This window comes from Carassius auratus, chromosome 30, assembly GCF_003368295.1.
Source record: "Carassius auratus strain Wakin chromosome 30, ASM336829v1, whole genome shotgun sequence".
Taxonomy (NCBI): Eukaryota; Metazoa; Chordata; class Actinopteri; order Cypriniformes; family Cyprinidae; genus Carassius; species Carassius auratus.
Window position 1 is genome coordinate 28,155,694 of NC_039272.1, and position 61,656 is coordinate 28,217,349.

Sequence of the window (61,656 nt, forward strand, 5' to 3'; positions counted from 1 at the left end):
CAATTAGGCTATTGTAGAGTGTAATAATAAAACCTTCTTATTCATCCGGAAGAAGGAGGCGGGAACCGGTGCACAATCAAAATGAAACTTTAATGACAAAAATAAACACAAAACAGCACACCAGCCCCTCACGGAAGACTGGTGCGCACAAAAAAAAGCAAACATAAAATATTGCCCAGGCCTGGTCCTCTCTCGTCCTTCACTGTCTTCGCTCCAGTTTTATATCTTTCCATCTCCTCTGTGGGACTTGAGACCGGTAGTGGGTCACAGGTGTCGTTCCCACATCTCTCGGCCCCGTCCCACTCGTCACATAGAGAATGTAGCTTACACTTAACTTTGAAACTGTCAGCAAATCTTTTTTTGCTTTTTTTTCTATTGTTGTACATGTTCTTGTTAAGAAACACGGGCATGTAAACACAGGCATGAAAGTCGGCTCCTTAGTCTGTTAACAATAAGGCCGGCCGTGGAGAAAACGCGCTCTGACGGCACAGACGTTGGTGGGACTCACAAATAACGGTGTGCTAAGCGAATACATTTAGTGAAGCGCTTCGTGTTTTCGTTTCACCACTGAATGGGATCCTCATCTGGTGGAATACATGGCTCCAGCAAGAACTGTTCCCGCTCGCCTCGGCTGGACTCTCTGTAATCATCGCTGAAGAACTGGCTCAGCCTTCTCCGACAAGTGGGCATTCCATCCTCTTCATCGTTGGTGGCAGCGGCTGCATCGGCACCATTCGCATCAATGTTCTGATAATATTCAGAAAAGTTTTTTTTTCTTACTTCTCTCATGTTTTCATCGAGAAACCGAAGATGTTTGGGCCGAGGGTCTAGGGCAGACGCGAGAAGAGGAGTTTTCACTGCATTCTCCAAGTTAACGGTGTTTATTCGTTGCTAGAGAGATGACGCAACAATGTTCTAGAATGCGGTCACTTTCTGTGATTATCCACAGCATTTTTGAAGTACTGTAGAAGATCGCAGTTCTTATTTATTTATTAATTATTTTTTGCTTGCATACATCTTCAAATATGCCGCGGAGAATCACAGAAAGTGACCGAATTAGGTTTTATTGTGGGCTTTTTTTCTTCTTTGTTTATGGCAAGCAAAAATATGTTGAAATTCGAATATCATTTTTATTTATTTAATAATTAGAGCAGAACGAATATTCGAATGTTCGACTATCCGTGCACACCCCTAGTGATTTTATTGATTTGTGTGCGCGTCTCTGCGCAAAAATTGTTCTGTATGTATATGTATATTTAATTCTGTTTGACTATTTGTTGCTAATAAAAGTTGTTAATGTTGTTGTGCATGTAATTTTGTTATTGTTTCAGTATTAGTGTCTTAGCCTTACGTCATAATTTTTTTATTATTCACGGTAATACCGTATACCGAGGTAAAATAGGGAGGAGGTTTGACGGTATCAAAATTTGGATACCGCCCAAGCCTAGCTGACACTGTACTTTCTGTCTGAGGTGGAACCAGTCTGTGCAATCTAGAACTTTTATTTTAATAGTTTTTCGAATGTAGAGATGCAGCAAGCATATATTATTGTTCTTATTTTTTAATATGAGTATTAGAGGGTTTTTATTTTGGTATTCAGCATCAGATAGTAACGGACTGTGTGTTGGGGGGAAAAAAAACTAGCGTTCGCTGGAAGGGAACTGCGTTCAGATCAGTTCTCTGACAGTATTACCGTAATAAGCAGTTTATATGCGACCATAGAAATAGCGTGGCGGCTAGATTGGCCGTGCTCTTCTACTTGTCGGCTGGCTTGACCGCAGTGAATCCTACGACCACTTGCTCACTTAATGAACGTTACTACTTGGCCTTAATAAAATGCACAGACGAATTATGTGATTAAAAAAAGGCACATTAGTGTTCAAGATGTAATATTTGAAGTTAATAGGTAATTTCAACCATAGATACACCTGCGAACTTATCTCGTGCAGATAATCCAAAATGTCGTCTTGTGCACATTGAAAAAAATATGTTATAATACTGTTAAATGACAGCGCTGTACTGTTGTTGTTCGACCACACAACCTGTAGTGAACAAGTCTTCCCATAATGCATTGTAAAAAATGGCAATTTACTTGTATTACATGAAAACAGCATTTTGCTGTTACATTTCCATGTAAATTTACAGAATTTTTTTACAGTGTAATATTATTTCTCTAAAAGCCACCCCATTTTTAACAAAGGTTTCACACACCCCACCATTTGATCCAATTTTATCTTTTCTAACCAATTTGTACCCAGGATTGACAAAATCTAATTGCTTATGAAGCCAAGTCTCCTGAATACAAATAATTTCTGGTAAAACTGTTAACTGATACAAATCTTTTAAATTCTTGGCTGTTCACAATCAAACTTTGGGTATTCCATTGTAGTATTTTCATTTAATGGTTTTATTTATTTGACGTTCCAAAGGATCATATAACACTGTGGTTCCCTCGGTTTCTCCAAGTAACATTTGAATCTGTTCAACTGAGATTTCAGTAATACTCAAATGTTGAGCAGCTGTGGATATTATGATTTTCAGCTTTTCGGTTCTTTTCGCTGTTTAAGCTAAGCAATTAATGACTTCTGCTATGAATGCCACAAAATAAATTTTGTTTTCCACGAGCATGTTTCCATCCAAGAGAGATTTTTGACGCACGTGTCTTTAAATTGGCCTGTGTTGTTTTCCTTCATATTTCCATTAACAACTTGTACTGCTTGAGCATATTAAATATTTTGTACTGTTATGTATTTCATTGCTTCTGTAGCTAGTTTTTGGTCTTTACAACCTAGAAACGCTGCACTGTGTGGACCTCCACAATTACAACAAATAGGTTCAATCCCCTCACCATATTGCCCATAATCACGATCTCCACCACATTTGCAACATCTTCTTCTCCCTTTACTAACTGCTGCAACATGTCCCAATCTTTGGCAGTTAAAACATCTCAGTGCTGGTCTGTATAGCACATTTATCCATTGCGTTGCATCAAGTTTTTGCAATTGAATCTTCTTTCCTACCATTTTTTCTAGACTGCAAACGCTTCACTTCTGTCAACATTTCATTCTTTATCTGTGTCTTTAATACTTCTTCAGATAAGTAAGATTACTCCTTTAAGATTATCAAGTTCCCCCAGAACATGACATTTGACTGCTGCACCACCTAGTTCTTTGATCCTTAATGCATTCTCTTATTGCTTTCTCTTTACACACACACACACACACAAAATCAGATTGTTTGATAAGTACCTTGCAGGGTTAACATTGCCTAATACTTTCTTTATTATTTTCATGAATTTCATTAGATTATAGATGTTTTTGATTTTTCCGGAAAATGAGACAATTACTTTATATACTCTGATTCTTTATTTTTTGAGAAGGATCTGGCTGCAGACCATAGGCGAGTGGAGCTCCACTCTCAAACAGGAAATACGTCACCTCCACTTGAATTAATCAAGATGGCATAGCCGTGAGTTCTTCAAACTTAAACTCTGGTAATTTTATCTCAGCTTCACTAATATAGTGAACTGGTGCTGTTGTATTGTGCAGTGTAAGCAAAACGCACAGGACTTGCGTGAAATTATGCACAAAAGGATTAATAAACACAATGGATTTGTAGATTTATTTTATATCGCGAGCAATATCTGGCCACTGAACTATAATAGAAAATATATATCATATACAGTATTGTTCAAAATAATAGCAGTACAATGTGACTAACCAGAATAATCAAGGTTTTTAGTATATTTTTTATTGCTACGTGGCAAACAAGTTACCAGTAGGTTCAGTAGATTGTCAGAAAACAAACAAGACCCAGCATTCATGATATGCACGCTCTTAAGGCTGTGCAATTGGGCAATTAGTTGAAAGGGGTGTGTTCAAAAAAATAGCAGTGTCTACCTTTGACTGTACAAACTCAAAACTATTTTGTACAAACATTTTTTTTTTCTGGGATTTAGCAATCCTGTGAATCACTAAACTAATATTTAGTTGTATGACCACAGTTTTTTAAAACTGCTTGACATCTGTGTGGCATGGAGTCAACCAACTTGTGGCACCTCTCAGCTGTTATTCCACTCCATGATTCTTTAACAACATTCCACAATTCATTCACATTTCTTGGTTTTGCTTCAGAAACAGCATTTTTGATATCACCCCACAAGTTCTCAATTGGATTAAGGTCTGGAGATTGGGCTGGCCACTCCATAACATTAATTTTGTTGGTTTGGAACCAAGACTTTGCCCGTTTACTAGTGTGTTTTGGGTCATTGTCTTGTTGAAACAACCATTTCAAGGGCATGTCCTCTTCAGCATAGGGCAACATGACCTCTTCAAGTATTTTAACATATGCAAACTGATCCATGATCCCTGGTATGCGATAAATAGGCCCAACACCATAGTAGGAGAAACATGCCCATATCATGATGCTTGCACCTCCATGCTTCACTGTCTTCACTGTGTACTGTGGCTTGAATTCAGAGTTTGGGGGTCGTCTCACAAACTGCCTGTGGCCCTTGGACCCAAAAAGAACAATTTTACTCTCATCAGTCCACAAAATGTTCCTCCATTTCTCTTTAGGCCAGTTGATGTGTTCTTTGGCAAATTGTAACCTCTTCTGCACATGCCTTTTTTTTAACAGAGGGACTTTGCGGGGGATTCTTGAAAATAGATTAGCTTCACACAGACGTCTTCTAACTGTCACAGTACTTACAGGTAACTCCAGACTGTCTTTGATCATCCTGGAGGTGATCATTGGCTGAGCCTTTGCCATTCTGGTTATTCTTCTATCCATTTTGATGGTTGTCTTCCGTTTTCTTCCACGTCTCTCTGGTTTTGCTCTCCATTTTAAGGCATTGGAGATCATTTTAGCTGAACAGCCTATCATTTTTTGCACCTCTTTATCGGTTTTCCCCTCTCTAATTAACTTTTTAATCAAAGTACGCTGTTCTTCTGAACAATGTCTTGAACGACCCATTTTCCTCAGCTTTCAAATGCATGTTCAACAAGTGTTGGCTTCATCCTTAAATAGGGGCCACCTGATTCACACCTGTTTCTTCACAAAATTGATGACCTCAGTGATTGAATGCCACACTGCTATTTTTTTGAACACACCCCTTTCAACTAATTCAACTAATTGCCCAATTGCACAGCCTTAAGAGCGTGCATATCATGAATGCTGGGTCTCATTTGTTTTCTGAGAATCTACTGAACCTACTGGTAACTTGTTTGCCACGTAGCAATAAAAAAATATACGAAAAACCTTGATTATTCTGGTTAGTCACATTGTACTGCTATTATTTTGAACAATACTGTATAGTCATATATAGATCAGTGTGTCTGGCCAATGTTTTTATTATTCTTTTTATTTGTTAAGGTATCAAGTTCAATTACAAACCTTTACGGCACATTTCAACAACTGAACACATTAGTGTTGCATTAGTGTAGTATTAGTGTTGATACAGCCAAATAGAAAGAAAAAAATATGAAAACAAAAAACAAAACCAAATGACAATAATCACACCATAAGATAAAACATAATAAAACAGGTAAAGAAAAATAAGGATGAGGGTCTTATTCTAACAGCAAAAACAAGTTCAAAGCATATAAGAGATCCTGGGCATTCCTGTAATGAAGAGAGCAAATATCTTTATATTTATATTTATATTTATATTTATATTTATATTTATATTTATATTTATATTTATTCATTTAGCAGACGCTGTTATCCGAAGCGACTTACAGATGAAGACTGTGGAAGCAATCAAAAACAACAAAAAGAGCAATGATATATAAGTGCTATAACAAGTCTCAGTTAGGTTAACACAGTACACGTAGCATGGGATTTTAAATGATATAATAAATAAAAATAAAACATATAGAATAAAAAAAGAATAGAGCACATACACACAGACACACACACACACACACACACACACACATACAATTGCATAATAAATGAAAAGAAAATAGAATACAAAAAGATTAGAAAGGTAGTTAGATTTTTTTTAAGAATATAATTAGAATAGTGAGTGTTAAAGTTAGAGGGTCAAATAAAGATGGAAGAGATGTGTTTTAAGAAGATTCTTAAAGATGGCTAAGGACTCAGCTGCTCAGATTGAGTTGGGGAGGTCATTCCACCAGGAGGGAAAATTTAATTTAAAAGTCCGTAAAAGTGACTTTGTGCTTCTTTGAGATGGCACAATCAAACGACGTTCACTTGCAGAACGCAAGCTTCTAGAGGGCACATAAGTCGGAAGTAACAAATTTAGGTAAATGGGTGCAGATCCAGTGGTAGTATTGTAGGCAAACATCAATGCCTTGAATTTTATACGCAGCTATTGGAAGCCAGTGCAAATTGATAAACAGAGGTGTGACATGTATTATTTTTGGCTCATTAAAAATTAATCTTGCTGCCGCGTTCTGAATTAATTGTAATGGTTTGATAGAATTGGCTGGAAGACCTGCCAAGAGGACATTGCAATAGTCCAGCCTGGACAGAACAAGAGCTTGAACAAGGAGTTGTGCAGCATGTTCCGAAAGAAAGGGCTTGATCTTCTTTATGTTGAATAAAGCAAATCTGCAGGATCGGACAGTTTTAGCAATGTGGTCTGAGAAAGTCAGCTGATCATCAAACATAACTCCAAGGCTTCTAGCTGTTTTTGAATGAGTTATGGTTGATGTGCCTAACTTGATGGTGAAATTGTGATGGAACGATGGGTTTGCTGGAATCACAAGCAGTTCTGTATTGGCAAGGTTGAGTTGAAGGTGATGGTCCATCATCCAGGAAGAAATGTCTGTTAGACAAGCTGAGATGCTAATAGCTACCGTCGGATCATCAGGATGGAATGAGAGGTAGAGTTGAGTGTCATCAGCATAGCAGTGGTATGAAAAGCCATGTTTCTGAATGACAGAACCCAATGATGCCATGTAGACAGAGAAGAGAAGTGGTCCAAGAACTGAGCCCTGAGGCACCCCAGTAGTTAGATGTTGAGACTTGGACACCTCACCTATCCAAGATACTTTGAAGGATCTATCTGATAGGTGAGACTCAAACCATTGAAGTGTGGTTCCTGAGATGCCATTTGCCAGTAGGATTGATAGGAGGATCTGGTGGTTAAAGAGCCACACAGATGGGAAATCAAAAATTACCTGTATTACAGTGTATGATGTAGCTGTCCATCAGTGTAAACAATGTGCAAAGTAATTAAACCAAAAAGTACACGATTTATAAAGTTATTGGCTTCTAAAGTAAGGAGTCGACTCTGAATCGCTGAAACGAGTCGTTATAGATTTCAAATCTTTTGCCCATCTCTATGTACGTCACTAGGAACACTTTGCATAATAATCTCCGCCTACCGCATGGGCGTAGGTTTAGGGGGGGACGCTAGGTACTAGTCCCTATCAATATTTTGAGATGACAAATTTATCCCCACCAATATTTAGATTTGTTTCCTTGTGGCAGAGTATTTTTTGTTAGTGTAAATACTAATGTACATAATAATTTATGTTAATAAAACGTATGATTGTTTAGCATTACACAGTCTCAGGTTTATATTTTTATTTTTTGAGAGTGCATTTTTGAGATTATACAGTTATACTAGCTCTTAAGGGACAGTATACAGGATGGTATATCGGGGTCAGGATACAATATAATGAGATGAAGTAGATTCACTTCTGTACTGTGATATTCTGTATTGCCAACAGTCTGAAATAAAAAAGGAAATCACCATTAAATCACTTGTATCTTACAACAAGTGATTTGTGGGGGGGGGGTGTCCCGGGGTGTCCCGGGGTGTCCCGGGGTGTCCCCACCAAAGCTGAGGCCAAACCTATGCCCATGGCCTACCGTCTTGGGAGAAACGGAACTCTGACCTGCCCCACCCCCATCACAGACGCTCTGGTTGGTGTGATAGCATCATGTCGAGGAGACAGTGTGTTTTTAATTGTAAAGGCAAGTTTGTTTTATTTTCACTGCCAAAGAATGAAAATCAGAAGAACCAATGGCTAAAATTCATTTTTACCACAATACCAGAGCAGTACAACAAATCCCTTTTGTTGTGTTCACAACATTTCACTGATGACTGCTTTTCTAATCTCGGTGAGTACAGCGGGATTTTCAAAGCCTTTGGCCATAAAAGATGGTTCATTACCAACTTTATTTAGAACAACGAGCATCTCCGAATCACATCGCGAAGTATGATTATGAAGTTATGTGTCTGTTTGTTCCCGAGCGTCTTATCAGTATGTGTGCTGTCTGCAGCCTTTATCTGCGCTGATCGTCATGTACAAACACGTCATTAAAATGAAGTGTAACTCCGTGAATACTCAACGAAGTGACATGAGAGAGATATCTATATAAAGCTTGACATGTCTACTTTAAAACTAAACAAGTGCTGCCGAAAACAGATATTCTGTGATTAAGTAATCCATATGAAAACAACGCAATGTCTGTTTTTCATGTCTCCCTTCGTGACCACGCCACCGCGCTGAACGCGCTATTCAGATTCAAACTGAAGCGCGCGGCTTGAATACACCCACACAGAAGAAAAAGCAGCGAGAGTGTTCAAGTTTTTTATTTTACTGTTTGCTTCGCGGTGAGAGGAATAAGACATAATTCACCCCAAACAGATGCTAACGCATAGTTTACCGTGGAGGTGTGTGCGGAACAACCAATCAAAACTGACTATGTTAGTTGACCAATCAGAACACAGTATGCTACCGAAAGGTGGGGTTTAAGGAAACTGAATCTTTTGAACAGCTTCGTGCGAACCGTTTTGGGATCTCTGAGAATTTAGGTAATTTTAAAATGATATTTTGACAAAATGACAATGTTTTTTAACCTTGGATGGATTTAAACCTAATGTACAGGACTTATAAACAGTGATAGGAAGCTTAGAATTTTCATCTTACTGGCTCTTTAACCGTGTCAAAAGCAGCGGAACCATCAAGCAGGATAAGTACTGAAGATTTGGTCTTAGAGCTTCAACAACTGAGAGCAAGGCCATCTCAGTTGAATGTCCACTTCTGAAGCCAGATTGATTGCTGTCAAAGAGATTGTTGTGTGTGAGAAATGTAGAGACTTGTTTGAACACAGATGGGTTGAGGTTGGGTTTCTTAAGTAGTGGAGTTATACGTGCCTGTCTAAATGATGAGGGAAAAACACCAGCGTGGAGGGAAGTGTTGATGATGTGAGTGAGTGCAGGTACAACTGCAGGAGAAATGGCTTGAACGAGACTTTTTTGAGACTTCTGCCTCAGAGAGTGAAGAGAAGGATGTAAATGAGTGTAAGTTTGCTGGTGATATGAGCTTGAATGATTGTGATGTGGGAAATTGTGCACTAATGTGTTTAATTGTATTAATGAAAAACGTTGCAAATTCGTCAGCTATTAGATATGAAGCAGGAGGGGAGGAGGAGGACAAAGAAGTGAGGAAAATGTTTTAAAAAGCATGCAAGAGTTAGATGAATTGTTAATTTTGTTATGGTAGTGTGTCATTTTAGCAGAGGAGACATTAGCAGAGAAAGAAGATAGGAGTGACTGATACACAATAAGGTCAGTAGTATTTTTGGACTTGTGCCACACCCTTTCAGAAGCTCTAAGCTTAGAACGGTGTTCGCGTAGAACATCAGATAACCAAGGGGTAGAAGGGGTGTTACGGCTGGCCTGGAAGATAAGGGGCAAACAGTGTCTAAACAAGAGGTAAGAGTGGAGCAGAAAGTATCAGTAGCACTGTTTGCGTCCAAAGATGCAAACAGTTTAGGGGAAGGAAGTGAAGATGAAACCATTGCAGATTGCCGGGAGGGTGAAAGTGTGCGTAGGTTACGTCGAAAGATGACATGTGGAGGGGTAAGTGTTGTGTCAGGGAGCATTTTGAGGTTAAGAGTGAGGAGGAAGTGATCCGACGTGTGCAGTGGAGTAACCAGAACATTATATAAATAAGATATAAATAAGAACCAGTTGGTTGCCTGATTTGTGAGTAGCAGTAGTTGACACTCGGTTGAGATCAAAAGAGGCAAGCAGAGAGTGGAAATCAGCAAACAGAGGTTTATCTAGATGGATCTTGAAATCTCCAAGCATAACTAGGGGAGTACCATCCTCAGAAAAGGTTGAGAGTAACACATCTAATTCATCCAAAAAGTTACCCAGTGGTCTTGGGGGTCGATAGACAACTACAAAACTTATTTTAAAAGGATAGGTAACAATAACTGAATGAGATTCAAAGGAGCTGTTGATACCCAAAGATGGTAAAGGATTAAATTTCCAATCATTAGAGATGAGCAGACCAGTACCTCCACCTCTTCCAGTCAAACGGGGGGAATGGTAAAATGAGAAATTATTGGAGAGTGCTGAAGGTGTAGCAGAGTCCTCTGGTTTGATCCAGGTCTCTGTTAGGGCCCTGAGATTAAGCTTTGAATGACTAATAATAGAAGTAATGAAATCGGCTTTGTTTACAGCAGACTGGCAATTCCAGAGACCAATAGAAAAAGAAAGTAGTCTATTAGCAGACATAGGCAAAGTGTGCAGGTTGTTAAGATTGCACTGTCTACATTGTGTGATGAATGGTTTAAGAGTGGTAATCTGGAAACACATAGTGATAATTGGTTATAAACAAAAACTGAAACAGAGATGAAACAAGAAGAAGGAAAAAGAGTTTTATCAAAACAATACTTCTATCGCCTGTTGGTGTCCCTGCCCGGTGGAGTCGCACGGTAGAGTTGATGGTCTTTACACTCTTCGGTCTCCACATGAGGAGGTCTTAACAAAAGGGCTGCTAACCTATACTAACCTTTTTTTATACCCATCAGACAAAACGGAAATTGAATTCAGCTGAACACACTTTACTGTTTATCACAACAAAGGACTAAGAAAGTGCACAACACTGACAACGTATGCGATAGAGTACGAGACCAAACGCAGCACGTCTCTTTAGTTCATTCTTCCATCCACTGAAGTGGGGTTAACCTTTAAATACTTACATATATAAATAAAGTATTTCCACAAAGTAATTAAGTTATTTATCAAAAAGTCTAGGATCTTATCCTTCAACAATACTCCAGCCTTTATTGAGATCACAGTCAAAGGGTGTATTGATAAATGTTTGTAATGAAGACAGTTTTGAAATTTCAGCCAAAAAGTTGTTCTACAGTTCTACAGTTTCAATATCTTTCTCACAGAACCCACATGAATTGTTCTCCCAATTAAATCTTTCATGTAGGAAGTAATCAGAGGGATAAATGTTATTTAGAATTTTAAATGTCACTTCTTTGGCTTTAGAAAGAACTGGATAAGTAAAATAACGCTTCCTTATTTTCTTTGCCTCTTTTTCACTAAATTCTTGAAGAACATACTTTCTTTTCAGTTGACTGGGAAAGTAGTTTGGATAATACATTTCTGATAAACTTATTTGTAAATTGTTTGCTCTTTAAATTTTTACCTTCAATACCGAGTGATTGTCTTTCCGATGTTAGCTGATGTTGCATGACGGCTAGCATAGGTGTAACTTTTTGGGTGGCTTATGTTAAAATGACGTAATAAATAATGAAAGGAAACAATTGTTTTTTATGTTTTGCATCTAGCATTTGTTATTCAAGTAAGTGGTTTTTTTTTCATGTGACATTAACATGTACATATTTATTTGATCTATTTTGTTGTTCTATTAATCCATTGTTTGACTTTTTTGTTTCAGATCAAATGTATATCAAGTGATATCCATCCTCATAGAACCTCCACAAATAGAGCACTTCTGGAGAGACAGTTAAACTCTGGATGCAGACTGGAACTTCTGAGCACCATCACCTTGTCTGCTTTGGGACTGCAATGAATGATACAGTACTTTTCTGTGTTGAATTTACATAACATCAGTACACAGACATAGTTTTGTTCCAGTTTTGCTGTGCTTATGCCTTCTTTGTGTCCCCAGCCCAGCAATCAGATGCATCAAAACAACAAAGCACAACTGTCGTGGTCCAGGCACCTTCAGCAACAAGTAAATTGCTTTAACGTTAATGATAATGCAATGCCAGTCATGTAATGACTTGACCCATCTGATGTAATTGTTCATGCCGGAGATTGAACAACATTGTCAATCAGGAGTATTTTCAACAGGAGGCACACTTCAGCTGGCTTGATAGTGACTTCAATAGTATGGGATCAGAATCCCTGCATTTGTTTTTCAGTTTTGTGCTTTATTATTTTACACGTGTTTTTAATTTAGATAGATAGAAATAGTCAGATAGATAGATAGATAGATAGATAGATTAGATGAGTTTGAATGAGTTTAAATTGATTAGCATCAAAGCTTGATTGAGTCTAATGGGATTTGGAGCTTGGGTCATCTGAACATCCTGTCAATGAAAGTCTATGGGATTTTTATGACTTTTTAATATAAATTTTTAAGAAAACCGTAACTTAAACCAGTCTGAAAAGATATAGCACCCTAAATCAGAACAGTATGAACGTCTGACCCGAGTTTGGAGTATGTAGCTTGAACGGTCTAGGAGGAGTTAGTGTGCAAAAAATTTGCGGCCAGAAAAAGAAGAAGAAGAAGAAGAAGAAGAAGAAGAAGAAGAAGTTTAAATAGGATTTCAGTAAGTTGGCTTTCTCAAGCCAACTTAAAGGGGGGGGGGGGTGAAATGCTATTTCATGCATACTGAGTTTTTTACACTGTTAAAGAGTTGGATTCCCATGCTAAACATGGACAAAGTTTCAAAAATTAAGTTGTACGTTTGAAGATGCTAAGCGCCGAGTTTTACATTGTAGGTTAGAGAAATCGAAAACTGAAACGACCGCGGAAATGGGAAACAAGACACGGGATGCAATTCGCTCTGTTATGGAGAACATTCAACTCTTTTTCAAACTGCAAAAGTCGTTTACAGCCATGTTCACTCCGGTATTTCGCTCGCATCATCATGTGTTTACAACAGGTTTACAGTGAAAGTTCAATCATAGATTTGAGTACATATTTATTTGATCTATTTTGTTGTTCTATTAATCCATTGTTTGACTTTTTTGTTTCAGATCAAATGTATATCAAGTGATATCCATCCTCATAGAACCTCCACAAATAGAGCACTTCTGGAGAGACAGTTAAACTCTGGATGCAGACTGGAACTTCTGAGCACCATCACCTTGTCTGCTTTGGGACTGCAATGAATGATACAGTACTTTTCTGTGTTGAATTTACATAACATCAGTACACAGACATAGTTTTGTTCCAGTTTTGCTGTGCTTATGCCTTCTTTGTGTCCCCAGCCCAGCAATCAGATGCATCAAAACAACAAAGCACAACTGTCGTGGTCCAGGCACCTTCAGCAACAAGTAAATTGCTTTAACGTTAATGATAATGCAATGCCAGTCATGTAATGACTTGACCCATCTGATGTAATTGTTCATGCCGGAGATTGAACAACATTGTCAATCAGGAGTATTTTCAACAGGAGGCACACTTCAGCTGGCTTGATAGTGACTTCAATAGTATGGGATCAGAATCCCTGCATTTGTTTTTCAGTTTTGTGCTTTATTATTTTACACGTGTTTTTAATTTAGATAGATAGAAATAGTCAGATAGATAGATAGATAGATAGATAGATAGATAGATAGATAGATTAGATGAGTTTGAATGAGTTTAAATTGATTAGCATCAAAGCTTGATTGAGTCTAATGGGATTTGGAGCTTGGGTCATCTGAACATCCTGTCAATGAAAGTCTATGGGATTTTTATGACTTTTTAATATAAATTTTTAAGAAAACCGTAACTTAAACCAGTCTGAAAAGATATAGCACCCTAAATCAGAACAGTATGAACGTCTGACCCGAGTTTGGAGTATGTAGCTTGAACGGTCTAGGAGGAGTTAGTGTGCAAAAAATTTGCGGCCAGAAAAAGAAGAAGAAGAAGAAGAAGAAGAAGAAGAAGAAGTTTAAATAGGATTTCAGTAAGTTGGCTTTCTCAAGCCAACTTAAAGGGGGGGGGGTGAAATGCTATTTCATGCATACTGAGTTTTTTACACTGTTAAAGAGTTGGATTCCCATGCTAAACATGGACAAAGTTTCAAAAATTAAGTTGTACGTTTGAAGATGCTAAGCGCCGAGTTTTACATTGTAGGTTAGAGAAATCGAAAACTGAAACGACCGCGGAAATGGGAAACAAGACACGGGATGCAATTCGCTCTGTTATGGAGAACATTCAACTCTTTTTCAAACTGCAAAAGTCGTTTACAGCCATGTTCACTCCGGTATTTCGCTCGCATCATCATGTGTTTACAACAGGTTTACAGTGAAAGTTCAATCATAGATTTGAGTACATATTTATTTGATCTATTTTGTTGTTCTATTAATCCATTGTTTGACTTTTTTGTTTCAGATCAAATGTATATCAAGTGATATCCATCCTCATAGAACCTCCACAAATAGAGCACTTCTGGAGAGACAGTTAAACTCTGGATGCAGACTGGAACTTCTGAGCACCATCACCTTGTCTGCTTTGGGACTGCAATGAATGATACAGTACTTTTCTGTGTTGAATTTACATAACATCAGTACACAGACATAATTTTGTTCCAGTTTTGCTGTGCTTATGCCTTCTTTGTGTCCCCAGCCCAGCAATCAGATGCATCAAAACAACAAAGCACAACTGTCGTGGTCCAGGCACCTTCAGCAACAAGTAAATTGCTTTAACGTTAATGATAATGCAATGCCAGTCATGTAATGACTTGACCCATCTGATGTAATTGTTCATGCCGGAGATTGAACAACATTGTCAATCAGGAGTATTTTCAACAGGAGGCACACTTCAGCTGGCTTGATAGTGACTTCAATAGTATGGGATCAGAATCCCTGCATTTGTTTTTCAGTTTTGTGCTTTATTATTTTACACGTGTTTTTAATTTAGATAGATAGAAATAGTCAGATAGATAGATAGATAGATAGATAGATAGATAGATAGATAGATAGATTAGATGAGTTTGAATGAGTTTAAATTGATTAGCATCAAAGCTTGATTGAGTCTAATGGGATTTGGAGCTTGGGTCATCTGAACATCCTGTCAATGAAAGTCTATGGGATTTTTATGACTTTTTAATATAAATTTTTAAGAAAACCGTAACTTAAACCAGTCTGAAAAGATATAGCACCCTAAATCAGAACAGTATGAACGTCTGACCCGAGTTTGGAGTATGTAGCTTGAACGGTCTAGGAGGAGTTAGTGTGCAAAAAATTTGCGGCCAGAAGAAGAAGAAGAAGAAGAAGAAGAAGAAGAAGAAGAAGAAGTTTAAATAGGATTTCAGTAAGTTGGCTTTCTCAAGCCAACTTAAAGGGGGGGGGGGGGGTGAAATGCTATTTCATGCATACTGAGTTTTTTACACTGTTAAAGAGTTGGATTCCCATGCTAAACATGGACAAAGTTTCAAAAATTAAGTTGTACGTTTGAAGATGCTAAGCCCCGAGTTTTACATTGTAGGTTAGAGAAATCGAAAACTGAAACGACCGCGGAAATGGGAAACGAGACACGGGATGCAATTCGCTCTGTTATGGAGAACATTCAACTCTTTTTCAAACTGCAAAAGTCGTTTACAGCCATGTTCACTCCGGTATTTCGCTCGCATCATCATGTGTTTACAACAGGTTTACAGTGAAAGTTCAATCATAGATTTGAGTTCGATGCATGATGTCTGTGCTTCGATGCGGCTGTACAGGGGCATAACATACGTCATAACTAAACGTATCTGATTGGCTTACGGGTAACCAATAATTTTAAACTTCAGACAAGCGCCCCCTAGCGAGAGAGAAAACACTTCTTTATTATGCCATTCCAGACTCTGTCTACGAAGCAAAGTGAAGTATTAGAGTCTGGTATTACCAGGCTAATATGTTTTGCGTTTAGGTGATACTTGAGGCTCGATGTGCTGCTGTGGTGAAATGCGAACGCTAGTTGGTGCTCCAGTATAATCGGTCCGCCAGAACTCATCCAGTGAGAAACGTTCTGCGGTGCAAAAATAAGTTATTAAAGATGCGGGAATTTTTTTTTCTGTAATTAATTAATCTTAATTAACGCCTTATTTTTTGTGTAATTAATTAATCTCGATTAACGCGTTAAAGTCCCGGCCCTAGTACTTATTCTAAATGTTACTAGTATGATTTTTTATTTTACTAGTAATTTTTTTGGTTGAACTCTACTATAGTCATTTGGACTAGTCATAACATAAGACGAGTAAAAAAGCAGATCTGACTAGTAAGATAAGAATAGTTACTAGTAGTGATTAAAAAAGGTACTAGTATCTAAAGAATAAGAGCTAGTACCTAATGAATAACTATTAGTATCTATTAAAGGCCGTGTTGCAAGGTTAATTTTTTAACGAATTTGTAAAATATGCTTGTTGGTAATAAACATTTAAACTGTTATCCATTGTATTTTATGTTGTTGGGTATCACAAAACGGAATATAATACGAAAAAGTAGATACTATCTTACAGCGGTCTCCTTTCCCCCACAATGCATTGCATCACGTCACTTTGGGGAGAGAATTTACCAAAGCACGCCTTGAGAGCATTGAGAGTGACTAGAGAGACGAGTAGTAGACGACAGTATTCAGATAGCGCCGATTATAGATAAATAGATAAATACATAGATATATATAGATGGATAGACTACATATATAGATAGATAGATAGACAGACAGATAGATAGACAGACAGATAGATACAGAGATATCAACCAACAGCGACCCAAACGGACTCGCTTCCCTACAGCACAAGCTCTTCAGCGCAGTTTCCATGGGACAGCACCACCCACACAAGCACGTGCCAAACACAGCGACACACACGCGGCTACGTTTGTAACAACATTTTCACCGAAGGAAGAGATAAACGCTTAGAAACATCCATATAGCTTGCATGATGCCTTCTATTTCTAGATGACGAAGACAAAGTTTCCAGTACTACGACGCTATGACAAAGGTTACCGGTAACGTTACTTATCTGAACTAACGTCATGATCACTGCCACGAGATATAAAGAAAACGTTGATTTTTTTCACTCTGTGCATCTCAATGACAGTAAAAAATAAATAAAATAAAATATATATATATGTGTGTGTGTGTCGTTATTGTGCACTGCTGCTCGTAGACTAGCTCCAGTCCTCATTGCTGCGATGCTAAATAATAGCAACTCACCAGGACACTTCACCAACTCTCCACTCATTCTCCTCGGACCATGCATAGGCTTTGACGGACATCAGTTCTTGGCAATTCCTCATTTGCCCTCTTACGGCTGGCTCAATCGAAATTACACGGCTGCGGGCCATCATATATGTTGGCTCTTGCCACCTCTTCCTCATCCCAGTTAGTCACTATAATGTTAGTTTTGATGCTGCGTTCCAGGCAGGTTTTTGAGCTCGTAATCTCTATTTCATACCACTACTAATGACTTTGTACCTTTCCAGGCAAGTTATGCCAAACTTTCTGAGTGCAAGGAATTGTAACTAGATTATTTATTTTCATTGCAACGTTACATTGACCTAAAATCGTTTTTTCAATGTGTACCACTTGCATAAACACTGCATCCATAGGCAGTATTATTCGTAGGGGCTGTCATCATTGTTTCGCGTGCTGTGTGACCTCGGAACTCGGAGTACATCTATCTAGTACGAGACACGAGTTCACGGGTGGGAAGTCACGGGTTTGATTGCCGCCCCAGTGAAATTCACTTATTATAGACGGTTTCATCGGGTGCACGCGCCTGGACCTAAGTTAACTTCCGGTCTGTTGGCTGCAGTGTCTTGCCTTCTACAAACGCAGTTAAAGTTAAGGTGATGAGTAGACTGAAGTTGGGCTCAGGTGGTTGTGCTGCGGGGTGTGTTTCCCATACATTTATTTTATTTTTGGAGACTCGCCACAATTTTAAAACTGATAGATTTTCAAAAAGGCTTCGTTGAATAAACATGAGTAATGCTATGTACTGCACTTTTATTAATAATAATTCCTTACATTTATATGTTTAAATATCAAAGCGAGGCACAGGTGTTTTTATATCGCTGTATTTCTGAAGGAAGACTTGCATGTTATATGCCTGATAAAGCAGTGTATGAGCGTAGCTCTGCTTTGTTTACAGCTGTTACTGGGGAAACCTCTATTTCTCGCGCTTTATGTCTATGCTTTAAAACATCTCCTGCTGGCAAATAATGAATTTGCATATCATTAAGTCCGCCTGATCCACGCAGCAAACATGTTTTGTTTGTTATCAAAAAATATCAACTCTAGAGGGACTTGGCTGTTGTTATTGATTCTATTTGGAGTCTACCGGAAGTTAAGTTAGGTCCACAAAAGCATGCACGCGCATTAACGTTTGTTTATGTTGATGCTGTTGAAACCGTCTATTAATTCACTTATTGAGATACCAAAAAAATGTCATTTAATAAAGCAAGAGAAGGATTGCTTTTGGCATTAAATTACAATCTTTTGTCAGAAGAGGAGTTTTTAATATTGTATGATGTAAATAAGTCTAAAAACCTAGATTTACCATGTAAGCAATACTTGCCTTTTAACCTTGATTGCATGGAGGAAGACGAATGCTTAAATGAATTTCATGTCAGAAAATGTGACCTACCAATTCTGGTAGATGTTTTTTTAATGCATTTAGCAGACACTTTTATCCAAAGCGACTTACAGTGCATTCAAGGTATCTTTTATTTTTTATTTTTTTTTATGATTTTACTTATCATAATAAAATTCAATATTTTTTTATTACCTATATAGATGTTCTCGGGATTCCCAATGAGATCGTTTGTGATCAGACAATCATAAACTGATGCAAATTACAGTGTCATATGCCATAACATTTATTTACCTAATCTCTCACGTTTTAGCGACTCCGGCAAATCAGCTGTTCTCCCGTAGTAGACCGTTGAAAGTAGAACGTCACAAAGTAGCAGTTAAATTCGCGCATGCGCAATCTAATGCCAGAATGGCGTTGCCGTTCCACCAGAGGCTGTTCGTTCCATAGACAGTAAAAGAAATGGACACTCAACTGAGACAATTGAAGCCCATTTTTAGCGTTTTTTAGCACTTCCGTTTCTGACGCGCAGACTCAAACGAAGCTTGACGACGTCAGCAACCTGTCTAACAGATGTAAATGTTCTAGTAGCTGTGCGTGCAAACTGCCATCATTAATCTTGCAGAGACGGCGAGATTGAGCGGGGAGTTCTTTGGCGTGAGTGAGCAGGAGTAAGTATTCTGATTAATTATTTTGTATAGTATTTTAAAATGTAACGCCAGTACGCCATATTAAGTTAATTGCCTGCGAGCTTCTCCTCCTGTCTGTACGGTAATGCGACAGAGAGTCGAGTGGTTATGACGCAATCGTTAGCCTATTTTTTTTACAAAAACTGTTTCTACTGGGCCATAATGTAACATAGAAGGTAATGGAGCCCTTTATACATTGTCGTGTATCTTTAGAAATAAATAATGGACAAACGGAGTCTTTAAACGCCTCAGATGTAAAGTTATGCACTGTCAAAGTGACGCCAAAATGAATGGGAGTCAATGGGAATGCTAACTCAAGTGAAGTTCTGCTACAAGATGGCAGCACGCAGCCGACTTCAACTTCCGGTCGACTTCCTTGCCGCCTGGTTCGTTCTGAAACTGCGCCCAGTCACGGATTGTGTAGCATTATTGTTGTCCGGGTGGAAATCGGGAGAAATTCGGGAGAAAGGTCGGCCCGGGAGATTTTCGGGAGGGGCTTTGAAATTCGGGAGTCTCCCGGAAAATCGGGAGGGTTGGCATGTATGATGCGTATGAATGGAAGTCAATGGAGAGAAAAGTGCAGTGTGACCGCCCCATTAAACAGTAAACAGCACACGCGGTGTTCATCTAATAAGGATCTCCATCGCAAGCAAATAATAGCCTTTGCAGATTTTCTTTCAATTCAGTGCAGTTCCATAGTCCCGTTTTCAACACTGCTGATATTCTTAAACGTTACAACTGGTTCAGACACTCAGCGCGTGCGGCAGGGAACTGAACGACTCATTCAAACTGATTCATGAACCAATTCACTCGTTTGCCAATTGGCTTGATCAAGCCTTTGAACAGAACTTACTCAAAAGAATGAATCATTCACGAATGGGCATCGCTCATTGCCCAGAGAAAAGTAGACGGCGCGTTTGGAATAAACTGAAGCATTTATTGCATTAAGATAAAGTAACGAGAGGACAGTCGCCCACAGTAACGAAGTAAAAGTACAGATTTTCCCCAAAAAATTACTCAAGTAAGAGTTAAAGTACTCATCTTTAAATATTCTCCGAAAAGTATTAGTTACCCCCAAAATTACTCAAGTAAATGTAACGAAGTAAATGTAACTCGTTACTACCCACCTCTGCTTGTAACCCTCCTAAATAACATGTGGTGATGTAGGTGCTGTTTGACAATTTTTTTTTAAGGTTTTCTGAGCCCAAGACTCTATGTATGAACTATTTTCTTCAATTCACCAGCTGTTATCCTTGGAGAGTTTTTAGCTACCCAAACTCTCCTTCTCACTGTGGATTAGGACGATATAGACACACATCCTCTTCCAGGCAGATTCATTTTCTGTTGATTGGAAATTCTTAAATATTGCCCTGATGGTGGAAATGGGAATTTTCACTGCTCTAGCTCATTTGTTGAAGTCACTTTCTAATTTGTGAAGCTCAATAATCTTTTGCTGCACATCAGAAATATATTCTTTGGTTTTTCTCATTGTGATGGATGATTAAGGGTTATTGGGCTTTGTTTTCCCTACTCTTTATATTTCTGTGAAACAGGGGTCCGATTGAGATGGCGGTCCGTGCAGTCACATCTCACTGAGCTTCTTGAGAAGTCCCGATGTTATAGTTAACAAAAAAAAAAAAAAAATCCACTATTAACTGCCATTTGTCTAGTTATCAGCACGAAAATGAAGAAAAACAACAGCGGAAAGTCTCCGGCGCAAAAAAATCTCCCATTTGAAAGCTGTGTGAAGACGAGTGAACACAGCTATGCAGATATGGCTAACGTTAGCAAGAACAAACGAGGGTGGACAACCCCAACGGAAACCCTCCAAAAAACACACCTGGAGAAAAAAACGAAAAGGTATGTCTCAAGAAGAAACAAACACCGAGACCATACTGAATGCTATCAACTCTCTCGGTCAACATGTAGACGACCGCATGGAAGAATTTAGTACGCAGTTGCAACAGCACAACTCCATGCTAGCTTCTATTGCTAAATCGATGCAGTTCAACGCAGAAGAGCTAAAAGAGTGTAAAACGAAAATAAAACACCTGGAAAAAAGAGTGGAGACACTGACTAAAGAAAATGAAGACATGAGGGGTCGGGTATTGAACAATGACAGATACAAAAGACGGTGGTGCCTGCGCATCAAAGGGAAAAAAGAAACGGCCAATGAAAACATAAGAGCAGAGGTGGTGGAGCTTCTTCGCAGGATTGCACCGGACCTGGCAGTAAAGATGGATGAAGCGGTCGACGTTGTCCACAGAGTGGGAAGATTGATGGACAACCGGCAATGACAAATAATCATTTTATCAGTGAGAGATGACATCTGGAGGCGAACAAAAACTTCTCCAATCTGCAAAGAAGAGGGGATTCGCTTTACTGAAGATCTGACTCAAGAGGATTGGCGTTCCAGACAGGCTCTATGGCCCAAAATCGACCAGGCTAGAAAGGAAGGAAAGGCTGCAGGCTTCAGGGGCATGTTTGGATTCATTGAAGGCAAGCGTATTATGGAGGAAACTTAAGTTAGGGGCTGAGACTAGAGCTTAAATGAATACATAGTGGATCAGATCAGGTGATGGGACTTCTACGTCAAAAAGTTCATTTGTTCATGTGTTCTGTATTTCAGTTAAATACTGACTTTTCTTTTATTCCCTTTAATACAATGGGACTTAAAGACTCAGTTAAGCGAAAAGCTGTCTTTTTGTTTTGCAAAGGGCAACAAGCACATTGCACCTTTCTTCAAGAGACTCACTCTGATATTTCTGATGTTAAGTTTTGGTCACAACAATGGGGAGATAAAATTCTCTTCAGTCATGGGACAAATCGATCAGCTGGAGTTGCCATATGTTTCAACAGATGCCCTGGTAAGATTCTGGGTGAAAAAGCAGACAAGGAGGGACACTGGGTAGCCTGTGTTTTGGAAATTGATGCTAATCTTGTTATTCTGATTAACATATATGGTTATAACAACGATAACAAAAATAACAATTTGTTACATCAGATATCAGAAGTAATCATAGAACTAGAAGCAAAATTCCCCACAGATCATATTATTGTTGGAGGGGATTTCAATTTAGCTCCTGATGAGTGGATGGATAGATAGCCTTCCAAGTTATTGAGAGAACATAGAAACACAATTTTGGAAGCTCTTGCTAATAATAACCAATTGATAAACATCTGGAGAAATGTACATAGTGGGGTGAAACAGTTTACCTGGCATTAACCTAATGGTCAAAACAAATCACGAATTGATTATTGGCTGATATCAAACTCAATATCAGATCATGTCACAGAAACAGAAATTGCTAACTGTCCTTTAGTGATCATTGTATTATTAACCTGAAAATTGCAAACTTAATAAAAATAACAAACCAAAAGATTACTGGAAATTTAACTCTCAGTTACTAAAAAACTCAGAGTTTTGTCATTCCATTAAAAAAAATATTTTTGATATAAAAAATGACAATACACTAGACACATCTATACTAAAATGGGAATTTCTGAAATGTATTATTAGAAAGCATTCAATAACGTTTGGTAAAAAAGTGAATAAAGAAAAGAAAGCACAAGAAGCAATAGTGGTTAAAGAACTCATGACACTTTATAGTAAATCAGATTGGAGTGAAGAGGACAAAGAAATAAATAAGTAATTTGCAATCCAAATTGGATAGAATGTACAGTCTTGTTCAAAATAATAGCAGTACAATGTGACTAACCAGAATAATCAAGGTTTTTCGTATTTTTTTTATTGCTACGTGGCAAACAAGTTACCAGTAGGTTCAGTAGATTCTCAGAAAACAAATGAGACCCAGCATTCATGATATGCACGCTCTTAAGGCTGTGCAATTGGGCAATTAGTTGAATTAGTTGAAAGGGGTGTGTTCAAAAAAATAGCAGTGTGGCATTCAATCACTGAGGTCATCAATTTTGTGAAGAAACAGGTGTGAATCAGGTGGCCCCTATTTAAGGATGAAGCCAACACTTGTTGAACATGCATTTGAAAGCTGAGGAAAATGGGTCGTTCAAGACATTGTTCAGAAGAACAGCGTACTTTGATTAAAAAGTTGATTAGAGAGGGGAAAACCTATAAAGAGGTGCAAAAAATGATAGGCTGTTCAGCTAAAATGATCTCCAATGCCTTAAAATGGAGAGCAAAACCAGAGAGACGTGGAAGAAAACGGAAGACAACCATCAAAATGGATAGAATAATAACCAGAATGGCAAAGGCTCAGCCAATGATCACCTCCAGGATGATCAAAGACAGTCTGGAGTTACCTGTAAGTACTGTGACAGTTAGAAGACGTCTGTGTGAAGCTAATCTATTTTCAAGAATCCCCCGCAAAGTCCCTCTGTTAAAAAAAAGGCATGTGCAGAAGAGGTTACAATTTGCCAAAGAACACATCAACTGGCCTAAAGAGAAATGGAGGAACATTTTGTGGACTGATGAGAGTAAAATTGTTCTTTTTGGGTCCAAGGGCCACAGGCAGTTTGTGAGACGACCCCCAAACTCTGAATTCAAGCCACAGTACACAGTGAAGACAGTGAAGCATGGAGGTGCAAGCATCATGATATGGGCATGTTTCTCCTACTATGGTGTTGGGCCTATTTATCGCATTCCAGGGATCATGGATCAGTTTGCATATGTTAAAATACTTGAAGAGGTCATGTTGCCCTATGCTGAAGAGGACATGCCCTTGAAATGGTTGTTTCAACAAGACAATGACCCAAAACACACTAGTAAACGGGCAAAGTCTTGGTTCCAAACCAACAAAATTAATGTTATGGAGTGGCCAGCCCAATCTCCAGACCTTAATCCAATTGAGAACTTGTGGGGTGATATAAAAAATGCTGTTTCTGAAGCAAAACCAAGAAATGTGAATGAATTGTGGAATGTTGTTAAAGAATCATGGAGTGGAATAACAGCTGAGAGGTGCCACAAGTTGGTTGACTCCATGCCACACAGATGTCAAGCAGTTTTAAAAAACTGTGGTCATACAACTAAATATTAGTTTAGTGATTCACAGGATTGCTAAATCCCAGAAAAAAAAAATGTTTGTACAAAATAGTTTTGAGTTTGTACAGTCAAAGGTAGACACTGCTATTTTTTTGAACACACCCCTTTCAACTAATTGCCCAATTGCACAGCCTTAAGAGCGTGCGTATCATGAATGCTGGGTCTCATTTGTTTTCTGACAATCTACTGAACCTACTGGTAACTTGTTTGCCACGTAGCAATAAAAAATATACTAAAAACCTTGATTATTCTGGTTAGTCACATTGTACTGCTATTATTTTGAACAAGACTGTATATAGATAAAGCTAAAGGTGCATATATTAGATCCAGGGCCCGGTGGATTGAAGAAGAAGAAAAGAATACTGCATACTTCTGCAAATTAGAAAAACGCAGACAAGAATATAATTCGATTTGTAGTCTAACAGTTGATGGAGAGGAATGTACAGAACCCAAACGCATTGAAAAAGAACTTTTCAGTTTTTATAGGAATCTTTATAAATCTTCCTATACTCAGAACAAGATGCCTCATCTTTTTTTGATAAAATTAACAACTTGATTCCTGTTATTGATGAAAATTTTAAAGAAGTTTGTGATGAGGAACTAAGAATTGTAGAGTTTAACTATGCTATAAAAAAATGGCATCTGATCGTTCGCCAGGAGCAGACGGTATTACAACTAACTTCTATAAACACTTTTGTGAAGATTTAAAACACCTATTGATTCAGGCTATAAATGAATGTATTAATCAAAAAGAACTGATGGAAACAATGATTCAATGACAACTGATTCCAAAACCTGGAAAAGATAAGAAAATATTAAGTAATTTAAGACCTATTACACTGTTGAATACAGACTACAAGATTCTAACAACAGTTTTGGCAGAAAGATTAAAGACAGGTATATCTAAATTAATATAGCCCAACACAATCTGGTTTTCTTAAACGAAGATCCATCCATAATAACATCCGCCTGGTCCTAGATCTTATTGATTATAATTATTTAATTAAGGAAGATGGTTTTATCTTTTTTTTGGATTTCCATAAAGCATTCGATTCAGTGGAACATTTATTTATTGTTAACACCCTGAGACACTTTGGCTTTGGAAATAAGTTTCTTGATATGATCACTATGTTACATACAGATATTAATAGCTGTGTTTCCCTCTCAGAAGGTACATGTCCCAGATTTAAGGTTGAACGAGGAATAAGACAGGGCTGTCGTATTTCTCCTCTTTTATTCATTGCAGTGACTGAACTACTAGCAATTGCGGTTAAAAATTTGAATATTAAAGGTTTAGAGATAAACAACCATAAGTTACTCATAAGTCAGCTAGCTGACGATACAACTCTGTTTTTACAAAATAAGGAACAAATACCAGTGGCTGTAAAGGTAATAGAGCTGTTTTCACAAGCATCGGGCCTATATCTGAATCTGAGTAAATGTGAACTGGTGAGCATTCATAACTTCGCTGAATTCTCACTATATAATATACCAGTCAAAAATGACATTAGATATCTAGGTATTTGGATTACCAAATCATCAGATACAAGTGAAAAAAAGAATATCCAAGATAATATTGATAAACAGTTGGCTACAAAGAGATTTAACATTATTTGGAAGAACGATGTTGACCAAGATTGAATCTATTTCCAGACTGATATATCCATCCTACTCTCTTGCTATTTCTCCAAAATTAATTAAAGAAATTAATAGAATCAATTTTAATTTTATTTGGAAAAATAAACATCACTTTATTAGAAAAGGGGATCTGTTGAAAAATTATGAGGAAGGTGGTATAAAAGCAATCGACTTTGAAATTATGAATGGAATATTGAAAATTAAATGGCTCCAATCTTTTTTAAGGAACGGTGAAGAGATATGGTTCCCTATCTGTCGGTCACTACAAGTTATGTCGACCGACAAATGGGGTCTCACTTGGGAGGCCAATCATCTCTGATTTTAAGAGAAAACGCCAATGAAATTGGCAAGTGGATTAACACACCTGAGCCACTCCCCGTGCCAACGGGTATAAATAGGGCGACAGGTGCATCCACTCATTAGCTTTTTGCTTCGGAGCCGAGTAAGGAAGTTACATATTTTACACTGCCCAAACTTCACTTGTGTGATAAGGGTCCTGGCCTAAACAGATCTGAAGGCCAATATTGCACCGGGGGTGGCAAAATGGCTCGATAGCGCCACCTATACACTTTCAACGGAGTGCGTATACACTTTAAACGGAGTGTGCCTCGAGCTATGTTTCACGTACATGTACAAAAATCGGTACACACATGTAACACACCAATATCTACGAAAAAGTCTCTTGGTACGAAATCCGAATCCCAACAGGAAGTCAGTTATTTAGAATTTTCTCTGCAAAATTAGTGTTGTTTTGGCCATTTTCAGGGGTTGTACTTTAACGAACTCCTCCTAGAGATTTATTCAGATCAACACCAAACTTGGTCAGTGTAATCTAAAGCCTTTTGCGATCTTAAATTGCGAAGATCTTGAGGTTTCGTTAAAGGGCGTGTCCATGGCGGCCTGACAAATTTTGATGTTTCGCCATGAAAGAGGATATTGTTGTAACTCAGGCATAAAATGTCCAATCCTCCCCAAACTTCACATGTTAGATAAGACTTCTGCCCTCAACAGATCTACATGCCCATATTCAGTTATAGTCAAAGCGCCACCTGTTGGCAACAGGAAGTGACATATTTTACACTGCGATGAACTACTCCTAGAAATTTTATGACATCAATGTATTTTTTGTGGTCAGTCTAATCTAAAGGCCTGTGCGATGTTAAGTTGTGAAGATCTTGAGTTTTCGTTAAAAGGCGTGTCCATGGCGCCGTCACGAAGTTCGATGTCTCGCCATTGGAATAAAAGATGTTATAACTCAGGCATAATATGTTCAGTCTTCCCCAAACTTCACATGTTTGATAAGAGTCCTGGCCTGAACACCTCTGAAGGCCAGTATTCCATTATAATGATAGCGCCACCTGCTGGCAACGGCAAGATTGGCACATATATGGGATATACTTTGATATATTCCACTTATATTTAGGACATTAAATGCATATTTCTCAACGTTCACCTTTTTACTAAAGCCACACGATGGCGGTGAGCCCGGGTGCGAGGGCCCATTCATCGCTGCTTGCAGCTTTAATTAGGGCTCTAGCCCAAAGGGGCGAAGAGCCCTATTGTTCTTCTAAGGATTATTCTTGTTATTATTATTATTTTTATTTTTTATTAAACCTTCCGGGGTGTTTTGGGGGCCTTAACATGCTCAAAAACTCTTGAAAATTGGCACACACATTGGAATCTGCGGCCATCAGGACGTCGCAGAGACTGGGACCCAGGCGTGGCACAGGGGCTCTACAGCGCCCCCTGGAACACAGTCAGAAATCTTGAACCATAGCTCACACACACTTTCATGTATTTATATGAAACTCAGTAAACTTATAGATCTCATTGAGCTGAACAACTTTCGCACTCTATATCATAGGCTCCGCCCAACAGGAAGTCAGCTATTCAGGGCATATATATATGTGACTATTAAGAGTCAACATTATAGCGCCACCAACTGGCGGCAGGAAGTGTGTCATTTTCCAAATGCTTTGAATTCAGCATCTTATTTTTACTCTATTTACTTAAAACTTCATCAGAATAATGACAAAACACGGCCGATGTAAATATGTTGTGGGGATATTGATATCTGATATAGTGTTGCCATGGCAACGTGTCAAACTTGAATGTTCTGTTATGGTGAGTTTGAGGCAGAAAACAAGCTCAGATTTACATGAAACTCAAAACACATATCAGTATTAGTGATAGCTAGACAATGGAAAAAGCTTTTAAAAGGGCGTGAAGGAGGCACTCTATAGCGCCACCTTTTGTCAAAAGTGGGGGGGTTAGTTTTAGCTACAGACACCAAACTTGGTACATAAATTGTTCTTTTCAAGACGGACAACTTTCTAATTCACAGTCATCAGCTACGACCAACAGGAAGTTGGCTATTTTGATTTGAATATTTAAATTGAGCTCTGATTTAATGCATACTCCTCACAGGGAATGTTCACTATACTCACCAAACTTTGTCTACATGTTGAAAAAACATTGAGGAACTTAAATTGCGAACAGATTTTGGTTAGCTTGAACGGTTTTGCCGTGGTGATTTTTTGAAATGACAGTAAAAAGGGAATCATTAATTGTCTTGTATTTTTAAATTGCAGCTTCCAAACACTTAAAAAAAACATTCATACGGAGATCAAATCATTCTGAGGACATATGCATAGTTTCATGACTTTACAACACTGTATGATTAAAAGAAAATTAAAAAACTGTCAGACATCTCATCTCACTCTGTCCCTCTGTTTGAGGAATGTATGTGTGCTGAATGTGTGTGTGTGTGTGTCTGTGTGTGTGTGTGTGTGTGTGTGTGTGTGTCTGTGAGTGGGGGATGGGCATGAGCTGAGTGGCAGACACAATGAGAGACAGAAAGAGAGAGAGAGAGAAAGAGAGAGAGAGACTTAATCATCTCTTAATCATCACCAGAAAAAAAAATGTATTTTAAATTGTTATTTTTTGTTGCTGTTGCTAACATTGCTGTTTTCATTACAGCTTAAGAAATCTCTTAGGCCTTGTCCTTTTCTGACAGTTTCAGGAATTAAAAACAAAATTCTAAAAATACTTATTTGTGCTGCAAATAATAATTTCAAACTCATTTGATACTGACCTATTCCATCCTGTGACATGACATTTATCTTAATTTACATAATCTCATGGATGTAACAGTAAAACTGTTCAGCTCACAGATGAAGACTAAGCTGTAATGCAAGCAGAACTTTCACAAATGCTTATGAGTCATTAAAGGATTTTATAACACTGTAAATTAATGTCTAATTTGTTAACATTAGTAAATGCATTGGTAACACTTTATAATAACTGCACTCATTAGTAAATAGTCAGTTCATGCTTTATAAAGTCTTGTCCCAACTTAAATAGTCATTAATAAGCAGCTGATAAATACAGCTATAAATAGCTTGATCTTGGTTTATAAGCACATTTATTAAAAAGGAGAGTAAAGGGTCAGTTATCTTCCTATGAAAAATAAAAAAATGAAAATAAACAAACAACAACACAGATTGATACAGAACTCAGAAATTTTATTGTGGATTTATGATCAAATCAGCCTGTAAATGAATCATACTCCTCCAAGAAGACACAAGTAGTTCACACCAAACTTTTTCAACATGATGCCAATATACTGAAGATGTTAAATTGCGAATGGGTTTAAGATACCTTAAATGGTGTGGCCATACCGATTTATTAAAGTAACATAAAAAAATACAATAGTTATTTTACTATATCTTTAACATTCTTCATTCCAACTCTTCATAATTTTTTATATACGTAGAAGTCATCATTTGAAGGAAGCACAGTAAGTTTCATAGCTTTATCATGTCCAGGAGCCACCATAAAATTAAAACTATCATAACATATAAATCAAGCTTGCAATTCTTAGTACCAATAATGGCCACCAGATGGAGCTATAGGATTACTTTTAAATAATTATTCTAGAAACTAATGTGATTTAAATCATTTATAGAAATCTTTCAAAGAAAAATATGTATTTTACTGATAAAATGACCCTCACTTAATCAGAATAATATGCTGAAGTATTGTGAAATACTGTGTATTAAGAATAATTCTTTATAGGCTTTATGGACAGATAAGTTTGGAGTGACTCTTGAAAGATCAGCACCACATCCTCTTTTACCACTGTTTAAAGAATTTATCTTACAGAACAGGTGCGAATGAATTTTGGATAGCTTGAATGGTTTTGTCATGGTGATTTTTTGAAATAACAGTAAAAAAGGAACCAGTAAATGTCTTTTATTTTTTTAAGTGCAGCTTCTAAACACTTCAACAAAATGTACACATAGAAGACAAGTCATGCTGAGGAAATATGCATAGTTTCATGACTATACAACACTACATGGATGATAGAAAATTAAAAAACTACCATACATCTGATGTCACTCTGTCCCTCTGTCACTGTGGGTAATGTGTGTGTGTGTGTGTGTGTTTGTGTGTTAAGTGTGTGTGCTGAGTTTGTGTGAATGTGTGAGAGAGGGGATGGGCTTGGTGTCAGAGAGAGAGACAGAGAGAGGGGGAGGGAGACTTAATCATCTCTTTAATCACCAGCAGAAAAAAAATAAGCAATTTCGTGTTGTTGTTGTTGTTGTTTTTTCATCATTACAGCTTAAGAAATATCTTAGGCCTCAACATCAACTGTTGCTGCTTTATATAGCCTGCTCCCAAAATTAATAGTCATTAGTAAGCATTTTATAAATACAGCTATAATTAAATTGTTCATGGTTTATATGCACATTTATTTTGAGGAGATTAAAGGCTGTAATCTTCCTTAAAAAAAATTTAAAAAATAAACAAACACAGAACTCAGAAACACTTATTTCTAGATGCAATAAAAGAAAACTGTACACTATATATATATATATACAATTGCATAAGTTTATATTCAATTTTTTTTTATCAAGTCAAAAATAACAGCAAATAACAATGTCAATAAAAAACCACAATAATATTAGAATAGCACAACATATTGTGGAATACTATATTAAGACTTTATATATAGGCTTTATGAACAGATAGGTTTTGAGAGATTCTTGACGTACTAGCATCACCTCCTCTTGTACAACGGTTTGAGGAATATATCTTCCAGATAGTACCGCCGCTCCCTATATGCAGAATACGCAGTCTTCGTAGGGCACCAACTCCCAGAGGGGGCACCATCCCAGTAGCTCAAAAAAAATAAAACATGCGCCATTCTCCCATCCGCGCTCGCGACCGCTCAGACATTTGCGGATGAATGTTCGTAATTGATGGATGGACATCTATGCCAGGGTAAAAGACATCAGCAATAGAAGAAAAATAAAGTAAAAAACAAAACAAAAACAGGCATAAAGTTGGCTTGACATTGGACATTCGAGAGTCTCAAATTTAGGGACCGTCTCTAAAGTTACATGTGATATTGTTATACACTTTTCTAACGTCAGTAGCATTTGAAGAGAATGACTTACAGCCATAAAAACAACTGTAATTGTTCATCTAGGTGACAGCTATAATGCACCATTAAATTGAATGTTTGATATTTATTAAAACAAACTGTAAGTCATATGTACATTATGCTACTTTTTCACATGGGCTCAAAAGCAAATTTGAAGCTCAATAGCATTTGAGGAGAAAGACTTGCAGTCATAAACCAATTGTAATGTGTTCATTTAGGTGTCAGCTACGATGCACAACTTATACATTTTTTATATATATTAAAATAAAGTGTTACTAAAGTTATATATATTGTTCTGTGTATGTGATTTCAAAGTCTAGACGGGTCGGATTAACCCTTTAACTGCCATATCCCTTAAAATTTGATTGCCAGAGGGTTACTGTAAATGCTTATGCCCACTGGGCACAGTTTTCCCAATGCCACCGGGGTGGTGTTGCACTGACGGCTTGAGCCCGCCATCGCTGCTTGCAGCTATATTTTATTTTGTTTTAGCTTATTTTTATAGTTTTTTTTTTTTTCGATCTAATTTGTTCTCCCTTGTCATGTGAACAGTATAGAAAATGTCTTCTCATATGATTTGCTGGAGGTGTGACTCTTAGTTTATGATACAATAAGATTTATATTGTACATTTTGAGGATGTAATATTTTTTTTCTTCTTTTTTGTCAAATGTTTTCATTGTTTATTGTGATAAGAAAAAAACAATAAAAAAAATTCTGTGAAACAGGAAGCAATGGCTGGAGAATGTTTATAATAATGCTGGAGTGCTCAAAATTGTGAATATGACTGGGAATATACTTTAGAGTTATTTTACTTATAAGAATTTCAAGGGGTGTTCTTAATTGTGGCCAATGTGTATTAGAGAAAAAACATTTATTTCATAATAATATTTACCTCCATTCTTATTATCCAATGAAAGGTTAGATTTTTGTGAATTTTTAAAATAAAGGATCAAAAGGATTAACAATGCAGATTAATTTTCAGATTAAGTTATTAGCTGCTTTAGCTCCAAATAAAACAAAAATAAATAAATATCAGTATTGAAATAGCAGGATTACTCAAAGACCAACAAACAAATTCGGCTACTATATTTACGAAATTACAGTTAAAAAACCTGACAAAAATACGTTTTCTATGTGCTTGTGTACAAAAAATTGTTTCTTTTCCATTTGTTTTTCTAAAAAAAATGTACATCCATCTTCTTTTTTATGTTTCCTTTTTAATCTCTCTCCTATATGTTGCTGGCTCATTAATATTCAACACACAATTACCATACTGGGCAGAAATGCAAATTTAAAAAGTACTAGTATCTATTATGTTCAGGATTTCTCTGGTCTAAAAAGTTACTAGTAACTAAAAAATATGTACTAGTTTTATTTTTGTTAACACCAATAGTTTAATTTAATACTAGTCACTATTGGAATAAGTACTAGTAACTAATGATTAAGTACTAGTATCTAATGAATAAGTACTAGTAACTTTACAAAAGACAGTACCTAAAGAATAAACACAAGTACCTAAAGAATAAACACTAGTAATGAATACCCTGCTGAAAAAAACAATAGAAACCATTACAGAAATTCTAATGGTTTCCATTACAAAACCATTACAAACCATCAGCAATTAACCATTAAAACCATTACAAATTCTGTAATGGTTTCTATTGTTTTTTTTCAGCAGGGTAACCACTAGTACCTAATGAATAAGTACTAGTACTTAATGGAAAAGATACTAGTATCTAAAAAAATAAGTACTAGTAACATGAAAAAAGATACTAGTACAGTTTATAGATTAAATGTTAAAAGGCTTGCCATATCGCTAGTGGAGGTGACGTATTTCCACTCTTGAGTGGTGCTCTACCCGCCCCTATGTCTGCAGCCAGACCCTCTTGTATTTTTCGTTTGTTTGATTCATCTGGTACCTGAGACCATCCCTCACTATTAATTATTGAAGAATCATCTTCATCATCCATACTACCTGCATCCATCCTCTCATCCTCTTCTTTTGCCCACATAATATTTTCTGTGATCTTCTATTTTGACCTTGCCTATTCCTCACGTATCGCATCGACGTTCGATTAATAAAGCTTGTGCTAGACGTTTAATCGGAGCTGAAACAAATCGAGGATATATTTTTCTTAGCTATAAACTCGAAAATTATTCCACAGGTTGTGGCCTTTGGCAGGAAACGTCAAATTTGATTAAACATGTATCTATAATATACGTTGACAAAACGTCCCCATATTTGTTTATTTTCATTTTTATTTTTGGTAACATTAATGAGCTTAGCGTAAGTTATTAGCTGCTTTAGCTCCAAATAAAACAAAAATAAATAAATATCAGTATTGAAATAGCAGGATTATATTAGTCTTATTATGTGCACTTTAAACTGTATATTGCCATCAGTGCGAAGTTACATAGATGAACAAAATTCGATTATCATATTTAATTTTAATGATAATATTGTTTATCATATTGTACCTGCTTTTGGTAAAGAAAATTGCTGGTCTTGAGCTTTTACTTTAGGTAGAGTTTAATTTAAAAACAGGCGTTGAAGTTTAAATATTCAATATCTGCCATAATATAAAAACAATAATCAAAACCTGTTACCAAATGCGTATATGGGTGAACTGCTAGAAAGTAACATATATAATATCTCATTTTATAAATCTGCTCTAATTTGGACATTCTAACGTAGTCTAGAATTAATGAATAAATAATTAAATAAATACATTTGGATGTGTGGGTAACCCAGAATTTCTCTATCACTGCATGCCTGCAAATTACACTTATTTATTTATACCTAATTTATCTTTCATTATCAAACTTTCCATTTTGATCTGTAGATTGAAATCTAAATTGTAAGTTTGATTTTTAGTGTGACTGCAGTTATAAAATAGATAAAATAACAACTAATTATGAGAGTTTGTGCAATAATGCATCCCTTGTTTTATGTTTTAACATTCATCAGTGAAAGGGTATGCATACAATACTTATTTATATTTATGTGTAAAAAAAATAGAATATATATATTCTTGTGCTAAATGCTCTAAAATCAATTCAGATAAGTTTATAAAAACAACAATAATTTACATTATAGATTAAAAAGTGATAGCATAATTTCTTTTCTATTTTCCGTTTACTTTTTTTGCGTCTAATAAAAATACATCTAAAAATAAACATCTGGGTGGGGAAGGAGAGACTGTGTTACTTAGTGTTAATTTACAGCTGTCAGATCTTAAATTAGAATAGAGAAATGAGAGGGGTGAGACACAGTTTTTACCCACTATAGTGAATGGATTTGCTGGTAGACTGTTCTTGAAAGATAGACTTACAAATACTAGATACAATTATTTATTATCAAGTCAACCAATAAATGCCACTGTTTGGTGGATTTAAAAAAAAACTGTTGTACTGCTGTGCCTTCAACAGGAAACAATAGTTATCAATAGGTAACAGAACTTGTTCGATATAATGTTTAATGAGTAAAAATTTTTATGTATCAACCAATCTTTCACAAGTGATAAATATGCAGTAAGGATATGGTCAAAGCCTGATTGGACAGCTTTGATGACATATTTTGTGACAGTAGTAACCCAGACATCCAAAACCATGCATGATGGACAATATTATTATCAGCTACAGTCATAAGAATAGCTTATAAAATGTGTACAGGAATCAAAACAATGCCAGGGATGCCTCTCTTGCATACACAAAAATCTGCTGCAAAGAAACAGCAGTTCTGATGACATCTGTAGTGAAATGTAAAGAGTGTAACAACATTGAGTTTTACAGAATAATTAACTCAAATATATATAGGGAATTTGAATAATGAATCAGGAATATGATTAATTTATATCTCAGATGACAGTTACATTAAATTTGATTATGAAAAATAGCTCAATTGCCTATACCAATAAATAATCACAGGGCACTGTAACTTACTCATTAATATGTCAATATTCCATTCTTCATACCAATTATTGTGATATCTCTTACTGTAAATTACTGCAAATCAAACAGTGGTATGTCCAGCAAACCACTGTTGACCTATCAATTTTCAATAAAGTTATCACGCCTTATAATTCAAGGAAAAGTATTCTCTGGCCATGAAAATATTGTCCTATCCTTATGATAAATTTAGTTTCTAAATTTAGAGCTTGTAGCTATAGATCAGACATCTCAGTGACTCATAATGTGAGTGGGGTGGAGTCCAAGCCAATCGTCAGTATATGGGTTTTTAATAATTAAACTAGTAATACATCAAACTACAAATCACACAGAGTAAATATGCGTACGACAATACAAACAATAAGCTTTATACAAGACATAACCGAATCCAAATAAAAGAGAGAGAGAGAGAGAGAGAGAGAGAGAGAGAGAAAATAGAATGAGATCACATAAGGAGCTCAGGTATGGAAATCATAGTCAGTAACTTTTGGAAGCCAACAACGATCAGATCATAACAACACTTTAAAGCAGCATTTAAATCTCCATAGAGAAAGTGATACTTGCAAAGTGTCCAATATGCGTGGCGTGAGATCGGCGTCGAGCTTGTGAGCTTTGCGCGCTTGTCCTTTTGAAACCAGCGGGCATGTGCCGGAGGCCATGTGACGCGCGTGCACGCTGCGCTTGATCTTGGCGTGAGCGTGGAGCACGTGGTCCTTTGTTCTGTCCTCGCGCGGTATTTGAAAGGTTCAACAAACAATGTTCCAGAATTCGTCTTCCTTGCGTGGAGAGGCGAATAGTTGAATAAACTTAGTAAAGAAAAGAAAAGAAAAGAACACAAACGAAAGCTTCCAAAGGAGCCATTAAAATGGCTTTTTCTCTCAGCCCCTGTGCTGAGGGGGCTTGCGCTACGAGCGCGGCCTAAGGCCGCGCGGAAGCGTTGGTCGCACAGGAGAGCAGCGTGTCCGAGAACGGAGAAGGAGAAGAAGAGAGAGGGCGGACCTTGTTCGGTCGTTCTTATGGCTTGAAATGGTTCACGCCCCTTTTTCGCGTAAACAGCCAATGAAAGTCCGCGATCTGAAGCGGAGGGAAAAGTTCCTTTGTCTCTGTGGAGACAACCCCCCTGGAGATCTAGGGCTTGTCCAAATTCCAGGGATTATTCTAGCAAGTTTGTAATTCAGATTACATACATTTTTCATTACTTTGCTCTAGATAAATGGGTCTGTCAGAGCATGACGATCACAAAGATACTAAACATAATATATATATGATCAAAACATGAAGTTACATTCAAATGCAGAATTACACATATTTAAAGATTTGATTAACACATGATAACACTGCAGATAGTCCCAATTTATATGGGAAATTTCTAAATGTACCAAAAGGGAATACGTAATACATTTATAAAACATAAAAACAGAAAGTTAATGAATACATTCCATAGAATGCATTGTTCAAAAGAAACCAGTGATTTGGCTTCTCTCCTGTCCTGTGTGTCCAGGGTGGTCGTAAAGTTTTACGACCTGCAGGGGTGGGGGTTGCAGAAACGTAGCTCTCTTTGAGGAAGTTAAAATGAGGAGAGACATTTCCTAAAGTATAAGCTAGCAACTTATACTCTTCACATAACAAGGATTAACCATTTTATGCAATCCATAAACATATTTAAAATACATATTAATAAGGACTTACAAAAGTAAGGAACTTTACGAAAGGTTTCTTTTTGTGTATGTTGGAATGTGGTTGGTTTAGTGTCTCCTTTGAGGCACGCCCACGTGACTCTGGAATTTCTTGTAGTAAATAACTGTCACGTAAAGCAGGATGTGGCCGACTTCAGGGCGGCCAAAATGGTGAATTATGTAAACAACGAAGGTCCTTGTTTACTCACGTTCTGGTCTTTTGCTCCGAACGTGTTAAGAGTCAGGAATTCACTAGTATGGACAGATGACTGAAATACCATCAGCTCATTATTGTTACATCTCCCCCTTTTCCGTCGGATGAAGTCCCTTTGTGGACATCATCGGACGGCAATCATCACTATGGGCAGATGAAAGGTGGATCATGACGGCAGGTGGTTCAAGATGGTCATGTAGCAGGTGGGTCATGATGACAAGTGGTTCCTGAAGCCGACGATTCAGCTTGATGGGGTTTCGGTGTTGTCTTTGACGTGGCACCCCCTTTCCGGGGATTCCATCGGAGACCTCCAGCCACAGTTGTCATGAGTTTGGCTGTAGAGGTTTGCATCCGTTGAGTATCCTGTATAGGATGAAGGTCACGCCAAGAGTCAGGGCGGGACCAATGACGGTGGAGATGCACCGTGCAGTGTCGGGAGCATTCCAGGCTCGGACCGCAGATGACTGGTTCAGAACGGGCTGTCGAGGCTGTGCTTGGAGGGCTGTGTCGACAGGAGTAATTTCAATGTGTTGGGTGGTACCTTTCAGTACTTGGTCAAGCAGGTTGGCACGGGTGGCGGTGTCATGCTGGTCATAGGTCAGCGTAGCTGAGCGCACAGGAGTGTTGACGAGCCATCTGTTACCCACAATCTCTGCTTGCGTTTCTGTGACTTGTGTAAGAGGCTTGGCTTCGGCAGGGCAGCATGTATCGCTGACCCAGGGTTGCAGCTCGCAGATTCCTTCAGAGTTGTGTCTGAGGAAGGGTTTGCTAAGGCAGAGATAATGAATGTCTTTGGACAAAGCACACATGTGCATGTTTGGGGCCAGGTACAGCTGTGTGTCGCTGTCGTGGTAGGCCACCACATTTGGAATGTGTGTTTTGGTGTGGGTGTTGCTTTTCCACATCCTGACACTGACAATGTCTTTAGGTCTGTAGACTTGGCTTGACTTGCTGATGGGTTGGTTCAGGAGTACGTTCACTTCTCTCTGTTTGGGGTTGACGTGCCGTAGGAAGGCGCTATCCAGAGAGTTGGCCAGGTGTATTTGTTGCAGGTCAGCTGGTATGGTGATGGCGTAAGACGGCACAGTTAACACAAGGCTTAAGGGTATCATGTACGGTGGGGTTTTACTCGTGGTTAGGCTGTCATTGGAGGAGCTAACCTCCCACAGCATGTCTGTTGTTAACGCTGTAAACAGCTGAGTCTGTGTAAAGTCCTTCTGGAAGACAGTAAACAGTGGTTTCAAGGAGTTTACAGTCTGGTTCGCTGCATTGACACTGGACATAACAATGTTAAACATTCTGGCGGCAGCAGCGGCTCTAAGCAAAGCTCCCGGGAACTGTTTGGAGCGGTGGTGGTGTCCACTTAACTCCATTTGTGTAACAGTCACTTTCTCATGTTGGCTGAACATGTGTTTTACATCGGCCTCAGTGTGAGTGAGGGAGTCCTTTTTCCATCGGAACCTTGTACAGCTGTATTCGGTTACAGTGCTGGGGTAGTGTGCCCTGTCATCGGTAGTCAGGAGTCTCAGCGGTTTTCTCGGTGGCAGCTGTCCTATCTTTGGCTGACAGCACGGCACTGCAAACCACAGCAGCATCCTGGTACAGATAATAGGGAGAGAGAGAGAGAAAGGGGAGAAAGAAACAAACAAGGCCTGTCTTTGGTTGGACCGGACAGTCTCTTTGCTTCGTGGGCGGCGACTGGGTTTAGCTCGCCCTCGCCCATGTTTTGCCACATCTTGCTGCTGGCATGACGCTTGCTTCAGTGTTTTGTCAGTGGCTCTGGTGCTGCGTGGTGCAGCACATGCTGCGTCATGGAAATATATTGGCATTATCCCCCTTTTGCCCCGTGGCATTACAAGCCCTGGCATTGTGATGTCAGACGGTGCACAACCCACAATATTGTTCTGTGCACGCAGCATGGTTTGTGTATCATGCAGTGGTCTGGGGCTTTGATTGTCAGTGACTGTAGACTGGTTGCCAGGGTGGATGGAGGGGTCTGAGAGGTGGTAAAGCAAAGTCATTATCGAGGTTTCAGAAGCCCGCATGTCCGCTATGTTGGTATGTGTAGACAACGGAGCCAGCGTAAGCGATTCTGAGGTAGGCAGTTTAGCTAGTAAAGTTCTTATGCTGTGTGTAATCACTTCAACCTTGAATGTGGGTGGGTGGGTTGTGAGTGACCACAGAATGTTGTTTAGTGTGCCAGTTTTGGCAAGGGTGTCAGTGTGATCTTTAAAGTCCTTGTCTAGACTTGGTAACTTCGAGTGTCCTGTTACCTTCTTCCAGTACACGATCACATTGTGTGTTTTTGTGATGTTATCACATTGCTGGAACAGGTGTTGGTGTTTGACATGCTTGTTGTTTGCAAGTGTGAGTCCGAGTTCCACACATTCAGGTGAGGATTGGAAGAAACCCAGCGTGTGGTGTAAGGTTTGATCACATTGCAGGTTGAGCCGAACAGCGACCCCTTTGGTGTAAGCTGGTACCACCGTACCCTTTTTGTTGACTAAGGTACAGAGGCATGAACTTGAGCCTGTCGTTAGGGCATTGTACTCATGGCTGGCTGCTGGGGTTCCCGTGACCTCTGTGACCTGACCGTCTGGCTCTGTGGGAGTTCCCGTGACCTCTGCGACCTGACAGTCTGGCTCTAGCAACCTGTGTGGCTGGAGAGAAAAAGGTTCTCGCACTTGAGCAAAGTCTTTTAGCTGTTTGAAGTTCAGAAAAGGGTCAAAGTGTTCTAGCAGGTCTTTGTCAATGAGCAATGCATGAGTGTTCATTGGTGGGACATACATGGGATGTATTAGACTCATCGGAACGATTGTCAGGTGAATGGAAACAACCTGTTCAAACTGAATGTCATTCTGTCTGTACACCTGTACATTCAGTTCATAGTTTTGAGGAGTAAGAGTTTGATCTTGTCTCTTAGCTTCAAATTGGAGTCTTTTGAAAAGGTGAGATGAGATCACCGTCAGGTTTGATCCTGTGTCGATCAGGTCTTTCCTGTTGACTCCTTTTCGGCCCACCCCCTTTTTGACAAGGCTGCCCAGGAATGTTGGCATCAGGGCGGGTGTGACGATCGGTGGGTGGTGAGGACCGGTCTTGTGTAGCTCGCTGCGAAGGCAGGTAGTCAAAACAGCATTTTCTGGTACCTTGTGTTTGTGGTACCTGGTGTGAGGACCTGTGCTGTCTCGTTCAGGGTGTGCAGCTGTTGACTGTGGAGCTTGGGTGTTGTTGTCACTTTGTGCTGTAACAGTTAGCTCTGTGGTCTGTAGATGACGGGCAGTGTTCTGGGTGCTTGGCTCATCTTCCTTGTGAGTTTTCATGTGAAGAAGCACTTTCAGCACCCTCAAGATCTCTGCTGTCTCAGACGTGGCTGCACTGTGTTGCCCTCTGCTGGCTTGGAACGGTATTGACTCTCTGTAAAAATGTCTGTGACTGTGGTGTTGTAGGGCGCCATCTAGGGTTAACTCCAAGCAGTGCTCAGAGACAGAGACTTTGGGGTTTTTTACAGTCTCTTCACCAATAGTCTTTTGCTTGGTGCAAGCTTTGTGGGCTAAGTTCCGTAACTCTTGTGTAGTCCTGTTACGTGGACACGCTGGGACTCTGAGATGAAAACTCCAACTGGCATGTAGGTTTAGGAGGAACAGAGTTGTTAAGTTGATATCCTGTTCCATACCTGGTTCGTTGCATGCTCCGTAGTAGGCTTTTCGTAGCTGACTACAGAAAGTCTGTGGGTTTTCAAATTGGCCCTGTTTGAGGTCCATAGCAATAAGGAGCCCATGGTCTGAGTTTGGATCAGAGAATTCAAGAATCAAAGTCTGTAGCAGTTGCTTGTAGTACATTTTGACAGTCTCTGGTTGACGATCCAGAAAGCAATGCACATCACGGCTGGACGTGATTTTTAACAGGTACAATGTGTTCACATCTGTCACGTTGGTGACAGTTTCCAAATGAAAGTCAATGGCTTGTAAAGAAGCATGAACGTCATGTCCTCCTGCAGGATCTGGATTGAATGTAGAGATGCTTCTGGCTAGCTTGTGAAGTTCTCTGTGAGCAGTGCAGGGTTTAGTGACATGCGTTCTCTGGAAGGATTCTCTCCCCTCCGTTGTTGACAGGTGTTCTTGTAAGTTGGCTGGTGATTTCCTTAGAAGTGAGCTTACACCCCCTTTTCCAGCTCTGGGTTCTTGGCTGAAAGGGTTGGAGTGGCGGCCCGGGAGAAATTTTGTGGTGTGCGTTTCTCCGATCCAGCCACTCTGTAATCTGTGAGATTGTCTCAGTTCGGTGTGAACAGTGTCAAGTTCATCTTGGAGCTCATCTCTCTGCAGAGTAAGCTTGTTGAATTTAGCTCGGGCCGCTTGCAAGTGTGTTTTGCAGGCCCAGGTTTTATAGTCTCTTTCTTTCAGTTCAGTCTCTGCTCTTTTTAGGAGAGCGTCGCCTTGCTGGAGTTTTTTGTTGAGTTCTTTTCTGGCTTCTCTCTCCAGCTGTTCTTTTTGATCTGTGTCGAGGCGAAGATCTTGCAGGGCATTGTGAAGTCTTTCAACTCCTTTCTGTAGCTCTGGATCTGTGTCGTCCTCTTTCTCGCGCTGGTTCTGGGTCTCGAGGAGAAGCTGATCAAGATGACTCTGGATTGGGGCCTGGTACTTCCAGGCCTCCTCCGCGATGTTGCTCCGTTCACTGAGCCGTGCTTGGGCGACGAGAATGTGAACTAGGCTTCCAAAGATCCTGGCGAGTTCTCTGTAGTAGTCACTTTGGTTTGGATCGCGTGCCATCAGTTCCTCTAGCTCGGTGTCTAGTTGCTCTGGGTGCTGCAGGTTACTGGCGTCCTTGGGCAGGAAGGGGGTCGTCACTGCTTTCAACCATGTCGAGAGGTGGCCCCCGTGGACTGCTGGACTGGATGCCTGGAACATCCTGGTTCTCTGTCGGTGAGAGAAGCACAGCACACACACACAAAAAGACCAATGCAAGTTCGTTCTACGTTTAACGAGCTATATTCATACGGGCTGTGCCGTTTATGAGAATTTTGGGGCTAACTGATGCAAACAGTCAGACAGTTAAGTAGCCAATTAACTGAGGTCAACGAAGGACCTGAAATGGAGATTTGACAGGCAGTAGCCTAGCGGGTCGTGTGATGACACCGGCTGCTGGTTGTTCTACGATTTAACTTCGTTGGTGGCTCGCAGGTTACTGTCTCTATGTGAAATGAAAGAAACAAAATCACAACAGAACAGAGGGTAGAAAAAGATCAAAGTGAAACAACACTTGAAATGAGATAAAACAACAGAAACACAATGTGTTAGTGGGAATAAGGAGGCCTAAGCCTACTGCTAGGTTTTAAGATAGGGCCAACAGGTGAGTGGGCTATCTGGGTAGGAAACTTAGAAATATGGTGTGGCTTAAAGAAGCAAAAGGGTCAGAACACTTAAAATATATCCGGGGGAATATCTAATATTCTGTGGCTTATAATAAGTGGATAGGTATTATCACTTTTGGTTCACCTGGTTAAATTGGTCATTCAGGTGGGAACCAGTGGCTTGGTCAACCTCCACGGTGCTCCCCAAACACTGAACCGCAGTGTCCCCGGTCCTCCGGTACTCTGGCGTGGCGCCGTCTCAAACGGCTTGTGACTTTTAGCACAACCTTTGGAGTGCCAAAATTGCTGATGTCTCTTGAGACAAGAGGAACCGAGTTTCACTCGCAGCCAGTATCGGTAACACCAGTCGGGCAGCCTTGCTCACTGGAAACCTGAGATGACTGTCCAATCACCGAGGGAGTTCTACAATCAAATACACAAAGGATGAACAAAGGAAACTTAAAGTTAATTAAGGTTTGGTTTGTTTAACATCAATTGAGTAACTATATATGTAGAGAGGAGAGGTAACAGCTTTACCTAATAATAATAAAACAAAACAAAGGAATTATGATAATAATGGTAATTATCAAAATAACCTAAGTCAAAAGAGAGAAGAAAAATAATAAACATCAAATTAAAAGACAGGAATGAAACAAGGGAGAAGGAGTAGCTGGTTTTCACCACAAAGGGGGGGGGGGGGGGGGGGGGAGTACTGCTTCTCTGTCTTTAACCTGCTGAGCAGAAAACTTAATTCAAATTAAAAATTCAAAACTGGTTTAAATCTAAATTTAAAATAAGCATGTAAGAATTAAAAGGAAAATCTGAATAATATCCTATAATAACCCATGATAGCTTGTAAGTTATCATTAATGATCATGAAATTAATCAAACAGGGTGAGATTAATCAAAAAGGGTAAAAGTGGACATGCAATTCAAACAGAATGGAAAAGACAGAGGTCTGTTAGTCGATTTAACAGGAGACTGCCACTAGATGGCTTACCTTCTAAGTGGGTCAATCAGTGGTTGACCTGAAACATCTAGATTTCCACTATTAACAATTACATTTTAATTCAAATCATGTTTGAACCAAACTCAAAGTAAATGTAAACAGTCAAAGGCAGGGAACATTCTTTTGTTTCCCTGTAATAATATTCGCATGAGCAAAGCTGTAAATGCAAATATTTATCGAGAATTTAGACATCTAATTCAAATACATCAAGGGGAAAGATTAGCAATTAGAGCGCATTATCTGAAACGGCCACGGGATGGCAACTTTGCACTCATGCAAGCTGGAATCAGAAAGCAGGGCGTACCCTGAAATTTCTAACCCACACGTTCCCTCTGGTGTTTAGATAGCGGAATTACAATTTCAATATGACTTAGAAATTATCTGATCGTTTGTCAGGCTGATTTTCTGCATCAAAAATCACAAGTAACAAACCAAAGGTTTTAATCTCTGAGGTGCTATATTAACATAGGTTGAAGGAAGGATCCGTTCACTTCCAAAACACAAATGTAACAAAGACAGGAATTTTCCAACTGTTGACTCCAATAAACATTTATCAAAATAGCACTTATGATTTAAATGTTTTAGGTTTAAAAATCGGGTAGCTAAGCCAATTTTAGACCAGGAGTTTTTATCGTTTTTTTTTTTTTTTTTTTTTTGACTATCATGTGGTTTACCACGAATTCAATAATGATATTTAATAAGCAAGGCCTTTTTAACTGAATCAGAGGAACATCGCTCATGTTCAGATTTACATGTTGCAACTAATAAAAGATTTCTTTATCTTTTAATTATTCATATTAAAATGTTCTCACTGTAAAAAGATTATGGTCTTTCTAAACAGGATACTTTTAACATTATACTGCAGTTTACTTTCATTAAAAATAACAGTGACTATACTGTTAAGTTTCTACAAATACCTAGCGCGCTGACTGACCAGCCTTTTGCCTCAGTCAGTAGTGAGTTCGCGTCTTGCGACTTATCTCACAAGTAACATTACATAATTTCATAGCGCACGTGCAGAAATTATTAAAAACCATATACACAGATTGATTGCTCACAAAACGAAGTTTGAAATGCCCGCGTTATCTCCACCATAAATGTAACAACATTGAGTTTTACAGAATAATTAACTCAAATATATATAGGGAATTTGAATAATTAATCAGGAATATGATTAATTTATATCTCAGATGACAGTTACATTAAATTTGATTATGAAAAATAGCTCAATTGCCTATACCAATAAATAATCACAGGGCACTGTAACTTACTCATTAATATGTCAATATTCCATTCTTCATACCAATTATTGTGATATCTCTTACTGTGCAAATCAAACAGTGGTATGTCCAGCAAACCACTATTGACCTATCAATTTTCAATAAAGTTATCACGCCTTATAATTCAAGGAAAAGTATTCTCTGGCCATGAAAATATTGTCCTATCCTTATGATAAATTTAGTTTCTAAATTTAGAGCTTGTAGCTATAGATCAGACATCTCAGTGACTCATAATGTGAGTGGGGTGGAGTCCAAGCCAATCGTCAGTATATGGGTTTTTAATAATTAAACTAGTAATACATCAAACTACAAATCACACAGAGTAAATATGCGTACGACAATACAAACAATAAGCTTTATACAAGACATAACCGAATCCAAATAAAAGAGAGAGAGAGAGAGAGAGAGAGAGAGAGAGAGAGAGAGAGAGAGAGAGAGAGAGAGAAAATAGAATGAAATCACATAAGGAGCTCAGGTATGGAAATCATAGTCAGTAACTTTTGGAAGCCAACAACGATCAGATCATAACAACACTTTAAAGCAGCATTTAAATCTCCATAGAGAAAGTGATACTTGCAAAGTGTCCAATGTGCGTGGCGTGAGATCGGCGTCGAGCTTGTGAGCTTTGCGCGCTTGTCCTTTTGAAACCAGCGGGCGTGTGCCGGAGGCAATGTGACGCGCGTGCACACTGCGCTTGATCTTGGCGTGAGCGTGGAGCACGTGGTCCTTTGTTCTGTCCTCGCGTGGTATTTGAAAGGTTCAACAAACAATGTTCCAGAATTCGTCTTCCTTGCGTGGAGAGGCGAATAGTTGAATAAACTTAGTAAAGAAAAGAAAAGAAAAGAACAAAAACGAAAGCTTCCAAAGGAGCCATTAAAATGGCTTTTTCTCTCAGCCCCTGTGCTGAGGGGGTTTGCGCTATGAGCGGGGCCTAAGGCCACGTGGAAGCGTTGGTCGCACAGGAGAGCAGCGTGTCCGAGAACGGAGAAGGAGAAGAAGAGAGAGGGCGGACCTTGTTCGGTCGTTCTTATGGCTTGAAATGGTTCACGCCCCTTTTTCGCGTAAACAGCCAATGAAAGTCCGCGATCTGAAGCGGAGGGAAAAGTTCCTTTGTCTCTGTGGAGACAACCCCCCTGGAGATTTAGGGCTTGTCCAAATTCCAGGGATTATTCTAGCAAGTTTGTAATTCAGATTACATACATTTTTCATTACTTTGCTCTAGATAAATGGGTCTGTCAGAGCATGACGATCACAAAGATACTAAACATAATATATATATGATCAAAACATGAAGTTACATTCAAATGCAGAATTACACATATTTAAAGATTTGATTAACACATGATAACACTGCAGATAGTCCCAATTTATATGGGAAATTTCTAAATGTACCAAAAGGGAATACGTAATACATTTATAAAACATAAAACATAAAGTTAATGAATACATTCCATAGAATGCATTGTTCAAAAGAAACCAGTGATTTGGCTTCTCTCCTGTCCTGTGTGTCCAGGGTGGTCTTAAAGTTTTACGACCTGCAGGGGTGGGGGTTGCAGAAACGTAGCTCTCTTTGAGGAAGTTAAAATGAGGAGAGACATTTCCTAAAGTATAAGCTAGCAACTTATACTCTTCACATAACAAGGATTAACCATTTTATGCAATCCATAAACATATTTAAAATACATATTAATAAGGACTTACAAAAGTAAGGAACTTTACGAAAGGTTTCTTTTTGTGTATGTTGGAATGTGGTTGGTTTAGTGTCTCCTTTGAGGCACGCCCAAGTGACTCTGGAATTTCTTGTAGTAAATAACTGTCACGTAAAGCAGGATGAAAATGGTGAATTATGTAAACAACGAAGGTCCTTGTTTACTCACGTTCTGGTCTTTTGCTCCGAACGTGTTAAGAGTCAGGAATTCACTAGTATGGACAGATGACTGAAATACCATCAGCTCATTAGTGTTACAAGAGCTTTTGTTCATTTAGACTTTTCTTTAGTCTGTATTATGTTCATATTTCAGTCGAACCGTACAAGTGTTTCTTTGGAAGTTGACTGAGACCTAGAGGTGCTCCGATCACGATCGGCCGATCGTTATGCGCATCTCATCAGTAAAGCCGGTTTTCTAATCAGCGGTTAATTCCATCAGGTGCGGGATTTCACATAGAGTAGCTGTTACTACACAGAGCCGTTGTTAATAGAGAAGATGCGCAAATCACGTTAATTTTCAGCGTTTATTGGCCCATCTTCTCAGTTAACAACGGCTCTGTGTAGTAACAGCTGCTCTATGTGAAATCACGCACCTGATGGAATTAACCGCTGATTAGAAAACCGGCTTTACTGAGGAGATACGCATTAACGATCGGCCGATCGTGATCGGAGCACCCCTACTGAGACCTATTGTGGGACTTCATCCACTTATTTGGTGAAGACACTTACTGAGCAGTCGCACCCAGAGTACATTTTAATATCTAACCAAATCTGCCAAGTGTAAACCCAGTTGATCTCTAAAAAGACCTGAACTTTGTCAAATTTATACTGAGTGAATGAGACAAGCTGTCTAGACGTACGTGTCAAGGAAACACTGGAATCTGCAAAAGCAAGTTCGGCAGGATCAGAGGGTTTAAACATTTGTTTTTATCTCAGATATCTAGTTTTCATAAAGCACAAATAGGCTATGGTTTATATTGTTGTAGCGCCTTTCTAAAACCCAAGACTATTTTTCAAAGTTATAAAAAAAAAAAAACCTGATAGATAGAAAACAGTACAATTCACAGACCAAAATCTTTAAAGCTGCAGTAGGTAACTTTTGAAAAAATATATTTTTTTACATATTTGTTAAACCTGTCATTATGTCCTGACAGTAGAGTATGAGACAGATAATCTGTGAAAAAAATCAAGCTCCTCTGGCTCCTGCCAGTGGTCCTATTGCCATTTGCAGAAATACATCGCTCCCGTTAAGAAACAACCAATCAGAGCTACGGTCCGTAACTTTGTTTGTGTTCAAAATGTAGAAAAATGTATATAATAAGCGAGTACACCATGAAACTGTGTTTTTAGCTTGTCCTGAATCACTAGGTTGCACCTATAATAAGTGTTTATATTCTGACTATTTTAGATTGCTTCGGGGGTACTGCGGCAGAGTAACCCAGTACCTTTGTGATTCTTCATAGACATAAACGGAGATAAGTAGTTCCGGTTATGATGTTCTTCCGCAAGACGCAAGCAGTTCTGTTTATTAACCGCTAGAGCGTCAAAAGTTACTGACTGCAGCTTTAAGAGAGCAAATTAATTTCATTATGCTTAATTGGTGTTTGCCAGGTTTCTGTGAGCAACAGCACAATTATCAACAGAGATAAGGTCCCAGAGAAAAATGAATGTTTAGTAGCACAAAATAGCCATTGTTAATGATTTGATGAATAGCTATTAGCCTTTTTTAATATAACACTAGCAAAATAGCCTTTTTTTGATGTAATCGGTTAAAAGTCATCTTTAATGTTTTAATGTTTTTTTTCAGGATGTCAGAATGGCAAGTGGCCCTGGCTTGCCGGACAGCCTGGTGCTGGAAATCTTCTTGCATCTACCTCATAAGGCAGTGCTGAGTGCAGGCTTCACCTGTCGTCAGTGGTTTTCTGTGTCACGGGATGAATTCCTCTGGAAGGAGCTGTTCTACAACTACTACTGTGTCCCACGCTCTGTGCCTCGCCACCCTGGTACTTCGGCTGGAGCTGAACTTTTATATAAACTGCATCATAGGCAATGAATTAATGTGTAAAATAAATAAGCACACACCTTCACTTCTGTGGCCAAAAGTAATTGTGAAACCAAAGTGAAATAGATGCATGTGGCCTTTTACTACTAATCCAGTAAGTAGTAAAAGACATGTGAGGGTGCTTAAATTTTGCCACTTTCTTTCCTTACCCTCTTCATGTATGAATGCCACACTGTGGCAGCACTTCCTGCTCCTTTTGAAAGTAACTGTGCTTTTCATGCGTGTGTGCAGCTGCTGAGTAGTGGTACAGGGAGTTCAAGCGGCTGTATGACTGCATTCCATGTGTAGAGGTTCAGACCCTGAAGGAGCATCATGATCAGGTCCTGCATTTGGCCTTCTCTCACCGTGGACATCGCTTCTCCTCCTGCTCCAAAGACTGTTCTGTTAAGGTAAGACTGCCTCCAGTTCGCTTCATAAAGATGAAAACAAGATTTTTTTCCCCTCAAATTTCAAATGTTTACACCGTATTTATGATTTATAATCCAACAGATAAATGTCTGAATGACATAAATAAATTGCATATGCAATTAATAATAACATGTGTTGGGAACTCAGAAACGAAGACCAGGAGACTCTTGGGTAATCTTCAGCAGGATTCTTTATTGAGAACGCTCTGCGTGGTGCTGTAGTCATCAATAGTCTAAATTGTCCTTAAGACATTGTAGATTATATACATTCAAGTGGGAGGGATCCATACAGTAGAGGTGGAGACCATTTTAACAAAGCATGCAAATGCAATCAGGAAGATTCCAGACACTGGCAACTTCCCAGCCTTGATCTTATCAGCATAACAGTGTCATTTAAATACAGAGGTGCCTGACAGTATCACGGATACCTTCACATTATCATAGAGACAAAAGGCACAGCTGTGCCTTGAGCTTCAAGGAAGAACACAAAGACAAAAGGTTAATGTCTCAGACACTTGATTCTCCTGATTTGAGCTTCTTGGATCTCAACTTTATTACCCCAAAAAGTCTACTATTATATTGGAACCTAGATTTAACATTTTCTAAATTTGTAATCCCACACATGCAATATCTATGGTTATATGCAACAGAAAACGGACATCTGAATAGTTTGCATGTCACCGTACTGCATAACACTGATGTTGTTACACATTTCTTTTTATTTTTTATAATCCTTTATAATTCTTCAGCCTAATTTGACATCATATTAATAAATGTATTAAATGTTCCTAGCACAAATGAGAACAGGTTATGCATTTAATGATTTTCAAAGCAAATAATAGCAATTCTAACAGGTCAGTGACATGACACTTAATTTTTTGTTATTTGTTATGATAATTCATAAGTTATGATAATTGTAGAAAATACATTTTACCTTAAAATGTATTTTTAAGATTTTGAAAATAATAGTTTTGATGTGCACATTCATGTTTCTGGGTGCAAGGAAATATATTTTTACTTGACATTTTAAAGGCAGGGTAGGTAAAACATGTATAAAAAACGTTTTTTCCAAATGTGTTTAAACTTTATTTATATATCAATACATAATTAAAATGTAAGTACTCTGAAAAAGAAAGTATAAAAATCGAGTGTCTGTAGACCTCTAACGACTGTTTTAAAGACAGCTCATTATTTCCATTCACACCACCCCCTCCCTTCTGGGCGCCTTCTAAAGCCACGCCCCCAAAACACATGAACGCGCGACTCCGACCACTGAGCTGGAAGACGCATTATTTACCTGAGACGAGCGGAGAGGAAGGAGCAGAGTGCATGCAGTGAAATCATGTCAGAATCACATGTAATAAAAATAACTTTATAATTATGAAGATAAACAAACAAGATGTATTTTAGTACTCACTATCAAGCTAGCATATTGATATTGGTAAAGTTTAAAATATATATTTTTTGATTCGCTAACGAGCTAGTTATCTATAAGGCAAAGCTAAAAACAGGTTGCATGATACACGTTTTTCCATTACCATCATTTACACTGTGATGAAGATGAATTTCGTGTAAGATTCATAACATATACGTTGTTCTGCATGTAAGAGTTTCCATGATGAAAGCATTGTTGACTCTGATGAGGACTAACGTTACACTCCAGAGACAAGTACCGCATCGTCAGCTCGAGGACAGGTCCGGGGTCGAGGGCGAAGCAGAGGAGGTCGTGCAAGAGGCCGTGCAACTAGGGTCCGAGGAAGTAGATGCCGAGGACGGGGTGGTCGAAGTGCAGGGCAGGGCAAGGAGCACTTGAGTTCCCTCAGTTCCAGCCATCGCTGGAAAGGCACGCCGATATTAACTCGCGTTTTATTTCTTTGTTTATCCAAAGACTTTTTGTTCATTGCCTTTTCTTGTACTGTTACTGTCTTCCTTTTTTTGCCTGGTTTGCCTTCACTAACTGCATAGGCCGGTACAGTGAATTTTGCTTGCTGTTTCTCTGCCATTGTTTTGGTATTCCTAGGATCCGTGCCTCTTGAATTCCTCAAATCAAACGTGCGTGCGCAAGTGGGCAGGTCATGTGTGGCAAAAGGGTGGTTGCCATGGTTGCGAGAGAGTGACAGTCGCCTAAGCCAATCCTATGTTTCGTGCCGAAAGGAAATAATGAGCTGTGTTTAATACAGATTAAACGGTCTAGAGTCACTCGATTTTTATACTCTTTTTATCAGAGTACTTACATTTTAATTATGCATTGATATAAATAGAAAGTTTAAACAAATTTGGAAGAAAGTTGTTTATAAATTTCTTACCTACCCTGCCTTTAAGTACAAAAAATGTTGAATACTTTAGTACTTCTACTTAAGTGTGGTGCTTAAAGAGCACTTCTACTTCTACTCAAGTCACTTTTTTGATAGAGCACTTGTACTATTACTCAAGTATGTTTCTCTAGTACTTTATACATCTCTGGTTGTTCTGCACGCTTAGTAAACAAACTACAGCTAGTCCAAAATGCAGCAGCAAGAGTTCTTACTAGAACCATGAAGTATGACCATATTAGCCCGGTCCTGTCAACACTGCACTGGCTCCCTATCAAACATCGTATAGATTTTAAAATATTGCTTATTACTTATAAAGCCCTGAAAGGTTTAGCATCTCAGTATTTGAATGAGCTCCTTTTACATTATAATCCTCTACGTTCGCTATGTTCTCAAAACACAGGCAATTTGATAATACCTAGAATATCAAAATCAACTGCGGGCGGCAGATCCTTTTCCTATTTGGCACCTAAACTCTGGAATAACCTACCTAACATTGTTCGGGAGGCAGACACACTCTTGCAGTTTAAAACTAGATTAAAGACCCATCTCTTTAACCTGGCTTACACATAACATACTAATATGCTTTTAATATCCAAATCCGTTCAAGTATTTTTATCACCCGGATCCAGTACGTATTCAGACCAGATGGTGGATCAGCACCTAGAAAGGACCTCTACTGCCCTGAAAGACAGCAGAGACCAGGACAACTAGAGCCCCAGATACAGATCTCCTGTAAAGACCTTGTCTCAGAGGACCTCCATGACAAGACCACTGGAAACAGATGATTCTTCTGCACAATCTGACTTTGCTGCAGCCTGTAATTAAACTACTGGTTTCGTCTGGTCAGAGGAGAACTGGCCCCCCAACTGAGCCTGGTTTCTCCCAAGGTTTTTTTCTCCATTCTGTCACCGATGGAGTTTTGGTTCCTTACCGCTGTCGCCTCTGGCTTGCTTAGTTGGGGTCACTTCATCTACAGCGATATTGTTGACTTGATTGCAAATAAATGCACAGACACTATTTAACTGAACAGAGATGACATCACTGAACTCAATGATGAACTGCCTTTAACTATCATTTTGCATTATTGACGCACTGTTTTCCTAATGAATGTTGTTCAGTTGTTTGGACGCAATGTATTTTGTTTAAAGCGCTATATAAATAAAGGTGACTTGACTTGACTTGAAGAGCCCACAGCTCAGGTCTGGGGTGCCATATTCCGTTTGCTTGAAAGAAGAGGTCCTGTCTCAAGGGGATCGGCCATGGCTCCTTAAGCAACAATTGAGACAGCTCCGAGAGACATTGTTGGCTCCTCCACAGAGGGGCTACCAGGAGGACCTTGGGATCCTTCCTGATTCGTCTGATGACCTGGGGGAAAAGCATAAAGGAGGAGTCTGGGCCAGTCATAGGCCAGAGAATCCTTGACTTTCGAAAAATATACTGGCCAATGAGAATTGTCTTCGGAGGTGAAGAGGTCGATCTCTGCCCTCCCAAAGATGTCCCAAATCCTTTGAACAGTCTGACGATGGAGCCTCCATTCCTATTCAGGGAGGTTGCTCCGGGACAAAATGTCCGCCCCTGTATTCTGAACGCCCTGCAAATGCGCTGCTCTTAATGAGAGCAGGTGGTGCCGGGCCCACTCTAGGTTGCTTTTTACTGGAGTGAATAAGAGTGAATAGGGGTTTTGAGGAGAGCCCGCCTTGGCGATTTATGAAGGACACCACTGTCATGTTTTCCGAACGGACTAGGACGTGGTTCCCTGTCAAGAGTGGTAAAAAAGCATAGAGAGCTCAACATACTGCCAGCATTTCCAGACGGTTGATATGGAGCTTGCTTTCTGCACTAGTCCAGACACCAAAGGACGGATGGCCTTCGCACAGGGCTCCCCAGCCTGTCTTGGAAGCATCTGTGAAGATGACTTTCCTTCTGCCAACTATCCCCACCATCCTCGTACCAGCCAGGGTTCATCCTAGGGAACAGGGTTGCGAAGCACTGCCATGGAGTACCAAAGCTGCCTGGCCTGCTGAGGTGTATGCTGGCCCTGCTAGAGCCGAAGCTCACTACAGATTATAAACATGGAACAGACATGAGACGCTTTCATGCTGTTTTTTTCTGACAGGAATTTTTATTTATTTTATATACAAATAGAACTCACAATTCATTGACGCATCCAGGTTGCACATACTCACGATTGTACTGTATGTCTGTTCTATAATGCAGCTGCCCTCATGGTTTGCCGCAAATAGCGATCGTGAGTAAATTTGCTTTAAGCTTTGCAGGACTGTGATATAAAGAGTGTACAAAGTAAAACATATATAGCAATAGTGTGAAAGTGCATAGCACATAATGTGCACAACACCAGTATAAACACAAATATCTCTTGGTAGAATGTACGTCACATTGACTAAACTTGCATCATCGTTCTAAAATACCAGTTTTCACAGTCCACACTACATCGGGAAAATGCTGGTTTGAAATATATACACTTTGGAGAGCATTTTCAAAAAGCTCAGTTTTCCTTGACAAAACTCTGTCTCAGTGTGGACGGAAGGCCAAAATGTTTAAACTGAGAAAATGTATAATTTTGCCTCAGTGTGGCATCCCCTTTATGACAGTCTGCAAACGTCTGGGGACTGAGGATACAAGTTGCTCAAGTTTAGGAATAGGAATGTTGTCCCATTGTTGTCCAATACAGGCTTCTAGTTGCTCAACTGTCTTAGGTCTTCTTTTTTGCATCTTCCTCTTCATGATGCGCCAAATGTTTGCTATGGGTGAAAGATCTGGACTGCAAGCTGGCCATTTCAGTACCCGGATCCTCCTTCTACGCAGACATGATGTTGTAAATAATGCAGCATGTGGTCTGGCATTGTCATGTTGGAAAATGCAAGGTCTTCCCTGAAAGAGACGAGGTCTGGATGGTACCATATGTTGTTCCTGAACTTGGATATACCTTTCATATATATTTTCAGCTGCCTATGCCCCATGCACTCATGCAACCATATACCATCAGAGATGCAGACTTCTGAACTGAGCGCTGATAACAACTTGGGTTGTCCTTGTCCTCTTTAGTCCAGATGACATGGAGTCCCAGTTTTCGAAAAAGAACTTCAATTTTTGGTTCGTCTGACAATTTGCAAATTGGTCCTCTAGCTGTTCCTTATATGTACATTTTACTTTTCCGGCCTCTTATTGCTACCTGTCCCAACTTTTTTTAAATCTGTAGCTCTCATGAAATCCAAAATGAGCCAATATTTGGAATGACATTTCAAAATCTCTCACTTTCAACATGTGATATGTTATCTATATTCTATTGTGAATAAAATATACGTTTATGAGATTTGTAAATTATTCCATTCCTTTTTAACTCACAATTTGTACAGTGTCCCAGCTTTTTTGGAATCGGTTTGTACATACATGATGCCGTTTTGTTTGCAGTTTTTTATGCATTATGTTGCTGGCATTAGGGTCATCAGAGCATAGCTGCCTGTGAACGAGAGTTGGAGACAAAGGTGGCCAGGTTGATGGGCAGCAGACACAACAAAGCTCCTGATCCAAACCTGTTGTCTCCCTCAGCTCCTGGAGAAGGAGAGGACAAGACCTACCTCCTCTTCACCACCGGCAGCCTTACCTATTCACCTCACCAAATAGGTGAGTATGCGCTTATGTCTCTAATGGGACACTGTATGAATTACTATTACTTAACCTGCTCATTCCATAAATGCCTGGATTTCCAAATTGCTGTTTGTTTGTTTCAGGCATCAAGCGGATAATGCCTAATCAAATGACGACGTGCTGTCCTGTGTTGGGAGAGGAGTGCAGTACGGAGGAATTCTTCGACTCACTGGATCATGTGATTGACATACATGGCCACATCATTGGCATGGGTCTGTCACCTGACCATAGGTGTGTGTTGTGCAGCGGTAGAACACTAAATCTGGGCTAATGCAGTTAACTCAGCAAATTCATACAGCCTTTCAAATTCTAAAAAGAGAATCACTTTGTGTACAATATTTTCTGTGAGGCTGTAAGTGATTACCAGGATGTTGCTCTTGTGTTTCAATGGGGTACAAAGTCACACAGTCTTCCTCCTGGGGGCGCCAGCAGACTTAGAAAACTTAGACTTTCATCTTATTAAGGAGCAGTAATTTTCCAGCCATCCATTAAAATGGGTACTGCAGTCCAAATTTAACATATTGGAGAGTGTTGTTCCTCCCACCCCCTCTTCCTCAGACTCCGCAGTTTCCCAAATACCTGGAAACATCTTATGGTATATCATTCTTAAGTTAAATAAAAAAATTACTTGCAGCACCTTTAGAGATACTTGTAAAGTGTAATCATTGCAGTCTATTAATTTCCACTTAATCAGTCTCTACAATGTTTTAACTAAAATGTTTAAAAGGCCATGAAAATCATAGACAACAATTCCCGAAAACTCTGCTGAAATCAAAGTAATATCTTGGGAAATGGCAACCGTGTTTGTCTATTCACAGGTACTTGTACGTGAACAGTCAAGCGTGGCCAGCAGGCTGTGTGATCTCTGACCCCATGTCCCCTCCACCCATCGCAGAGGAGATAGACCTGAATGTGATTTATCTGAGGAGTCTTAGAGAGGAAGGCCGCAGCCTTTGAGCCCACCGGGCCTTCACACCCAATGATGAGTGCTTCTTTATCTTCCTTGACGTCAGCCGAGACTTTGTCGCCGGGTAATTTACAGCCCAGCCACCTGTACCCCCCTTATTTTATGCAGTAGTTAACAGATTTTTTGGCCTGTTCACTAGTGCTCCAAATGGCAGGTCTATCTCCTCTAAATGCATGCTATTAAACAGAGTCAAGATTCAATAGAAGTAATTTCTTAAGTCAATTCTTTCACTGGCTGATACAACACTAAACCGACAAGCAAACGGCATTGCTGCAGCATCAGGAAACATTTTTTTATTATGTTGCAGGAATCCCATTGAGCGGATTAAATTTGTTAAAGCATTTGAGTGTTTATTAAGCTTTAAAGGTCATTGTAAACTTGTAATTACATTCTGGTTTTTCACGATGAATGCATGAATAAATGTGACTCGACTTATATATATATATAGTGTTTTTAACAAATGAAGATTGTGTCAATGCACTTTTGAGTAATAAATAGGAAAGTAGTGTATCAGTAAGGCAAAATGGCAATAGAAAACACAACATTTTCAGTTAAATGCAGTTGAATTCGGTGATCATCCAGCTCAGTTCAGTCAAAGACTATAAAATATCCATTCATACCCATATTCTCTAGCTGATCACATGCTTGAGCAATATTTGAATGACAGTAAATAACTGTTCATTGAACTGATGCACACTAATCAATTTGAACTTCCCAATTTTGTCCACTTTTTTTGTCACAGATGCTATCCAAATATCTCTCTCATACTTACGAGTTATCATGCATTTTAAAATCATGGCAGAATCCACAATATTAATTATTTTTATATCCTAATTAAAAGAATATTGGGTAAAATGTAAATTGCCCTGCCTCACACAGACTAATACTACAAATTATAATTTTTTTACTCATCTGAACCATCATTAAATGCTTGACGAACAAAATATAAAAACTACTGAGTCATAATAACTAGAATTATTAATTGTCTAATTCATGTAATTGTCTGTGTAGCGGTGCATAGGACAAGCATGGTTACATCTGGGACCGGCACTACAACATCTGTCTGGCTCGCTTGAAACACGATGATGTGGTCAACTCTGTGGCCTTCAGCCCAGCAGACCAGGAGCTGCTGCTGTCTGCCAATGATGACTTCACTATTAAAGTATGGCGCTCACCGCGCATGGTACACCTCGCCGAGGCACCCCAGCGCCCCCCTCGGGCACACAAACTGCTCTCCTCCTTGCTTGGCTGCAGAAGTTCTAATCTGAATGGTAAACCTTGACCTGGACCCTGGCGGGCATAACGCAAGAGGAAAGCACCACAGAAGGACACTCCATGAGTAGAGGGACACGTGTGAGGTCAAGAAACTGAGGATTCCACAGTGGTCTCTATGAGAAGAACAAGTATCGCAACATTCTTGTGTCTCCCTTTTGCAGGATGCGCCGTGACCAACAGATAGCCGGAAGATGAGAAGCAACAAAAGAAACTCTATACTGGTGAAAGATCGCTGATGAACATGAAAACATAGGAGACGCACATTAAGAGGACATGCGACTTCAAGAGCAAAGAACCAAGGATATTAAGGTCGCATTCACGTATATGTGTCACGTGTGTGATTTGAAAACCCATTTAACCCTGTTATAATGAATGAGGCACATATTTTGTTGCCACCTTTGTTGTACAGGCAACCTGATGTTTAGAACAAGGACATGGTCAAAGTATTTAAATCCTAACAGAAAAATCTACATTCTGCTACAATCATACAACACAATTATGCCACTGGTGTTTCATCTCTGTTCCCGTTTTATGTAAAGGAGAAGTTTGATTTAACTTAATTACAGAATGACAATGCAGATGTTTACTCCTGAGCTACCCCATATAGGCATTTTTTAATCAGTTGTGTCCATTGTCCATATGGATTGAGTCATACAGGTTTGCATGAAATAAAACTATATTATATATACTATAATACTATATTGAAAATGTAAAAATTCCAAAGAAATTCAAAGCCTTCATGTTGAACTTTTAGTTTATAAAATCATTTGGTTTTAATAATGCACCAGTGCTGCACTTCTGTTATGGTGGCATATTTATTTTATATTTATCTAGGGTTAAATATTTAAAAACAATTTGTTTATGTTGGACTAAAACTACCAAAAAGCTGAAGAAAAATAGCACAAACACCGACCATTTCATTTTCCATTACATGTTTATGTAGGTGAGCTTTGTGACTTCATAGCACTGAGATATATTATGTAGCATAAAGGTGCTTTGCTACTTCATATCCATGAGCCTTTTTAACTCACTTCCAGCACTTCACCTTTCTGTGTCATGAGGTCACATTATTTACCAGCATCTCAGCATCAGCAATCCCAGATGTAATCACCTTTATTTATATAGTGCTTTAAACAAAATACATTGCGTCAAAGCACTGAACAACATTAATTTGGAAAACAGTGTCTCAATAATGCAAAATGATAGTTAAAGGCAGTTCATCATTGAATTCAGTTATGTCATCTCTGTTCAGTTTAAATAGTGTCTGTGCATTTATTTGCAATCAAGTCAATGATATCGCTGTAGATGAAGTGACCCCAACTAAGCAAGCCAGAGGCAACAGCGGCAAGGAACCGAAACTCCATCAGTGACAGAATGGAGAAAAAAACCTTGGGAGAAACCAGGCTCAGTTGGGGGGCCAGTTCTCCTCTGACCAGACGAAACCAGTAGTTCAATTCCAGGCTGCAGCAAAGTCAGATTGTGCAGAAGAATCATCTGTTTCCTGTGGTCTTGTCCTGGTGGTCCTCTGAGACAAGGTCTTTACAGGGGATCTGTATCTGGGGCTCTAGTTGTCCTGGTCTCCGCTGTCTTTCAGGGCAGTAGAGGTCCTTTCTAGGTGCTGATCCACCATCTGGTCTGGATACGTACTGGATCCGGGTGACTGCAGTGACCCTCTGATTTGGATACAGACTGGATCTGGTGGCCACGGTGACCTCGGAACAAGAGAGAAACAGACAAATATTAGCGTAGATGCCATTCTTCTAATGATGTAGAAAGTACGGTGTTATGTGAAGTGTTTCTGGTTCCGGTTTACCTAATTAATGCAGCCTAAAAATCCTTTAACGGATTTGGATATTAAAAGCATATTAGTATGTTATGTGTATGCCAGGTTAAAGAGATGGGTCTTTAATCTAGATTTAAACTGCAAGAGTGTGTCTGCCTCCCGAACAATGTTAGGTAGGTTATTCCAGAGTTTAGGCGCCAAATAGGAAAAGGATCTGCCGCCCACAGTTGATTTTGATATTCTAGGTATTATCAAATTGCCTGAGTTTTGAGAACGTAGCGGACGTAGAGGATTATAATGTAAAAGGAGCTCATTCAAATACTGAGGTGCTAAACCATTCAGGGCTTTATAAGTAATAAGCAATATTTTAAAATCTATACGATGTTTGATAGGGAGCCAGTGCAGTGTGGACAGGACCGGGCTAATATGGTCATACTTCCTGGTTCTAGTAAGAACTCTTGCTGCTGCATTTTGGACTAGCTGTAGTTTGTTTACCAAGCGTGCAGAACAACCACCCAATAAAGCATTACAATAGTCTAACCTTGAAGTCATAAATGCATGGATTAACATTTCTGCATTTGACATTTAGAGCATAGGCCGTAATTTAGATATATTTTTGAGATGGAAAAATGCAGTTTTACAAATGCTAGAAACATGGCTTTCTAAGGAAAGATTGCGATCAAGTAGCACACCTAGGTTCCTAACTGATGACGAAGAATTGACAGAGAAACCATCAAGTCTTAGACAGTGTTCTAAGTTATTACAAGCAGAGTTTTTAGGCCCTATGATTAACACCTCTGTTTTTTCTGAATTTAGCAGTAAGAAATTACTCGTCATCCAATTTTTTATATCGACTATGCATTCCATTAGTTTTTCAAATTGGTGTGTTTCACCGGGCTGCGAGGAAATATAGAGCTGAGTATCATCAGCATAACAGTGAAAGCTAACACCATGTTTCCTGATGATATCTCCCAAGGGTAACATATAAAGCGTGAAGAGTAGCGGCCCTAGTACTGAGCCTTGAGGTACTCCATACTGCACTTGTGATCGATATGATACATCTTCATTCACTGCTACGAACTGATGGCCGTCATATAAGTACGATTTAAACCATGCTAATGCACTTCCACTGATGCCAGCAAAGTGTTCAAGTCTATGCAAAAGAATGTTTTGGTCAATTGTGTCAAACGCAGCACTAAGATCCAATAAAACTAATAGAGAGATACACCCACGATCAGATGATAAGAGCAGATCATTTGTAACTCTAAGGAGAGCAGTCTCAGTACTATGATACGGTCTAAATCCTGACTGGAAATCCTCACATATACCATTTTTCTCTAAGAAGGAATATAATTGTGAGGATACCCCCTTTTCTAGTATCTTGGACAGAAAAGGGAGATTCGAGATTGGTCTATAATTAACAAGTTCTCTGGGGTCAAGTTGTGGTTTTTTTATGAGAGGCTTAATAACAGCCAGTTTGAAGGTTTTGGGGACATATCCTAATGACAATGAGGAATTAATAATAGTCAGAAGAGGACCTATGACTTCTGGAAGCACCTCTTTTAGGAGCTTAGATGGTATAGGGTCTAACATACATGTTGTTGGTTTAGATGATTTAACAAGTTTATACAATTCTTCCTCTCCTATAGTAGAGAATGAGTGGAACTGTTCCTCAGGGGGTCTATAGTGCACCGTCTGATGTGATACTGTAGCTGACGGCTGAATGGTTGCAATTTTATCTCTAATAGTATCGATTTTAGAAGTAAAGTAGTTCATAAAGTCATTACTGTTGTGGTGTTGGGAAATCTCAACACTTGTTGAGGCTTTATTTTTCGTTAATTTAGCCACTGTATTGAATACATACCTGGGGTTATATTTGTTTTCTTCTAAAAGAGAAGAAAAGTAATCAGATCCAGCAGTTTTTAATGCTTTTCTATAGGATATGCTACTTTCCCGCCAAGCAATACGAAATACCTCTAGTTTTGTTTTCCTCCAGCTGCGCTCCATTTTTCGGGCTGCTCTCTTTAGGGTGTGAGTATGCTCATTATACCATGGTGTCAAACTGTTTTCCTTAACCTTCCTTAAGCGTAAAGGAGCAACTGTATTTAAAGTGCTAGAAAAGAGAGAGTCCATAGTTACTGTTACATCAAGTTGTTCTGAGGTTTTGGATATGCTAAGGAATTTGAATACATCTGGAAGATAACTTAAAAAGCAGTCTTTTGTGGTAGAAGTGATGGTTCTTCGATACTTGTAACAAGAAGTAGAATTTACAATTTTGGCTATATGAAGTTTACACAGAACTAAATAATGATCTGAGATATCATCACTTGGCTGAATAATTTCAACACTATCAACATCAATTCCATGTGACAGTATTAAATCTAGAGTATGATTTCGACAATGAGTAGGTCCTGAAACATGTTGTCTAACACCAATAGAGTTCAGAATGTCTATAAATGCTGATCCCAATGCATCTTTTTCATTATCGACATGGATATTAAAATCACCAACTATTAAAACTTTATCTGCAGCCAGAACTAACTCGGATGTAAAATCACCGAACTCTTTAATAAAGTCTGTATGGTGCCCTGGTGGCCTGTATACAGTAGCCAGTACAAACATAACAGGGGATTTATCATTAACATTGATTTCTCTGGATAAT

At 38.9% G+C, this 61,656-nt stretch overlaps 1 pseudogene; it reads left to right on the forward strand.

Moving 5' to 3' along the window:
- Positions 1-48,326: 48,326 nt before the first annotated feature.
- Positions 48,327-58,421, forward strand: LOC113049980 (F-box/WD repeat-containing protein 5-like; annotated as a pseudogene).
- The last annotated feature ends 3,235 nt before the right edge of the window (positions 58,422-61,656 follow it).